This window comes from Boleophthalmus pectinirostris, unplaced genomic scaffold, assembly GCF_026225935.1.
Source record: "Boleophthalmus pectinirostris isolate CB_2022bp ecotype Guang Dong unplaced genomic scaffold, ASM2622593v1 HiC_scaffold_17, whole genome shotgun sequence".
NCBI lineage: Eukaryota > Metazoa > Chordata > Actinopteri > Gobiiformes > Gobiidae > Boleophthalmus > Boleophthalmus pectinirostris.
The window spans coordinates 36,379,410-36,450,317 of NW_026571115.1; the positions used below are offsets into that span (position 1 = coordinate 36,379,410).

The 70,908-nt window shown below is 42.8% G+C and overlaps 4 protein-coding genes and 1 long non-coding RNA gene across 5 annotated transcripts in view; 4 read left to right on the forward strand and 1 right to left on the reverse strand.

Moving 5' to 3' along the window:
* Positions 1-15,860, forward strand: part of mfsd11 (major facilitator superfamily domain containing 11) — a 23,952-nt gene extending 8,092 nt beyond the window's left edge. The window contains 9 exon segments of the mRNA XM_020929460.2: positions 2,644-2,702; positions 4,433-4,595; positions 7,626-7,666; positions 7,759-7,824; positions 8,487-8,531; positions 8,534-8,611; positions 8,722-8,896; positions 10,762-10,897; positions 11,038-15,860. Coding sequence (XP_020785119.2) covers positions 2,644-2,702; positions 4,433-4,595; positions 7,626-7,666; positions 7,759-7,824; positions 8,487-8,531; positions 8,534-8,611; positions 8,722-8,896; positions 10,762-10,897; positions 11,038-11,199 — 925 coding nt within the window. The 3' untranslated portion in view covers positions 11,200-15,860.
* Positions 15,861-29,317: 13,457 nt separating this feature from the next.
* On the forward strand, positions 29,318-32,346 carry LOC129408601 (uncharacterized). The gene is made up of 3 exons (XR_008632031.1): positions 29,318-29,396; positions 31,030-31,113; positions 32,265-32,346. It is a non-coding gene; the product is annotated as an uncharacterized LOC129408601 (long non-coding RNA).
* Positions 32,347-34,378: 2,032 nt separating this feature from the next.
* LOC129408755 (glutamine-rich protein 2-like) lies at positions 34,379-46,298 on the forward strand. The gene is made up of 9 exons (XM_055153110.1): positions 34,379-34,412; positions 35,196-35,450; positions 36,363-36,448; positions 39,750-39,872; positions 41,541-41,609; positions 41,735-41,899; positions 43,296-43,415; positions 44,426-44,491; positions 46,199-46,298. Exons 1-8 carry the CDS (start codon positions 34,379-34,381, stop codon positions 44,459-44,461), a joined length of 888 nt encoding a protein of 295 aa, XP_055009085.1. The 3' UTR covers positions 44,462-44,491; positions 46,199-46,298.
* On the forward strand, positions 45,244-56,049 carry LOC129408756 (glutamine-rich protein 2-like). The gene is made up of 8 exons (XM_055153111.1): positions 45,244-45,287; positions 46,199-46,300; positions 46,401-46,479; positions 46,600-46,619; positions 48,012-48,174; positions 48,559-48,670; positions 53,159-53,251; positions 55,803-56,049. Exons 1-8 carry the CDS (start codon positions 45,244-45,246, stop codon positions 55,904-55,906), a joined length of 717 nt encoding a protein of 238 aa, XP_055009086.1. The 3' UTR covers positions 55,907-56,049.
* A 5,235-nt stretch (positions 56,050-61,284) lies between these two features.
* LOC129408593 (UBA-like domain-containing protein 2) overlaps positions 61,285-70,908 on the reverse strand; it is a 12,652-nt gene continuing 3,028 nt past the window's right edge. Inside the window, exons 2-3 of the mRNA XM_055152515.1 lie at positions 65,993-66,046; positions 61,285-63,907 (exon numbers count right to left, since the gene is read on the reverse strand). Coding sequence (XP_055008490.1) covers positions 63,662-63,907; positions 65,993-66,046 — 300 coding nt within the window. The 3' untranslated portion in view covers positions 61,285-63,661. The remainder of the gene's footprint in view (positions 63,908-65,992; positions 66,047-70,908) is intronic.

Genomic DNA, 70,908 nt, shown 5'->3' on the forward strand with positions numbered 1-70,908 from the left:
AAAAATTCACTGTAAATGTTGAACTGTTTAAAAAACGTAGGTTTGGCTCTGGTGGATTTTAAATTGGGTTTATTTAGGCAACATTTATTGTTATTCTGCCTCTTTACGTCATATTTACAGACAGTAGGTTGACTTAATGGCATTTTTGCATCACATTCTAGACACTAGTGATGGGTATTCCAGTTCTTTTTAGAGAACCGGCTCTTTTGGCTCGGCTCACTAAAAGCTGCTGGTTCTTTTGGCTCCCAAGCGACTCTTCAGATTGTTTTGTTGCAAGCAGGTCTAAAGCAGGACTGAATCAGGACTGAACCAGGACTGAAAAAGGACTAAACCGGGACTTATTTATTTTATGCTAAACTACAGCCAAATATGCTCGTTTTTTTTTTTTTTTTTTTTTTTTATCCTATGTACACGCAAATTTGTCAAAGTTTCGTTTTCAGCCGCTGCCGCTGTCAAACTCCCACGAGTCTGCACACGGCGTGAAGAGAAAAAAAGTGAGAGAAAGAGAAAACACGGCTCCCAATAAGGATCAGGCTCCCGTCGTTCCCTTCAAAGAGCCGACTCTAAGAGTCATTTCGTTCGCGACCGACCCATAACTAGTAAAGAAAGTAGCGCTATTAGCCTTTAGCCGTAAATACGTGCGCGCCGCGGTAATTAATTATATGCGCAAATGTCATAATTCACACGTCTGTTCACTGCTCATTTACATATCAGTGCAGGTCCAGTAACAAATATACGGCCAATATAGTCACTTTACAATAGACCAATAGAAAACAGCCTGTTTATGTGCGGGAGCTACAGCAGCTAATCCATAACAAATGACCAAAACTAGCCTCAAAGTCGACATATTTCCAACACTCACCGCTCATACAGGCTCCTCCCACATCACAAATCTGCACTAATAAACCGATTGTCCGTAAAAAGAAAATAATCTCAGTGTTTGGATCTGTGTCTGCAGGTGTAAACAAACACACGTGAGTGACGTGACTCTGTGGTGTGTTCAGGGACAGTACGACACACACAGACAAATGACACCGCAGAATGGAAGAATGGAAAAAACAGATAACGGACGTTTCCTGTTTTTCCCGTTTTGACTTCTGTGACTGCGATGCTGAACTTTGCACTGCATACGGACTGAACCAGGACTGATCCAGGTCCTGGACCAAACCAGGACCAGAGCGGGACTGAGACCAGGACCAGACCGAGACCAGACCGGGACCAGACTGAGATCAGAACTGAAACCAGGACCAGACTGACCAGACTGAGAGACTGAGACCAGACTGAGACCAAACAGAGACCAGACTGAGACCAGAGAGACTGAGACCAGACTGAGACCAGACCAAGACTGAGATCAGAACTGAAACCAGGACCAGACTGAGACCAGACTGAGACCAGACTGAGACCAGACTGAGACCAGACTGAGACCAGACTGAGACCAGACTGAGACCAGACTGAGACTGAGATCAGAACTGAGACCAGACCAAGACTGAGATCAGAACTGAGACCAGACCAAGACTGAGATCAGAACTGAGACCGAGACCAAGACTGAGATCAGAACTGAGACCGAGACCGAGACCGGGACTGAGACAGAGACCAGGCCAGGACCAGACCTGGACCAGACCGGAGGCTCAGAGCCCATGGCAGGGCCGGAGCTCGAAGCTCGGAGTCAAAGCTCGGAGTCAAAGCTCGGAGTCAAAGCTCGGAGTCTGCTCTGGTCCCGCTCTGGTCCCGCTCTGGTCCCGCTCTGGTCCCGCTCTGATCCAGCTCTGGTCCCGGACCTGGATCAGTCCTGGTTCAGTCCGTACACGGTGCAAAAGTCCAACATCGCAGTCACTGAAGTCACGTAAACGGGAAACAGCCGTTATCCCTTTTTTCCATTTTTAATTTAAACACAAAATCGAAAACTGAAAAAAAACAAATCATTATCTGTTTTTTCATTTTGGTTTTGGAGACAAATAACGAAGAAAACAGTTGTTTTGTCGTTTTCTTCTTTTTGATTTTATATTGAAAAACGAATGAACGAATGATACATGGATTGAAAACGATCTGTCCATGCAGCGAGATCATTTTACTCGACAATAAAAAAAAAATAAACTTCCTCTAGACTAGAATGAATCACCTCAGAACGAGTAAATAAATCTGAAAACAAGATGAACAACCTGATATTAAGCTTTAAAATCTTGGCCAGATCAGAGAAATTTGCAGACCATATTTTACATTTTAAACACGTCCAAGTGAAATCTGAGCTCCTAAAAATTATTATCCTTTGTGGAGCTTGTTGGTTGAAGATTTGAATTTGGTTGCAGATTAAGCTGCTGGAGAACACGACACACATTTACACACACATTTACACACACATTTTGACACAGAAAACCATTAACCGGAAGTTCCGCACACCTACAGCGAGGCACTTCCGGCCTTTGTGAAAAAGTCTGTTAACAGTGTTATTTTGAACCAGGATGAATTGAAACAGAGCAAAGGATTATGGTCTATGTAGTTCCCTCTGCGTCATAAAGTGCATTTTACACCTGACCCAGAAACAATATAATGTCATTATAAAGTCATTTGAAAGCACCACTGTAATTTGACATTGCCGCTGTTGTTATGGTTTAATGTTCATTTCGGATCTGTTGTGTTTTCCAGTTTATTCTTTGGGAATTTGTACATTTACTGCGCTTGGCGAGGACACGACCACATCACGGGTAGGTTCACCTCGGATAAGTGTTCGATTTCCAAACTAAGAAATAGACTCGATACAGATGAAATACTGATTCTGATCCAACAATGATAATTTAAAAAAACATGTTTCTTTAGACGATATACTGTGATTTTCTACACTAAATGGTAGAACTTTCTTTTTAGAATTTGATTATGATGCCTGACTTTGTGTACACGATCTAAGTCTTGCCATGACTCTTGTGTACTTTATTTGCTCAAATTTGTAGCTCTGGAATTTTTGTTTTGTAAAAGTAGCTCACCAGATGAAAAAGGCTGGAGACCCCTTCCATAAAGAATTACCCAAATGATCAAAAATTTGTTTTTTTAAGTAAATATTAAATCAAACAAAACAGGGATAATTGTCTCAGTAATGAAAATATTACAAAAATTACAAAACTGGGTTTAGGCTCTGACGGTCCTGATACTGTATCTGTGTAATCCCTCAGTGGGTCTAAACCAGGTCTAAACCAGGTTCAAGGTTCAAACCAAGTCTAAAGCAGGTCTAAACCAAGTCTAAACTAAGTCTAAAGTAGGTCTACACTAGGTCTAAACCAGGTCTAAACCAGGTCTGAAGCAGGTCTGAAGCAGGTCTGAAGTAGGTCTAAACCAGGTCTAAAATAGGTCTAGAGTAGGACTAAACCAGGTCTAAAATAGGTCTAGAGTAGGACTAAACCAGGTCTAAAATAGGTCTAGAGTAGGACTAAACCAGGTCTAAAATAGGTCTAGAGTAGGACTAAACCAGGTCTAAAATAGGTCTAGAGTAGGTCTAAACCAGGTCTAAAATAGGTCTAGAGTAGGTCTAAACCAGGTCTAAAATAGGTCTAGAGTAGGTCTAAACCAGGTCTAAAATAGGTCTAGAGTAGGACTAAACCAGGTCTAAAATAGGTCTAGAGTAGGACTAAACCAGGTCTAAAATAGGTCTAGAGTAGGACTAAACCAGGTCTAAAATAGGTCTAGAGTAGGAACTAAACCAGGTCTAAAATAGGTCTAGAGTAGGACTAAACCAGGTCTAAAATAGGTCTAGAGTAGGACTAAACCAGGTCTAAAATAGGTCTAGAGTAGGACTAAACCAGGTCTAAAATAGGTCTAGAGTAGGACTAAACCAGGTCTAAAATAGGTCTAGAGTAGGACTAAACCAGGTCTAAAATAGGTCTAGAGTAGGACTAAACCAGGTCTAAAATAGGTCTAGAGTAGGACTAAACCAGGTCTAAAGTATGTTTAGAGTAGGACTAAACCAGGTCTAAAATAGGTCTAGAGTAGGACTAAACCAGGTCTAAAGTAGGTCTAAAGTAGGTCTAAAGTAGGTCTAAAGTAGGTCTAAACCAGGTCTAAACCAGGTCTATGTGTGTACACTAGTCTCTCTGCTCGTATACTTGTTCTGCTTCAGTTCCAGATCGTTCTAAACACTTTCATGAAAGGTTTATTTCTGTCCTGTCAGTGGGACTTTTCAGTATTGATACTTACGACAAATGAGGATCTAGTTTCGATTAGTTTTTGCATCTATTTGTGACTGATTTTTTAAAATTTTTTTTATTTTTGGCAATCCTACCACATATAACTCTCCTGTCTGAACAGTACTAGTTTCTCCTGGGCGAAAATGACGTTATTTTCTGATTTCTAATGGACTTTCCTGATCACAAACAGACCTGGAGTTGTGTTTTGTTTCAGTTTTGTGTGATATTGGACCTTTCATGTCCTTTTGTGTTTGTTTCAGATAAAGATCGTAAAACCGTCTTCATCTCTCTCACCGTCATCAGTCTGGTCGGATGTTTCCTGTTTTTCCTGATCCGAAAGCCGGACTCGGAGCCCTCGTCTTCCTCTGACGTCACCGAGTCTCTGCTGCAGCCCGAGTCCAGCGACGACAGCGCCTCCTACAGGTCGGTGTTACAGACTTTTACTCAGTCTTGTTCTGAGGCTTGTTTTGCTTTTTGGTTGACCTGATTTCTTATCTCATACGTCATTTCACTGTTTTCCTGCTTGACTAGTTTTGTCTGCTTCCTGTAACCTTTGTCATGTGATTTTTTTTTTTTTGTTTTGTCAGACAGAGAGAGAGACTTTTCAGAGCTTTAAATCATGTTGTAGTAGTTTTCTTCTAATTGAATGTTGCTACGTCACTGGATACTCGTCCCTGATTGGTTGACGTGCGTCTGACTCCAAAAGTTCAGCATTTTCAACTTCTGATGACGATGCCTTGGACTTTGGTCTAGAGCACAGGTGTCAAACATGCGGCCCGGGGGCCAGATCCGGCCCTCCAAGACCTTTAATCTGGCCCTCGGCTGATTTTCTACTAAAATATTTAAATTCTATTTTTTATTAAAATATTGTTAATTTTCTGTGGCGCTTATCATAGCAGTGTCTCCAGCGTCTCTGTACGTGGCCCCTCCCACCAGAGCAGCACAAATGAAGACTTGTCTCTTTCCAAACGCTCTTAAAGGACGATCGTTTTGACTGTTGACCGTGACACCCTCATCAGAAAAATGTCCAACATGAGAAAAGTGGAGCCGTGTGCAGGATTTTCTTAAAGTTTCAGGTTGTTCATAATATTATAATATTTTGTAAAAGAAAGAGTTCATCAATTAAAAAAAGATTTCTGTAATAGATTTGCGTTTCTCTGCACAAATATTTGAACTTATGGCATATAAACCCCAAAAACAGCAATGAGTTTTCTGATCTGGCCCCTTTGGGATCAAAGTAGGTTCGATACGGCCCCCGGACCAAAATGAGTTTGACACCCCTGGTCTAGAGAGTTGATGACAGAACTCTCAAGACGAGCCGCGTCGACACCAGATTCGTGCCGCGCTGAAGCCTGAAGATGCGCCACAAAATCGCTGTACGCCCTACACGCACGTCCACATAGACTTTACATATAAATTTAAGGCCTTGACGCTCTGGTCTGAACTAGGGATGGGCATGATTAGTCGATTAATCGATAATTGATCATTAAGAATTTCATCTATTACGTTTATTTTAATCGACAAACCAAATGTAGTTTGCTGTGCGTATCGTGACCAAACCATATCTGTACATGTGTCTCTGCACTAAGAAGGAGCGAGACACAAACAGTGGGTCAGTCTGTAACGAACCGAAGCACAAATGTGGATTTAACGATGATTTGTACAAGAAATTCCACACTTTCTGTTGCATTCGGGACAAGTGTGAGTCCATGTGCACAGTGTATAAAGCAGCACATGTTTCTGTGTCCAGTGGGAAAAAGTTTTTCCAGGTGAGAGTCGCTCAATGTGGATGACGAGGCCCCGCCCCCCTCCCCCCGTACGCTGTCCTGGTTTTGACAAACACAAATCTGGTCACACTGACCTGTATTCACCTGAGTCATGTTGCATTGGGTTTTTTTTTCTTCACTTAGTTTATGCAAATGAGTCATGCGGTTTTAAGTTTTGTTTCTGTGAGAGTTGCACAAATCTGAATTAAACACATTATAATGTCAAACAGCTGATGTGGCTCTAGAGTCGTTACGGTTTATGTCGTAAAGTTGAATTTATTTATGCAGATTAGTGCAGATAGCAATAATAATGATGATCATTTTAATATAAAAACATTCATGATTAATCGATAATCGATCGTTAACTCTCCCTACAATCTATTAAGAAAATTTAATCCAATGCCCGTCCCTAGTCCTTTAGAAGATCTTTAGAAGAATATTGTTATTTAAAAAGTGTAAATTATAACAGAATGATCCACAGGGGTCAGAGGTTATAATGATATAGAGACACAGGAACAATAGCTCTTCTTTAAAGGGACACTAAACACCATAATCATTTTTTTTCTACTGATTCTCTGTGCAAATGGGTCTAAAGCAGAAGTATATCTCTATAACTGACCTTATGTTGGCAATTTACTGCATATTTGTTAAAAGTCATGTCTGTAACGGCCAGGACATTTGAATTTTATGGGTGTCAGAATGTCTGTTTTTCTGGGTATTTTTGAGCTCTAAAACCACTTGTAACTGAATAAATGTAAGGTAGAGCTGTTTAATGTCACACTGTGGAACATTCCAGGCAGAGCAATGACATCTCCATGAAAAAATAAAGATAAAAAGATGACGGACGTCCAACGAGAAAGTTACACAATACACCTTTTAAATCTAAATCGTATGTACAGTTGCTTTGATATAATAAATCCAAGTCGTTTAACTCAGATTTTTACAGTGTAGTCCTGTAAAATCGTTTAAAGTCCCGTACTCCGCTCTGATTGGTCGGCCCCGTGTTTGCTCGTCTTCTCCGGGTCACACGTAGATCTCTCCGGAGCCGCTCGCGTCTCGTCGTTTTCTGTGACACAGATTTGAAATTACGTTGTTGAATTTGTCGCGGGGATCTGCGTTTGGAAAGACTGATCGGAGTCCTGCTCTTCCCACGACGCCACTGTAAATGTTACGCCTTTGTGAACTTTTCAACATTTTTCACCCCGACGCCGCCTCCCGGTCGCCACGGCAACGGGCAGGATGATGTCGTCCTCAGAGAAATTAACCTCAGAACTGCTGCAGGAGGAGAAGATTTTACCGTGTTGTCAGTGGACCGTCCCAGTGTGTCAGATGCCCTCCCACGCTCCTGTATCAGTGTGTCAGATGCCCTCCCACGCTCCTGTATCAGTGTGTCAGATGCCCTCCCACGCTCCTGTATCAGTGTGTCAGATGCCCTCCCACGCTCCTGTATCAGTGTGTCAGATGCCCTTCCACGCTCCTGTATCAGTGTGTCAGATGCCCTCCCACGCTCCTGTATCAGTGTGTCAGATGCCCTCCACGCTCCTGTATCAGTGTGTCAGATGCCCTCCCACGCTCCTGTATCAGTGTGTCAGATGCCCTTCCACGCTCCTGTATCAGTGTGTCAGATGCCCTTCCATTCTCTTGTATCTCAGTTCGTCTCTTTAACTGTGTTTGATTCTCTTTGCAGTTCATCGTCTGGGTTGTGCTCACAGGCGCTGGACGCTTTTGGTAAATTAAATTAAATTATTTTCTAACTTTTCTTGAAATTTCACCTTCAAAAACTCCAGCTGTGTTTACTCTTGTTTTGTTGTGTTTTGCAGTGATGTCTTGTAAACTGTTTGTGACCAAAGAGATGCTGCTGCTCAGCACCTGCATCGCCTACACAGGTCAGTGCACTCCTGTCTGATCTGAAGGGTTTTATTTTGTAGGCACCATCTGCACCACCACTAGGTGGCAGTATGACTCAGTAAATAGATCGCTCTACTGATTTTTAATACATTTTAGACTCACACAAAGAAATTAAAATTAATGGAATGAAATTATATTTTTTATCTCCAACACATCAGACCTGTTTTATATTTATAGAGAGCTTTAGAGGCATGAAAACTCTCAAAGTACTGTGGACTGTGGATACTGCCCTGGGGCAGACTGACAGGAGTGTGACTGCCAATCTGTGCCATCCACCCCTCCACACACGCACACACATATACGTACACATAGGACACCACATTCATACAGAAGTGGAGGTATCTGGTTGGTAAGAGGCAAAAAAAACCAAAAGGGCTCATATAAAGCCTCTACCTTATGAATACATACAAAATTTAATATAATAGCTGTGCATAAAAAAAAAAATTACATTTACATTACATGTCCCTGTGTCTCTGTGTCCCTATGTGTCTGTGTCCCTCTGTCTGTGTCCCTCTGTCTGTGTCCCTCTGTCTGTGTCCCTCTGTCTGTGTCCCTCTGTCTGTGTCCCTCTGTCTGTGTCTCTCCGTCTGTGTCTCTCTGTCTGTGTCTCTGTGTCTCTGACCTCGTGTTTGTGTTTCAGGTCTGGAGTTGACCTTTTACAGTGGAGTCTATGGGACCAGTGTCGGGCCATGAAACGGTTGGGGACGGACGCTAAAGGCCTCATCGGACTCTCCGGGATCTGCATCGGAGCCGGAGAGATACTCGGTCAGGAACAAACTGTGGCTCTGTCAAAATGTCTCCTTATTCCATGGTTTTGTGCTGTTAGGGGGCGGAGTGTTCAGCTGAATAAGTGTAATGTTCTGTGTGTCCTGTAGGGGGCGGCGTGTTCGGGATGCTGAATAAGTGTACCCGTTTTGGGAGGAACCCGGTGGTGCTCTTGGGGCTGATCACTCACTACGTGGCGTTTTACCTCATCTTTCTGAACATCGCAGACGACGCTCCGGTGGCTCCGGAGGGAGGGACCGACCTGCAGGCGTTCATCACACCCAGGTCAGACCGCAAAGTACCACACATTACCACAGGGGGCGCTATATACACAGGCTTAATCTGACGTTTTACAGATAAATACCAAAAGAGGCCAAATCTTCAGCTCACTCACCTTTCTTTTCTGCTCCTGTCTTCTCTCTATCTCTCCGTGGTGTTGGTGTTCGTCTCATTTGTCTCCTCTCTGTCCAGGGTTCCCGCGGTGTCTTAAAAAGTCTTAAAAGCATTGAATTTATGAATTTGGAAATAATACTTTAAAAAGACCTGAAAAAGTCTTGAATTTTTATATCTGGGTCTTAAAATTTGTGCAGTACGTAACTTCATTCCTCCTCAAGGGTTTAATTTGTCAACCACCTTTATTTGGTTAAATAACGTCGTCTAAATATAGAGCGGCAGAACCAATAATTGAGAACACAAGGCAGCCCCAGTCAAAATCCTCCAAACACGTCACTGAAGATCACGTGCTACAGCACCACAGGCATCAGGCCTGTAATCAGCAATGTTCCTACAAGACAAAATACACTTTGTATTAGTCTGACTAATAAAAACAACAAGATTAATCTTTATGAAAAAATTTGAGCAAATTGCTCTATAAAAAGTCATAAAAGTTAAAATTTAATTAACTGATTAATCAAAAAAATTGTAAATCAAAAAACATAAACACTAGAGGCCACGTCGCCCTTCACGCACCCTTCTCACCTTTTTTCACCAATGACCTGTTTTTATGTCTGTTTATATCCTGTGGTCCACAGACATGTCCCGCTGCAGTCTTTGTGACTGGAGATTTAAAGTCTGTTAAGATCCTCCTCATGTCTTACACTTTCCACATTTTCACTTTTGTTGCCAGTAGGTCTATGAAATAGGTCGTGAAATAGGTATTAAGTTTTTTATATAAATGGTTTTAAAAAGGTCTTAAAAAGACTTGAATTTAGTTTGAAGAAACCTGTAGGAATCGTCTGTGTCTTCGTAGCGTCGGCGTTTGTGTGATTTGTCCTCTCTGTGTCTCCGTAGCGTCGGAGTTTGTGTGATTTGTCCTCTCTGTGTCTCCGTAGCGTCGGAGTTTGTGTGATTTGTCCTCTCTGTGTCTCTGTAGCGTCGGAGTTTGTGTGATTTGTCCTCTCTGTGTCTCTGTAGCGTCGGAGTTTGTGTGATTTGTCCTCTCTGTGTCTCCGTAGCGTCGGCGTTTGTGTGATTTGTCCTCTCTGTGTCTCTGTAGCGTCGGCGTTTGTGTGATTTGTCCTCTCTGTGTCTCCGTAGCGTCGGAGTTTGTGTGATTTGTCCTCTCTGTGTCTCCGTAGCGTCGGAGTTTGTGTGATTTGTCCTCTCTGTGTCTCCGTAGCGTCGGCGTTTGTGTGATTTGTCCTCTCTGTGTCTCCGTAGCGTCGGAGTTTGTGTGATTTGTCCCTCTGTGTCTCCGTAGCGTCGGCGTTTGTGTGATTTGTCCTCTCTGTGTCTCCGTAGCGTCGGCGTTTGTGTGATTTGTCCTCTCTGTGTCTCCGTAGCGTCGGCGTTTGTGTGATTTGTCCTCTCTGTGTCTCCGTAACGTCGGCGTTTGTGTGATTTGTCCTCTCTGTGTCTCCGTAGCGTCGGCGTTTGTGTGATTTGTCCTCTCTGTGTCTCCGTAGCGTCGGCGTTTGTGTGATTTGTCCTCTCTGTGTCTCCGTAGCGTCGGCGTTTGTGTGATTTGTCCTCTCTGTGTCTCCGTAGCGTCGGCGTTTGTGTGATTTGTCCTCTCTGTGTCTCCGTAGCGTCGGCGTTTGTGTGATTTGTCCTCTCTGTGTCTCCGTAGCGTCGGCGTTTGTGTGATTTGTCCTCTCTGTGTCTCCGTAGCGTCGGCGTTTGTGTGATTTGTCCTCTCTGTGTCTCCGTAGCGTCGGCGTGGCGTTGCTGTGCAGTTTCCTCCTGGGTCTCGGGGACAGTTGTTTTAACACTCAGCTCCTCAGCATCATCGGCTTCATGTTTAAAGACCACAGCGCTCCCGCCTTCGCTGTCTTCAAGTTTATCCAGGTGAGAGCTCACAGACTTTTTAAAAATTTATTTATTTTTTACTTTCTCTCATGTTCTAACGTCGTTCCCTCATCAAAACCGTAACTAACCCTCATAAAAAAATGAAAAAAAGTAAATAAAATCCTCCTCCTGTGTTCCAGTCCATCATGGCCGCCGTCGCCTTCTTCTACAGTAACTACTTCCTGCTCCACTGGCAGCTCCTGATCCTGGTGGTGTCCGGGTTCCTGGGCACCGTCACGTTTTTCGGGGCCGAGTGGGTGGCCGAGTCCAGCCGCAGAAACTCCGACTACGACAGCATCTGAGCCCGGTCTGAACAGCGCCGTGCGTCTGAAAACTTTATAAACTTTCACTGATCTGACGGAGCAGGTGTCACGGACAGAAGAACCTGAGCACTGTTCTGTCGGACCTTTTCCATTTAAACACAAACGGGAATGTTTTTCACGTCTTAAACTTAAACGTCACATATTCTGAGCATTTTTCTTTCAATTTTTTTGTAAAATTCGTCTCACCCGAGTAGAGATCTATTGTAAAATCAGATCTTAACGTCAAAATGAGATCACTCTGTCCCGTCTACGTCTAATTACGAAGCGGCAACAAAGCAAGAAGTTATCCTGATGCGTTGTTAGCATGCTAGTTGTTATTATGACGGCAAAAACTCACCTCAGGCGTTTGAAATTTATGAAAAACGGTTAATAGTGATAAGTTTTGGATCACTGCGAGCTGTTTAAAATGATCTACTGTATTTTTCAGACTATAAGTCGCTCCGGAGTATAAACCACACCAGCCAAAAAATGCACAACGAAGAAGAAAAAAAACATTAGTCGCACCGGACTATAAGTTGCACTTTTTAGGAAAATGTATTTCTTAAAATCAGAGACCAGGAACCGACATTTCATCTTGAAAGGCAAGTTACAGTAATAAAAATATAACAGAGAACATGAGGCTGAATAGACGTTAATATGTTAATGTAAATATTTAACATTTATTATGTTATTATATTATTATATTATTATAGCACAAACAACATAAGTTTACCAAACTCACGATCTCACTACAAATCACTAAATCCATTCAGTTCTTCATCCTCAGTGTCACTTCTGTGCGACCTCTGGAGATAAACCCTAGATCCATGATGTAAACGTTGCGCCGCTTCCTCTTCTGTGTCGCTGTCGTCAGACTCGGCGTCAGTTCCAGTTAGAATTATTGGGGTCTTTCTGAATCCCGACAGGATGGTTTCGGTGTCACTGAAGTCCAGGCTTTGTCCGTCCATCCAGTGACTTCAGGAAAGTTTCACAAGTGTCAAAAGTTTCTCTCTCACTCCAAACTTTCTTTCTTTCCGCTGCTCGATTTCCGTTTTCAGCTGCAGATTTCACAACTTGCAGTTTGTAAATCTGCAGAATCTTGATTTTGTTTTCGGGGGCGTTTGTGTTCAGTCTTCTCAGTCTTTGTCTTTATAAGTTTGTTTAAATTTTAAGTAACGGTGCGATCGACTGACTTGATACAGACAGGACAGAGGCTCTTTCTGCAGGAGACATGCGCAGTAGAGCCATGTGACAGTGGTACAGGAGGAACAGGAGCAGCACATACTCACACACGAGACCAGAATCTCTCCACACTTCACTCAAACATTTAATATAAAAGTCGCACCGGAGCATAAGTCACAAAAAACACCCAAACCATGAAAAAAAGTGCCACTTATAGTCCAAAAAATACGGTATTTCTGTTTTTCACATTCTTAAAACTACCTAGAGAACTGTACTTTCACTCTGGTGCGCTCCAAACACTCTTTTCCACCTCCTGACATCATCAGGTGGTCATTAAACGCTCCCATTTTTAAGTAACTGACGCACAGGACATGTTTTTTGTCGAATACAGCCTTCCTTATTTGCCAAATCGTTCACCGCTCGTTCAAAGTTCATTTTATGCAACGGAAATATTCATGAAGTTCTTTTTTTTATTATTTTAAGATGAATTTCTGAATCTTTAAAAAATGTGAATGTTAAAATGCCAAAGGGAAAATCAAACAGCGTAAATAAAATGCAGAATATGAGACATTTAAACAAACTGAAGTTACATTTTTCACTGCATCATGTTTAGTTTTTTTTAGCGTGTCGGTGAGAACGCGGCCACTAGATGTCGCCAAATCCTCACGCTGCAGTTTGCACAGCTCCAGATTTGTCCACGGGCTTCGAAACGCCACGTTTTTAAACTCGAATCTGCTGTTACTTTAGTTTTCACACTGAGCCGCCGCCTGTAAAACACGAGCCTTAATGTAAATAACGTGAGGGTGAAGAAAAAGTGTGTTGTTCGTTCATTCGTTTTTCAAAATAAAATCAAAAATAAGAAAACGATGAAGAAAAATAACTATTTTCTTCATTATTTGTCTCCAAAATCAAAATGAAAAAACAGATAATGATTTGGTTTTTTTTTTTTTTTTTTTTTCAGTTTTCGATTTTGTGTTTAAATGAAAAATGGAAAAAACGGATAACGGACTGAACCAGGACTGAACCAGGACTAAAACAGGACTAAACCAGAAGCACCCGTGTAGACTGTCGGGTGATCAGGACTGAGACCGGTTTAGTCCTGGTTTTAGTCTTGTTTTAGTCCTGGTCTAGTCCTGGTCTAGACCTGGTCTAGTCCTGGTCTAGTCCTGGCTGGTCTAGTCCTGGTCTAGTCCTGGTCTAGTCCTGGTTTCAGTCCTTGTTCAGTCCATTTTTTCTATTTTTCATTTAAAACAAAATTGAAAACTTAAAAAAAATGAATCATCTTTTTTTTCAATTTGGTTTTGGAGACAAATAATGAAAAAAAAAAAAATCTAGTTTTTTAAATTTTCTTATTTTTGATTTTATTTTGAAAAAACACATGAACGAACAACACACAGATTGTATGTACAGTATGGAAGATAATTTGTTTCATCAAATTTAGAATTTCTCACTTTGAATTTTTGAACTCTTCAAAAACATGTTTGAATTGTTTTTATTCTGAACGGCAGCTGGTGAAATATTAAGCATACTTTTTTCAAAATGTTTTAAATTCAGTAATATATTTTTTTTTTTAAATCACAGTTTAAATATTCAGCACAAATATTTTCAAGCATCTCAAATTCAACAGTAAAAATCCAGAACATAAAATTTGCAGTGAAAAAAAAAAAAACATTTACAATTTCAGCAGCTCAAATTCAGAATAAAAATAATTAAATAAAACATCTTTTTTCAGAGTTAAAAAATTCGAAGCAGGATTTTAAATTCAAAATCTAATAATTGAATCAAATTATTTTCCGTAGTAAGCGTAGGGCTACACGACGCACCGCAAAATTATTATTATTATCGCAAATTCACAGGGAACTACGACAAATATAGTTATAGTTACACAGAAAAAATGGCAGATTATTTCAACTTTAGCTTGAAATAATAAAAAAAATTTGGCTCAATATTTAAAAATATTCCAGATTTTGCTGCAGTGTACGACAGTCGCTAAGAGAATGTTTGTGGATGAAGTTCCTGTTCAGTGCTGTAAACTGTTCTCTGGGTGATTTATGATTATTATTAAGTGAATGTTTAGTGTCTCTTTAATACGACGGAGTATAAGGGTCAGATAAAAAATTTTTAAAATGCTGGCGCTACGAGAATAAAGTCGTAACATTTCAACATTAAAGTCGTAATATTATGAGAATAAAGTCGTAGTCAAAATAAAGTCATAATATTAGGAGAATATCGGCTGCTCAGAAAGTCTGACCGAGTGGAGAATGGAGAATTTGGAGCATTTTGTAAAGGAGAAGAATCCGTGTATCATTCGTTCATTCGACTGAACAAGGACTGAATCAGGATTAAATCAGGTCCGGAACCAAACCAGAAAGACCAGGACTGAGGCCGGGGCCAGACCAGGACTGAAAACTGTTTAGTCCTGGTTTAGTCCTGGTTTAAGTCACGGAAATGGGAAATGGCGTTTACGTGACTTTTAAAATGCGATGCGGGACTAATGCGCCGCATACGGACTGAACCAGGACTGAACCAGGACTGATTCGGGACTGAACCGGGACTACACCAGGACTGAATCAGGACTAAACCAGGACTAAACCGTTTTCAGTCCTGGTCCTGTTCCCGGTCTCAATCCTGGTCTCAGTTCTTGTCTGATCCCGGTCTCAGTCTTGGTCCCTGTCTCAGTCCTTGTCTGGTCCCGGTCTAAGTCCTGGTCTCAGTCCCGGTCTGGTTCCGGACCTCGTTTAGTCCTGGTTTAGTCCTGGTTCAGTCCGGAGGCGCAAATAATGAAGAAAATTGTTGTTTGTTTCTTATTTTTAGTTTTATATTGAAAAACAAGGTTCTTCTTCTGCTGCATTTTTCACTTTGACTTTGATTTTATTACGACTTTATTTTAACTTCGACTTTATGCTTGTAAAATTACGACTTTATTCCTGTAAAATTATGACTTTTTCTGGCTTCGACTTTATTCATATCATAATATTACGACTTTAATGTTGAAATGTTACGACTTTATTCTTGTAGCGCCAGCATCTTTTTTTTTTATTTTTTTATCTGACCCTTATACTCCGTCGTACTTTAAAGCTGCACCGTGTAACTTTTCTGGTGGTGGTGTATCTGCGGCCTTTCTGTCTCCATGGAGATGTTACCGCTTTACTTTATTGCGTTAATTTAAATCACGACATACTGTAAATAAGTAATTTATTCATCCAGCAGCGTCGCCGCTCCGCAGATCGGACCCGTAAACCCTGCTTGTCTCCCGGAGGTGGACGCGTTTAATGCCGCACCGCGGGACATTCCAACCTCTCCGTGGAGACAAGCAGAAAAGTTCCACAGTGCATCTTTCTGAGCGGATATCGGGGGACAGTGAACTAATGTAAAGGTGTGGGGCGTAAAGGGACGTAAAATATAAATATGATAAATAAATATGATTTTATACTTGAATGATGCATGTTATATTGTTAATAAAGTTATTTTCAACATAATTCATTTCGTTGATTGTCTGATATTGTAATATTTTATTCTTGTAAATTATTTTGTGGACTAATGTGTTTGGTGAAGTGTTAAAATCGACTCTCACAGAATCAATTTTAACATTTTCTCAGAGTTTTATATGAGTTCAAACTAACACTGGACCCAAGTTCCTGTTTAACCAAGAGATATATTCATGTTTTGAGAGTAAACGGATAACACTTTGTAGAGTTATCCTCCATCCATCCAGTTTCTTCCTCTTATCTGGGGCCAGGTTGTGGGGGCATCAGTCTAATCAGGGACTCCCAGACTTCCTTCACCCCAGACACTTCCTCCAGCTCCTCCGGGGGACCCTGAAGTGTTCCCAGGTCAGTCCAGAGACAGAGTCCCTCCAGTGTGTCCTGCGTCTTCCCTGGGGCCTCCTCCTGGTGGAACATGAACACCTCCTGAGGGAGACGCCCAGGAGGCATCAGAACAGACGTCCGAGCCTCAACTGCTCCTCTCCTGTAGTTTTCCTGATGTACCTAAACAACACACAGAGGAGTTTTATTTTTACACTTTATTTGAGTTAATTTAAGATGAAACTATGAACAAAACTGGTTCAAACTGGTCTTCTCTCACGGGAGTTTGAAGTGGTGGTGGGAGGAGACAAATTAACACAAAGGGAAGTTGAATTAACACTAATGGAAGTTCTTAGGTTCTTTTTACAGATCAAGAGACCTGACAGTTTCAACTGGTCACTAACACTCTTCTTCAGCTGAACGACACGTCACAGCAGCATCACGTGACTCTGAGGAAGAGCACAGGGAGCAGTCGAAACTGTCAGGATGAAAACAAACTCTTGGTCTGTAAAAAGAACCTAATATCATAAAAAATCAGAAGACCAAATGAACCTCATTGAACTACTAGTGGAAGTTGAATTAAAGGTTGTAGGGAGGATTTTTTTGTTTGTTTCAAATTGTCAATGAAAGTTTAAAATACCATTACAGAGACGCAGCAGCTTTGTAATTATCATGACCAAAAAAAAAAAGAAAGAAAATCTATCAACTTTGGACGTGTTGAGGCCAGATAAACATCAGCCAATAGAAAACGAGGCTGCCTCATTTTCTATTGGCTGTCAGGTTGTCAGTCAATCTCCCTACGTTTCTAAGGTAACTATGCAGCGGTTCTTAGGGGCTTTTTCTAATTGTGGCTCTCGCAGTTTGCATAAAGTTTGTTGCGATGTCGGACGAGAATCCACGACCGGTTCGCCGCAAGAGAAAGTCGGTTTTTGAGGTCGCTGAAAGACGAAGAGAAGGAGAAAAGGAGCGAAGACAAACTGAGGTGATTCTTGCGCGACTGAAGCAGACAAAGGGTCTAAAAACTGAGGTGTCGGTCTCTAAATTATTTCTAGAGGCTGTGGAGGAGGAAGGTGGTGTCAAGGACTGTCGCTGGGTTTCTCTTTCCTTTAAAAAAAATCCTCTATATAACCTTTAACTTCAACCATATTAACTCTGACAAATAACCCCAGCTCCAACCCCCATTTAACTTTCAAATAGTTAAAATAAACCTTTTTGTGTTAAAAACATAAAATATAACATGAAATATTTCACCCTGAAATTTTAACCCTCCAGTTTTTGTTGTGCAGATTTCGCCCTCACTGATGCAGATTACATGATACCGAATTGATACTTTTACAGTGGCATCATCCCGGGGGTGTTCTACGTGTTTGTCTATGACGGAATGTTCAGCAGTTACCATGGTGACATTATCCACACAAGGTTTTAAGACTCTGGAAACTGGGAAAAAAATACAAAATGAATTCAAACAGGTAATTTTCTGGAGCCTGTGATCAGTCCGAGCCTTCGTGCTTCTGTTTAGGAGTTTGATTTTCAACACAAAACTGAGAAAGTGACTAACTTAATTTAATTTATACATTTATAATTTTATGTAATAGACTGGTTTTTAAAAAAATCATCTCACCTGTTGTCGTTCCATAAAGGTCAGTTCTTTATGGTCAGATTGTGTTTAAACAAAACTCAGATTCATTTAGTTTAATTTCATTTGAGTAAGCGAGCCTCAGACAGAACAGTGCCTGCAGTTAGATTTACCCCTGGTCCCTACACAGTTTTGGAGTTTTGGAGCGCAAATCTGGTTATTATTGAAGAACAAAACTGCTAAATAATCTTAGAATGTTGCTGTTCATTTTGTAGTAACATTTACTTCAAGATTAGGGTGATCAGATTTGCACAATACAAAACTGGGACTGGAGGTTGGTTATAATAAAATAGTGTAACGAGTTTGTAATTAAGGAAAACTTCTGCACTCCGTCCATTCGGGACTAACATGCGAGTCAGTACAGTCACATTTTCTTTGTGTTTTGGTCATTTTTAAGCAGCTTTTCTGTATTTTACTTAAACAGATGACAATGTTTGCCTCTCTTTACTGTTGGCAGGGATTAAACGGGTAAAAATCGGGACACCTGGGACATTTCTTGTATAAAACTGGGACAAATCAGTGTTTTTTATAAATCTGCTGGCACAGACAGGACAGACTCAAAACTCACGTCTGGTCACACGAAAGAAGATCACACCCCTTCATGTCATTCTCACTTTCTCACAACTTGCAGTGTTGGGAAGGTGACTTTTAAAATGTAATCCCCTACAGATTACAGATTACACACCCCAGAATGTAGTTTGTAACGTAATCCATTAAATTACTTAAAGTGAGTAATGTAATCTGAATACTTTGGATTACTTGATTTGCCGTAGAGAAACAAAGACGAGGAAATCTTCACATAAGAAGTTTTGTCTGATAAAAGAAAATAAAAAGCCCAAACTTTACTGAACCAAATTAAAAATATTATTGATAAAAGACAAGGAGACACGTCCACACAGCAGGATTTAGTCCTGTTAAATCCTGTTAAATCCTGTTTTAGTTCTGGTTTAGACCTGGTTTTAGACCTGTTTTAGACCTGGTTAAGATCTAGTTTAGAACTGGTTTAGTTCTGGTTTAATCCTGGTTTAGTCCTGGTTCAGTCCTGGTTTAGACCTGGTTTGGTCCTGGTTTAGTCCTGGTTTAGACCTGGTTTTAGACCTGTTCTAGACCTGGTTTAGACCTGGTTTAGATCTAGTTTAGATCTAGTTTAGACCTGGTTTTAGTCCTGGTTTAGTCCTGGTTTAGACCTGGTTTGGTCCTGGTTTAGTCCTGGTTTAGACCTGGTTTTAGACCTGTTTTAGACCTGGTTTTAGTTTAGACCTGGTTTAGTCCTGGTTTAGTCCTGGTTTAGACCTGGTTTTAGACCTGGTTTAGACCTGGTTTAGTCCTGGTTTGGTCCTGGTTTAGTCCTGGTTTAGACCTGGTTTTAGACCTGTTTTAGACCTGGTTTAGACCTGGTTAAGATCTAGTTTAGACCTGGTTTACTTTCCAGCAATGAGTGGAATTACTGAAAAACAAAACAAAACAAACAAACAGGAAAATCCCACCATGTAATTCATTTATTTCAACAAAGTAACTGTAATCCAATTACCACTCACTGAAACAGTAACTGTAACTGAATACAGTTACTCATAATTTGTACTCTGATTACATAACTCCAGTACATGTAATCTGTTACTCCACAACACTGACAACTTGTAAATGTCCTTGTTAATATCAAATTCAGTTATTTTCTTAAGTTTTGACTGAAAAACATTAAAATCACAGGCCCAGAGCTGATTTCGTGATTAGGAGAATCTTTAGCGTTGCTTGACTCGGTTTTATGACGTGATTAGATGTTGATCTGTGCTTTTCCTTCCCGGATGTGCAGTTTTATTTTGACTTTTGCCGTACATTGGGCTGTTGATTGACTTGGGACGGGTCCACGCCGCGGCACCAGTGTCATCCGTCGCCTGGAGACGCACAACGCGGAGACTCAACGTGGGATTCCCGCAGGCGAGATCCGCGTGAAGCCAGACCCGCCGCACCATGACTACTTCCTGTTCAGGCACCAAACAATAAAAGCACAAAAATTAATACGAAACAAACTAAACACTATTTTATATTTTCACTATTTATACTGCATACGCTTTTAGATTAAACCTAATTAAAGATGTCAGTTCAAAATTTCGCTTAAACATTGCTCATTTGGTCAGAGTGTTGAAGAATCATACACTCAAATCTTTTGGAATGACATATTTTTTGTTGTGAATTTAATGTAAAACTTGGATTTTTTTTTTGTGTGTTTGAGAAAGATATTCCTGTAAAAAACATATGCGTTGAACTTAATCCTAATCCTATCAAAATTTTCATAAATTCTCTAGTCAGAAACACAAATTAGTTGTATTTCAGTCCCTCTTGTCCTCTTACATGTATAAATTTGCTAAATTATTGCACAAATCCCAAAGCTGTGAAAACAAAAGCACTTTGTATGGAATTTTAAATATAAAATATGAATGTATTTATTATTTTTCTACATTTGTATAATGCAAAATGTAAATATTACACTTGCTGAGCCCTGTGAAGATGAATCCTTAACCATCTAGCAATGTTATTGTTTTATACCATTGTATTTTACATTGCATAGTTGAAAAAAAAAAAAAGATTTTATATTAAAGGCCCATATTATAATATTTTCTGATTTGTGTTATAATGTTGTTTCCTCTTCACAAACATATCTGGAGTTGTGTTTTTTGTTTAGTTTCATTCACATGTTTAACACACAAACTCTGCAGATTTAGGCTGAGTTCTTTTCTCAAACAGAAAACACTTTGTTCCACTTTGTGATGTCATGTGTTAATACAGCAATACAGGAAGTGCTCCACTGTGTTTTTAAACTAGGGTGCCCAGATTTTTCAAAAATTACAAACTGGGACACTCTCGGTTTGTGATGGCTGATAATAATAAAACTGTGAAACAATTGTGTAATTAAAGAAAATTGCTCTGCACGTGGCCCATTCATGACAAAAACACATGAGTCAGTATTTTCAGTACATTCTTCTTTGTGTTCTGGTCACTTTTAAGCAGCTTTTCTGTATTTTACCTTAACAAACGACATTGTATGCCTCTCTTTACTGTTGACAGGTTTCAGATTGGTCAGAAATAGGAATGTCTGGGACATTTCTTGTATAAAACTGGGACAAATCAATGGTTTTGTATAAATTTGCTGGGACAGGGGACACAGACTCAAAACTGGGACTATCTAGTTTTTGGATAATTTGGATAATGTCATCTCTGGAATTGCCAATCTTTGCTGAACTGTTAACTTGAAAACTACCTCTTAATGACATCACAAGGTAGAACAGAGCATTTTGAGGTTTGGCGTTGTAGATAGACTTATTAAACATCACTCAAACATGCGTGAATGAAACAAAACACAACTCCAAGTTTGTTTTTGATGAGATAACAATATTATACCATGGTTTAAAGCTCAGAGAGTCCACTTTGGGTAATATATAAAGTAGGGTGACCAAATATTCAAAATTCTAAATTGGACCACACCCGGATTGGGACGTTTAGTATAAATAAAACTGTGAAAAAGAACATGTAAGATTGTGCATTCTCATAATCATAATTTGAAAGACTTCTTTACTTTATGGCCATTTGCAAACATGAATTTCTGTATTTTGGCAAAACAAAGGGCAATTTATGCTCCTCTTTACTGTTGGCGGGGATCAGAATAGTCAAAAATTGTGATGGTCCTGTTTTAATCCTGGTTTAGACCTGATGTAGTCCTGGTTTAATCTCAGTTTAGATCAAATTGGTCAAAAATAGGGACATTTCTTGTATAAAACTGGGACAAATCAGTGGTTTTACATAAATATGCTGGAACAGGGGACACAGAGCTCAAAACTGGGACTGGAACCCATGGCTCGATGAAACCATTGTCTTTTTATTTATGAATGTGTATGTATGTGCGTATATGTTTATATATGTATGTATTTGTTTATATATGTGTACGTGTGTATGTATGTATATATATACATATATATTATTTTGTTTTATTTTTTGTTCTTGTATTGTTATTATTAGTTTTAATATTACCAAGCTTTTTTTTTTTGTTCAAGCTTGATCATTTCATACATATATGTACAGTGACTTTGTTTACTTTTAGAAAAGGAGAAAGGGGACTATAATTGACGTGCTGTGTCAGTGTATGATATATTTTGTTCCTTTGTTTCCAATAAACTTTAATGGGAAAAAAAACAAAAACAAACCTGGGACTGGAAACTGAATATAAAGTTATTGTATGTGTATTGTATTGTATTATTATTATTATTATTATTATTATTATTATTATTATTATTATTATTATTATTCTTTTTTTTTTTTCTTTTTTTTTTTTTTTATCGCGTTTTTTTCATTTCTTGCGCTTTTATTTTGAAGCCTCATTTCCGGTACAGTCCGTTAGCTTAACCACTGATGCGCGGTTTCTATTTTCTTTCTTTCTTTTTTAGCACAATTTAGCAAACACCTGCGAAAGAACAGCGAAAACTCAGCCCGCTAAACTCTTCCGCGACACTTTTTGTAACTTAATTCACGCTTTTACGGCCGCGTTACACTTTTATTCGGTAGTTTTTTAAAGCTTTTCGGGCGGATATTTCGGTGAAGCGGCCGGCGCGCGCGTCACCGTTTACCGTTTTTATTTCATTAAGAATCAATAGAGAATCAACAAAATGGCGGATGAGGATATAAGTCTGTATAATCTGTTAAACTTGTCCATCACTTCTCCGGGGCAGGGCACGGTGAACTTCAGGGCCCTGTACGCGCTTCTCCACGGCATCCTGAGGCAGCTGGACCTCCGCGACATCACCGTGAGCTTCAGCGACACCGGCCCGCAGAAGAGCCCCCCGGAGCCGCGGACGGAGGCGGAGGGAGAGCCCCGGAGCCGGACCGGAGGACCGCGGGAGACCGAAGAGACCGAAGACCCCCCGGGGACTGGACCGGGAAGCACCCAGGTAACCGCAGACCGAACCGGGCACAGGTGAGGGCGGGAAAGAAGTTTGTCCAAAACCAGTGATTTGAAACAGTTTTGTGCAAGAAATGTAGTAAAAAGGCATAAACGACGAAAAAATACAGAAAAGCTGCTTAAAAAATGACCAAAATACAAAGAAAATGTGACTAAACCAGGACTAAACCAGGGCTAGACCAGGTACTAGACTGGGACTAAATCAGGTACTAGACTGGGACTAAACCGGGACTAAACCAGATACTAGACCAGGACTAGACCAGAACTAAACCAGGTACTAGACCAGGACTAGACCCGGTACTAGACTGGGACTAAATCAGGACTAAACCAGGTACTAGACCGGGACTAAACCAGGTACTAGACTGGAACTCAACCAGGACTAAACCAGGTAGTAGACTGGAACTCAACCAGGACTAAACCAGGTACTAGACTGGGACTCAACAAGGACTAAACCAGGTACTAGATCAGGACTAAACCAGGATTAAAGCAGATACAAGCCTGGGACTAAACCAGGTAGTAGACTGGAACTCAACCAGGACTAAACCAGGTACTAGACTGGGACTCAACAAGGACTAAACCAGGTACTAGATCAGGACTAAACCAGGACTAAAGCAGATACAAGCCTGGGACTAAACCAGGTACTAGACTATGACTAAACCAGGGTTAAACCAGGTACTAGACCAGGACCAAACCAGGTACTACACCGGGACTAAACTAGGACTAAACCAGGTACTAGACTGGGTCTAAACCATGTACTAGACCAGGACAAAAACCAGGTACTACACACCAGGAGTAAACCAGGTACTAGACTGGGACTAAACCAGGTACTAAACCAGGTACTAGACTGGGTCTAAACCATGTACTAGACAGGACAAAAACTAGGTACTACACACCAGGAGTAAACCAGGTACTAGACCGGGACTAAACTTAGACTTAGACAAACTTTAATGATCCACAAGTGAAATTATTTGGAAACCAGGATACATTAATGTCCTTCTAGACCAAAGGGAAATTTTAGGTTCACCAGAAAAACAATATAAAAATGTTCTTAAATCCTGATTATTTTTCAGTTTCTGTCACAGTTTTATTGCTTCGTTGGAGTTTGTCTTCTGCTCTTGACACTTCACTCTTTATTGTGATTGGATAAATCCACCTGTCACTCACTCAGAGCGGGACAGAGGCCGACCAATGACAGGAGAGGGCGGGAAAAAGCGCCTGTTTAAGCTTTTATTTTATTATAACACGAGACAAAAGGACAGAGCGAGGAGCACAGAGTTCAGAGGAGACCGGAGCTGGACTTTTGGCGGCGCCGGCGTTGGGTCGTGATGCTCCGTCCTGTCATCGGCGTGGTAAGCCCCTGACGACAGCACAAAGGCCCCTGTCTCGTGACTCTGTTCAGGTTTCACGCTCAACAAAGGCAAAACGTAATCACTCCGAATGAAACACACCAATTTACTGCTTAAACGTCCCGTATTCTGCATTATTCAGGGTTTGTGAAATACGGTGACGCCTCAGTCCTGGTATTTCTCGTAACACGACTGTAGAGACCCCGTCACACGTGCTGCTTTTTCAGGAACTCTGTGTGAATGGGTCTTATGTGAAAATATGTCTTCCATCTGTAACTTTATTAGATTCTTTTTGTTTTTACAAATAACAACTTTTGAACGGTCCACAGCTCACATGTTATTGTTGTATGAAAAAGAACAAAAGATATGAGTTATACCGGACCTGCCTCTCTCCATCAGGTCTCTGGGCCCTGGTCTCTGGTTCCGGTCTGTTTCTGGTCTCTGGTCTGGTCTCTGGTTCTGGTTCCGGTTTGTCTCTGGTCTCTGATCTGGTTTCTGGTCTGGCTCATATCTGGTCTCTGGTCTTTGGTCTGTCTCTAGTCTGGTCTCTGGTCTTTGGTCTGTCTCTAGTCTGGTCTCTGGTCTTTGGTCTGTCTCTAGTCTGGTCTCTGGTCTTTGGTCTGTCTCTAGTCTGGTCTCTGGTCTTTGGTGGTGTGTCTCTGGTCTCTAGTCTGGTTCCGGTCTGTTTCTGGTCTCTGGTTCTGGTTCTGGTTTGTCTCTGGTCTCTGATCTGGTTTCTGGTCTTCTTCTCTGGTCTGGTCTGGTCTTTGGTCTGTCTCTGGTCTGGTCTCCGGTCTTTGGTCTGTCTCTAGTCTGGTCTCCGGTCTTTGGTCTGTCTCTGGTCTGGTCTCCGGTCTTTGGTCTGTCTCTAGTCTGGTCTCCGGTCTTTGGTCTGTCTCTAGTCTGGTCTCTGGTCTTTGGTCTGTCTCTGTCTGTCTCTAGTCTGGTCTCTTTGGTCTGTCTCTAGTCTGGTCTCTGGGTCTTTGGTCTGTCTCTGGTCTGGTCTCCGGTCTTTGGTCTGTCTCTGGTCTCTGGTCTCCGGTCTTTGGTCTGTCTCTAGTCTGGTCTCTGGTCTGTCTTGGTGTGTCTCTGGTCTGGTTCTCTGGTTTCTGGTCTGTCTCTGGTCTCTGTCTGGTTCCGGTCTGTTTCTGGTCTCTGATCTGGTTTCTGGTCTGGCTCTATCTGGTCTCTGGTCTTTGGTCTGTCTCTAGTCTGGTCTCTGGTCTTTGGTCTGTCTCTAGTCTGGTCTGGTCTCTGGTCTTTGGTCTGTCTCTGGTCTGTCTCTGGTCTGGTCTGTCTCTAGTCTGGTCTCTCTGGTCTTCTGTCTGTCTCTAGTCTGGTCTCTGGTCTTTGGTCTGTCTCTCTGGTCTGGTCTCCGGTCTTTGGTCTGTCTCTGGTCTGGTCTCCGGTCTTTGGTCTGTCTCTGGTCTGGTCTCTGGTCTGTCTGTCTCTGGTCTGGTTTCTGGTCTTTGGTCTGTCTCTGGTCTGGTCTCTGGTCTTTGGTCTGTCTCTAGTCTGGTCTCTGGTCTTTGGTCTGTCTCTAGTCTGGTCTCTGGTCTTGGTCCTGGTCTCTGGTCTGGTCTCTGTTTCTGGTCTGTCTCTGGTCTCTAGTCTGGTTCCGGTCTGTTTCTGGTCTCTGGTTCTGGTTTGTCTCTGGTCTCTGATCTGGTTTCTGGTCTGGCTCATATCTGGTCTCTGGTCTTTGGTCTGTCTCTAGTCTGGTCTCTGGTCTTTGGTGTGTCTCTGGTCTGGTCTCTGGTTTCTGGTCTGTCTCTGGTCTCTAGTCTGGTTCCGGTCTGTCTGTGGTCTCTGATCTGGTCTCTTGTTATGGTCTGTCTCTGGTCTGGTCTCTGGTCTCTGGTCTCTGGTCTCTGGTCTCTGGTCTCTGGTTCCGGTCTGTCTGGTCTATGGTTCTGGTCTCTGGTCTGGTTCCAGTCTGTTTCTGGTTCCGGTCTGTCTCTAGTCTCTGGTCTGGTCTCTGGTCTCTGGTCTGTGGTCTGTCTCTGGTCTTTAGTCTGGTTCCGGTCTGTCTGGTCTATGGTTCTGGTCTCTGGTCTGGTTCCAGTCTGTGTCTGGTTTCTGTCTGTTTCTGGTCTGGTCCCGGTCTGGCTCTGTTCTCTGGTCTGTCTCTGGTCTCTGGTCTGGTCCTGGTCTGGTCTCTGGTCCCAGTTTGTGTCAGGTCTGGTCTGGTCCCAGTCTGGTCCCAGTCTGGTCTGGTCTTTGGCTCTCGTCTCTGGTCTCTGGTCTGGTCCCGGTCTGTCTGTGTCAGGTCCCGGTCCGTGTCAGGTCCGTGTCAGGTCCCGGTCCGTGTCAGGTCCCGGTCTTTAGTCTGGTCCCGGTCTGTCTGTGGTCCGTGTTGGGCCGTGGCGCTGCAGAGTCGAGGTGTAATTAGCCTCCTGCAGAGAGCTCCATGAAAAGGTCCACAGAGTTCAGCCTGAATCATTCATGTTCCTGTCAGAGCCGACGCACGGATTAACCCTGACCTCCAACGACCCCCAGACCAGACCCGGACCAGACCCGGACCAGACCCGGACCAGACCCTGACCTCCAACGACCCCCAGACCAGACCCGGACCAGACCGGACCAGACCCTGACCTCCAACGACCCCCAGACCAGACCCGGACCAGACCTGGACCAGACCCTGACCTCCAACGACCCCCAGACCAGACCCGGACCAGACCTGGACCAGACCCTGACCTCCAACGACCCCCAGACCAGACCCGGACCTGGACCAGACCTGGACCAGACCTGGACCAGACCCTGACCTCCAACGACCCCCAGACCAGACCTGGACCTGGTACAGACCTGGAACAGACCTGAAACAGACCTGGAACAGACCTGGAAACCAGGTTCAGACCTGGTGCTTTGTCCTGCTTTAGTCCTGATTTAGTTCTAGTTTAGTCTTGGTTCAGTCCTGGTTTAGTCTTGTTTTAGTCCTGGTTTAGTCCTGGTTCAGTCCTGGTTCAGTCCTGGTTTAGTCCTGGTTTAGTCCTGGTTTAGTCCTGGTTCAGTCCTGGTTCAGTCCTGGTTTAGTCCTGGTTTAGTCCTGTTTCAGTCCTGGTTTCAGTCCTGGTTTAGTCCTGGTTCAGTCCTGGTTTCAGTCCTGGTTTAGTCCTGGTTTCAGTCCTGGTTTAGTCTTGGTTCAGTCCTGGTTCAGTCCTGGTTCAGTCCTGGTTTAGTCCTGGTTTAGTCCTGGTTTCAGTCCTGGTTTAGTCCTGGTTTAGTCCTGGTTCAGTCCTGGTTTAGTCCTGGTTCAGTCCTGGTTTAGTCCTGGTTCAGTCCTGGTTCAGTCCTGGTTCAGTCCTGGTTCAGTTTAGTCCTGGTTTAGTCCTGGTTCAGTCCTGGTTTAGTCCTGGTTCAGTCCTGGTTCAGTCCTGGTTCAGTCCTGGTTCAGTCCTGGTTCAGTCTTGGTTTAGTCCTGGTTCAGTGACTCGGTCTTGGTCTCCTGTGGTTTGTTAATCATCTGCAGATTGAGCCAAAGGGACATTCCTGCGCCCCCTGCTGTTTGAGTTTGAGTTTGCACGTTCTCCTCGTGTCTGTTTCCCTCGTCAACATAAAAACTCTCAAGAATCCGTCAAAATGAGGAGAATAAATGTTTTTTTTTTTTTTTTTTCCTGACCTCTGTGCACAGCTGAGTGAGACGGGGTTAAAGGTGCGACAGGCGCTGCACCTGCCTCACCGCTCCGTCCTCTAATGACTTTTTGACTCCGAGTGAAACGGCGGTGTTTGTTTTGGGCCGTGGTGCGTTCACTGACCCTCTGTTAGACATTCCCACACGCACAAGCCCCGACACGTCCCGGCCGCGTCCGTCACACCGACACCAACACGACCCTCGCCCGGAGCTGATGAGGTCAGAGGTCACAGCGTTTCCACGACGACAAACACAAAACAGTGACAGATTTTACTGACACGGCAGAGCGCGCGGAATTCAGACTTATTTTAGAACAAACGCCAAATACGAGAAATAAAAAACTGGGACGTCCTGGTTTGTGGTGTTTGGTAAAAATAAAACTGAGTGTGTAATTCTGTGGTCAGTATAGTCACGTTTTCTTTCTGTTTTGGTCATTTTGAAGCAGCTTTTCTGTATTTTATCAAAACAAATGACAGTTTATGTTTCTTTTTACTGTTGGCAGGGATCAGGTCAAAAATTGTATTAGATTCAACTTTATTGTCATTACACATGTGTAAATACAACAGAATGTGGCTTAGAAGTGCAAGGAGCAGCAAATGTGATACCAGGATTAAACCATGACTGAACAAGGACTAAATCAAGACAGAACCAGGACTGAACCAGGAATAAATCAAGACAGAACCAGGACTGAACCAGGAATAAATCAGGACTGAACCAGGACTAACCCAGGACTGAACCAGGACTGAACCAGGACTGAACCAGGTCTGAACCAGGACTGAACCAGAACTAAAACAGGACTGAACCAGGACTGAACCAAGACAGAACCAGGACTGAACCAGGAATAAATCAGGACTGAACCAAGACTAAAACAGGACTGAATTAGGTCTGAACCAGGACTGAACCAGGACTGAACCAGGACTAAACCAGGACTAAACCAGGACTAAAACAGGACTTAAAACTGTATTATTGTGTGTTTGGACCAGTTAAGCAGCGTGTGAGTGTTAGATTTGGGGCAGAAAACCTACATTAGATGATTGAAAAGTTTGGATTTAATATTATATGTTATCATGATAATTTTCTTTACATTGTACTTTATTTTGTTTTCATGTGTAGAAAATGTTTGACTTTCTTTAGAAAGGTGATGTATAAATAAAATATCATTATATTTTCATAGAAAGTGATATTCAAGTTAAATATTATAGATTTATAGATTTAGGCTGCCGGGAGCTCATTTCGACAGAACACCGACTCAGACGTCGACCAGAGTGTATTTATTGTGTGATGGCGTCAGACGTTTTAAAGCTTCCAACTGACTCATGAGTTCTGTGATTGTTCTGTGTTTCTCAGGAGAGCGTTGGTGACGACAAACATGTACTGGAGCTGATTCACAGAATACAGAAACAGACAGAGCACCTCCAGGACAACGTGAGGGAACTGCGCCACCAACAGGACAAGGTCAGAACCGCAGACCCTCTCCCTGACTATCAGAGTTAAAACTAAAATGACAAATGTATTTCTTAACTTGAGCGTGTGGATGAAGGTAAACGGAGCTCTGTGTGATGTGTTCCAGGCGTCTGCAGCTCAGGCTCAGTGGGTCACGTCGCTGGAGAGTCACGGCCGAAGAGTCGACGCTCTGGAGGAGGCCGTGGTCGGTGCAGAACACACTTTACACGCTTTACTGACTGCATTTTTACATTCACCTCCATTTATTTCCTGGAGATTTATCCTAACCTTGACCACAGACTCTAAACCAAAACTCTGACCTCAAACTATTTCACTCATATTTGAACTTTGGCCTGATAATAAAGAGTTTACGTCACGAGGACCTGATTTTTGTCTCAGAGAGAGAGAAGGACAGAGACAGAGACAGTAGAGAGAGAGGAAAAAGAGGAGTGAGAAGATGGACAGACAGAGAGAAGGGTGAGAGGGAGGAGAGAGACAGAGAGAGAAGGAGAGAGACAGAGAAGAGAGAAACAGAGTAGAGAGACAGAGAAGAGAGAAACAGAGTAGAGAGACAGAGAGGAGCGAGAAGAGCGAAACAGAGAGTAGAGAGACAGAGTAGAGAGACAGAGAAGAGAGAGAGTAGAGAGACAGAGAAGAGGAGCGAGAAGAGCGAAACAGAGAGTAGAGAGACAGAGTAGAGAGACAGAGAAGAGAGAGAGTAGAGAGACAGAGAAGAGAAGAGAGAAACAGAGAGTAGAGAGAAAGAGGAGTGAGAAGAGAGAGACTGAGAAGAGAGAAACAGAGAGTAGAGAGACAAAAAGAAGAGAAGAGAGAGTAAAGATACAGAAGAGGAGTGAGAAGACAGAAGCAGAGAGTAGAGAGACAAAGAGCACAGAGAGAGAGAAGAGGAGTGAGAAGAGAGAAAAAGAGAGAGTAAGGATACAGAAGAGGAGTGAGAAGAGAGAAACAGAAGAGAGGCGAGAGACAGAGAGAGAAGAGGGAGGGAGAGGAGTGAGAAGAGAGATCGAGCCGGTAGAGAGGCAGCGACAGCAGAGAGAGGAGAAAGAGAAGAGACACAGAGAGGAGAGGGAGAGAGAGGATAGAGACAGAGAGAAGAGGAGTGAGAAGAGAGAGACAAAGAAGAGAGGAGAGAGACAGAGATAAGAGGAGTGAGAAGAGGGAGAGGGAGGTGAGAGACAGAGAGAAGAGGAGTGAGAAGAGAGAGACAAAGAAGAGAGGAGAGAGAGAGAAGAGGGAGGGAGAGGAGAGGGAGGAAAAAGAGGAGTGTGAAGAGAGACATACAGAGAGAAGAGTGAGAGGGAGGAGAGAGTAGAGAGAAGAGGAGTGAGGAGAGATTAGAGAGAGCAGAGAGAAAGGAGTGAGAAGAGAGAAACAGAAGAGGGAGGGAGAGAAGTTAGGAGAGGTCGAGAGAGTAGAGATCGCGACAGCAGAGAGAGAGAGAGAGAGAGGAGTGAGAAGAGAGACGGAGAGAGGAGAAAGAGGAGTGAAGAGAGACAGAGAGAGGAGAAAGAGGAGTGAGAAGAGAGCAGAGAGACAGAGAAGAGGGAACGAGAGGAGTGAGAAAAGAGACAGAGAGAAGAGAGGGAGAGAAAGAGAAGTACTAGAGAGAAAGAGAGAGCAGTGAAAAAGAAGAGATAAGAGACACAACAGAGAGAGAGAAGAGACAGTAGAATTAGAGACAGAGGAGCAAGAGCATAGAACTGTATGACACAGATCAGCCCTGACCTCCTGACCTCCTGGCCTCTCCTGACCTCCTGACCTCCTGACCTCCTGACCTGTGACCTTCAGAGGGACTCAGTGTCTGTGGTTTGTTCCAGAGGCGTCCAGAGGAGGACGAGCGCTACGTGACCTGGGAGGCCATGAAGTCCGCCCTCATCACAGAGAGACAGAACCTACACAAGGTCTCACTTTTCACTTTTCATTTTTAACTCATTTTACAGCTTAAACGATTCATATTCAAACTGTCACCAACATAATATCAACTGTGTAATCACTTTTTCACTTTTTAACAGCTTCGTGATTCTGCTTCTTTAGATTTTCGCTCGTGGTGTTAGTCGGTAGTGCTCCTTTGTGTCCATAAACGTCTTTCACCAAACTTCGATGATTTCAGTGTTTATATTAAAATAACATTTCTTACTTATAGGGCTGGGCGATATGGATCAAAAAATAGATCTCGATATATTTTGCTATATCTCGATATACGATATATATCTCGATATATGTTCAAGAAAAAATAACCCCCTAAAACTGAAAACTACAAAAAGCAAATCTGCCAATTCCACAAGGTCCTTTTTTTTTTTTAATTGAAGTGTAAGAGGTCGGCAGTTCATACAGGAACATTTAAGATTACAAAAAAACCCTAATTACATAAATAATAATTTTATGTAAAATAAAATAAATAAAACATATTTCCTTCTTTTCATTCATAAATAAAACAACTCAACACAAGCTCATCTTTGCATTAACTCTGTTCTCCAGACCAGAACCAGAACCATGAGCTCCTTTAGCAGAAGAAGCTCAGGATGTTCCTTATTTTAACAGATCCATGTTCCTCACCAGCATCAGGAGCTCTGAGAAACGAAACTTAAGCACATGGCTCATTTGCATAAACAGCTCACTTCTCATGCAGCTCAGCTTGTTCAGCTTCTTTCGGGCTAAATTACGCGACTCGGTGGAATATGAGGATGTGCTGCTGATGGTTTTGTCTGTAAATGGTGGAAAAGGTTCGTGGTGCTTGAAGCTTTTCACTGGCACCAAATTTCTGCGTTCACGGCGATAGTGACGAGTGAAGGAGACACGAGCAAACAAAATCAGGGAGGCGGGGGCGAGCGGAGGCGACGAGAGAGAAGATAAACAAGCGAAGCGGCGAAATCTAAATTTAATATAAGCATTATATCGATATATACGATATGTCAGAATTCATATCGAGTTTAAAAACTATCTCGATATATTTAAAATATCGATATATCGCCCACCCCTACTTACTTATCACTAGCAGTGTTTCATTTGTTTAGTTCTCACTGTAAACTGTGATCGTGTGTTTGTTTTCCAGGGCCTCGTTCAGACCACGAAAGATGAAAACGTGACCAAAACTGAACCGAAGACGTCACATGTTCCTCCTCCTCCGTCTAAAACCCAAACCAAAGAGTCCGGGACGGGGACAGAGGCCAAAGACGGTAAACCTCGACTGTCTGTAACAACAGTTTTATGACAAATACCGCGGTCGCCTTTAGGGAGGTGAAGCTGACTGGAGGCACTGCTTTGTCTGACGCTCTGTTTCTCAAGTTAGTTCTGGTTAACGGTTTTCTGTGTGGAAATGTCTGTGTTTTGAAAAGTCTCCTCCAGCTGCATAAATCTGCCCCATCACCAAATCTTCAACCAACAAGCTCCACAAAGGATAAACATTCATCATGAACAATTTATCCACAACGATCAAGAGAAGAAAGAACAAAACTTAAAGGAAACAACGAGCCACATTAGTCACACACTGAACAAAACTAATGTTATGGTCCTAGTAGGGCTGGTATCATTAAGAAGTTGCCGATACGATACATACCTCAATACACAGGCCACGATACGATACATATCTCGATACAGTGCACTTTCGATTTGATACGATATATTTCAAATTGATTCGATACGGTTCAATAAAAAATAAAGTCTAAATCATGGCTGTGACACTTAAAGTGTTTGTTAAACCACTTCTTGTGCAAAGTTCATATGAAACACAAACATTTTAATCATCAAAACAGTAAAAATGTCAAATGTGTTGAATAAATGAGCTTCCTTTTACTCCACAAGCAACAAAACTGTAGCGCTGTAACAAAATAATTTAGTAAAATATACCAAAAAATACTCTTGGTGATATATCGATACAGTAGCCCACGATATCGATACTGTATCATCACATTAAACTATACGATATATCGATATTCCGATATTTTTGCACACCCCTAGATCCTAGAGACGCCTCACATTCGAACTGCACAAATCTATCTCTGCCAAATCTTCATCAAGAAATCGATTTTTAATTTTAATAGTAGAATGAGTCTGAGTGAACAAGTTCCTTCTGTTTTCTTCATGATCATAACAAAAGTTTTGTTCAGTGTGTCACTAATGTGGCTCGTTGTTTCCTTTAAGTTTTGTTCTTTCTTCTCTTGATAGTTGTGGATAAATTGTTCATGAAGAATGTTTATCCTTTGTGGAGCTTGTTGGTTGAAGATTTGGTGATGGGGAAGATTTATGAAGCTGCTGGAGAATATGGCTACGTTCAGACTGCAGGGCTTAATGCTCAATTCAGATTTTTTTGTGAAATCTGATGTTTTTTCAAGGTCGTTCACATTTCCAGTTAAATGCGACTTGTATGCGATCCCCTGTGTGAACATTAAACGGCCCAAAAGTGTCCCGCATGTGACACTGGAGACACGACGACGTCAACCGCAGCGAGCGTCTCTGTGTTTACGGAAGTTGTCCAAACATGGACGCAGCATCGAGCACCTGGAGATTTTAAAGTTCCTCTCGTACCGGAGCCAGAACATGAACAACTTACTTGTTTTAAGGAGGAGATTGAGAAGGAGAAGGACGAGGTTTTTGGCCGTGGTGTTTTGTGGTTCAGTCCGTTGAAAGGAACGTGTGGATGTGGAGACGGAGCCAAGAGTGGTGAGTGGTGATGTGCTTCACTTCAGTGACATGGAGTTCATTAACAATTTTCTCCTACTTCAGCGCAGAATAGTGACGTTGTTGATAACGTGTAGGTGGATGAATGCATTTGGCCGTTCACACTGAAGTCACATGTTAAAGATCAGATATGTATCAGTTTCAGGAGCACAGATCCAAGTGTCCTGGGTCACATTTGAAAAAATCGGATCTGTGTCGTTCAGACTGTCATTAAAAGATCAGATACAGGAACATAGAGACAAAAAATCGGATTTGGGTCACTTCAGGCTGCAGTCTGAACACAGCTCCCGACACACATTTACACACACATTTACACACACATTTAGGCTACGTTCAGACTGCAGGGCTTAATGCTCAATTCCGATTTTTTTGTGAAATCCGATGTTTTTGCGAGGTCGTTCACATTTCCAATTAAATGCGACTTGTCTGTGACTTCAGTGTGAACGGTAAACGGCCCGAAAGTGTCCCGCATGCGCACTGGAGGACACGATGACGTCAACCCCATGCATCAAGCGCAGCAAGCGTGATCTGTGTTTACGGAAGTTGTCCAAATATGGTCGCGAGCATTGAGCACCTGGCGATTTTACAGTTCCGGTTTCCGCCTGCTTCAGCGCAGAATAGTGACGTTTGTCGCTTGTTAATGACGTATAGGTCGGATGGATGCGCTTTGGCCGTTCAGACTGAAGTCGCATGTCAAAAGATCGGATATGTATCAGATTCAGGAGCACATATCCAAGTGGCCTGGGTCACATTTGAAAAATTCGGATCTGTGCTGTTCAGACTGTCATTAAAAGATCAGATACAGGTCACATAGAAGCCAAAAAATCTGATTTGGGTCACTTCAGGCTGCAGTCTGAACGCAGCCTTACACACACATTTACACACACATTTACACACACATTTACACACACATTTACACAGAAAACAATTAACCTGAAGTCCTACAAACCTACAGCAGAACAATTCAGACCACTGTGAAAAAGATTTATAGCGTTACAGTCACGAGTCAGCATTAGCCAACAGTCTTTCAGTCACTTTTATCTTTTTGTAGAAAATCAAACTCCTGAACAGGACGCTTCCGTTGCTCCTAAAAATGTTTAAATCCATTTTGTATTTTTTCTTGATTTTTCAGACAACCTTAAAATTTTTTAACTGTATTTGCTAATGTGTGTATTGTGTCTCCATGGTAACTGCTGAACATTGGCCCTTAGACGTAGCAGTACATGCAGTGACCCCCAGTGTGATGTATCAGTGCACTATATTCCTCTGTATGTTCTCATTTGCTCACTCTGGTTTCCCCTGTCAGCCCCGGGCCCTGGCTCCACCCCAGCTCCTCCCGTGGTCCCTCCCGTGGCCTCTTCCGTGGTCCCTGCCCTGAAGAGCCTGTCGCAGACGGCCTGTGCGAGCTCCTTGCACCAGGAGACGTTGGAGGCGCTCAGAGACATCGGGCGTCTGAAGCAGCGCTGTGACGGTCTGGAGGAGAGACTCTGTGCCCTGGACCTGGAGAGGAGCAGAGAGAGACAAGAGCTGCTGCGCCTGCGAGACCTGCTCCACAACACAGGTACAAGAGACAAGACAGCAGAGCAAAAACTCACTCCACACTGTCCCAGCAGAGCACTCAGAGCTTCAGATCAGTCTGCGCTGACTTTGAGTTAACACAGTTTAGAGTTCCTGCTGTGGAACTCCAGCTCTGAGAATGAGATCATGTGCACTGACGGGCGTGTTGGCGCTAAAAACTCACAAATGTGTCTGTGTGTTAGAGCACGGGTGAGCAATTTTTTTCCATGGGCCACATGAGAAAAAGAAAATATTGTGGAGGCCAAAATGCTGAACTCAATTCTGCATAATATTAATTGTGTTTCTTTAGAAAAAAACAGTAAATATCTTTGTTTTGATGAGCTGCTCAGACTGGGAAGAGTTTATGAGTTTATCTCATGACTAAGCAATGAAAAAGTGAGGTCGCCTTGTAATAAAATGTAATTAAAAAAAACACCTCTAAAATAAAAGCAATGCAGCTTTAGTTCATACATGAGGTAAAATGATAAAATATGGTTATTTTTGTAATTCCGAATGAGCTTAAAGCGGCCAGTCAGAGTCGACCAAAGGGCCCTATGTGCCCTGAGCTGCACAATGCCCAGGTCTGTGTTAAGGCCAAGAGAAAGCTGCTTTACAAAGCTGGTTTCAGATCTTCGCTCATATGAAGCCAACATTTTCTTGAACAGATGAAAGTTGTAATTTTATAAAATACAATTCTATGGAAAAACTGGGAAATACAAATTAGTCCATGATAAAAGTGTGTAACGTACATTTTTTGGGCCTTGATATTATAATATAAATATATTACAGTTTTAGTAACTAGTTTTATTTACTGTATTTGTAACTTGCCCAACACTGCTCGCCCTAAGACTTTAGGCTCTGGCTCCATCTGACACCTGTGAGTTCTTCACCATGAACCCAGTCTTTTGTGATGCAGGTCCTGATGAGGTGTTTGAGGCTATGAAGGAGGAGCTGGATGAACTGAGAGCACTGGTCCGAAACCTCCTGAGCGACAGGGACAAGGTGAGTGAGAGAAAAATAAAAAGGAACAACACTGGTCCTGTGTCACTTCAGGGTAAATCCAGAGGCTCAGTGTGTGGAGCCGTGGAACAGTTCAAGCTCGGACCAGTGCCTGGTGTGGTTCTGTCTGGTGACATCAGGTCAGAGGGGCCCATGGTGCAGACCGGCAGCCTCACCTCTGTCAGTCTGCCCCAGGTCAGCTGTGGCTACAAAACAAGCTCATCATCAGCATTATTTCCACTGGAGCTTTTATTCAAATTTAACCCTGATTTAAAAATGAAGTGCTGTTTTATTTGGACTGTTTGTGAATGTTTGAGGGCTCACAGAGGAAGGGCAGTGCAGAGGAGCAGACAGCAGGGGGCAGCGATAAAGACCAGGAACCAAAACCAGGACTAGACCCAGGACTAGACCCAGGTCTGGAGATGTTCCGGACTGAGGTGGCAGAGATGTGGAGAGAGTTCAACAAGCTCAGGTAACAGGTTCAGAGGAGGGTTCAGAGGAGGGTTCAGAGGAGGGTTCAGAGGAGGGTTCAGAGGAGGGTTCAGAGGAGGGCTGAGCTCGGGCGGGTCCTGTGGGAAGTACATGTGTGTTTCTGTGGAGATTTATTCTGTTGTTCTTCTGTTTGGGTCCGGCCCTGTGTCAGCCCCTCATCTAGTCATCGGTACAGATGTGTGTGTGTGTGGTTCATGTGTGTGTGTGGTCACGTGTGTGTGGTCACGTACGTGTGTGTGTGGTTCAGGGTGCAGGTGCGCTCAGTGCAGCTCAGTCTGAAGGAGCTCAGGGACAGAGTGGAGACTTCACCTGAGAACACAGAACAGAGTCTCCAGGACCAGGTCAGACACAGGGACATACACACACACAGGGACACACACACACAGGGACACACACACACAGGGACACACACACACAGGGACACACACACACACACACACACACAGGGACACACACACACACACACACACACACACACACACACATACACACACACACAGGGACACACACACACACACACACACACACACACAGGGACACACACACAGGGACACACACACACACACACACACAGGGACACACACACACACACACACACAGGGACACACACACAGGGACACACACACACAGGGACACACACACACACACACACACACACACACACAGGGACACACACACAGGGACACACACACACACACACACAGGGACACACACACAGGGACACACACACACACACACAGGGACACACACACACACACACACACACAGGGACACACACACACACACACACACACACACACAGGGACACACACACACACACACACAGGGACACACACACACAGGGACACACACACACACTAACACACACACACAGGGACACACACACAGGGACACACACAGGGACACACACACACACTGACACAGAGACACATACAGGGACACACAGAGGAACAGAGGGACACAGAGACACCCAGCACAGCAAAGCTCACTGGGCCAAGAGACAACCGTGCAACATAATTTATAAACCAAGAAAAAAAAAAAAAGCCTAATAACAACCTGACTGACTCCAGATCGATATGTGTATGACTCTGAGTTGAGTTCTACACATATTTATTCTAGAACAACTCTCGCTGAACGCTATTGCCAAAAGGCAGAGGGCACGGCGAATATTTGAATCTGATCGGTCGAAGCGCCACAGCAGCAGCAAGCAAAATCTTCTTGGCTGTAACATCAGATCTGTTACAGACCAGAGTAGAACAGTCACAGTCAGAATGTTTTTTCTCACTGACAAACAGAGCCAGAGCTGAGCTGAAGCGCGGCTCAGGGTTGGTGAGTTTAGCCCAAGATAGACGTTTGTGTTAAGACTCGTAGAGATGATCTGTGCTCTGCTGTGGTGTCACTGTACGGCTGTAATGTAGCTCCAGTGTAGTTTGTGTTATGAACGAATGTGTGTATGTGTGTTTTCGTGTGTTTGTGTGTGTGTCTGTGTGGTTTTGTGTGTGTGCTCCTCAGCTGGACGATCTGCGAGGGCTCCTGACTCAGACGATGGAGTCTCTGTCCTCTGAGCTCAGGCTACAGGTCGGGCCCGTGAACAGAGTCTCTGAGTCCAGCTTCAACCTCCTGTTCCAGGAACACGAGCAGCTCAAAGACACTGACAACGCTCTGCTCCAACAACAGCCCAGCACAGGAACTGAGACAGGGAGGGACACCCAGGCAAGACAGGGACTGAGACAGGGAGAGACGCTCTGGGGAAGACAGGGACTGAAACAGGGAGAGACGCTCCGGGGAAGACAGGGACTGAGACCTGGAGGGATTCACAGACCTCCATGAAGTTGGCCCCTCATCAAACGCAAACCTACACAAAAACTTTGTCAATCATTTGTGCTTTGTTTGTGCTGCAAAAAAGTTTCGTTTGTGTGATTCTGGTTCTTAAGATATCAGCAGTTTTATTTTCAGCTGATGACGTCATGCAGCTCCTCAAAATGTTAAATAGGTTCAAAACAGGCAGAAAATTATACAAAATGTTTGTGTTTTCGTTTGTGCTATTTTGTGCTGTGACAATTTTCATTTTTTGTGTAATTATATTTCTAAAATTATTCATTATTATTTTTGCGGAAATAATATGACGCCATTTCTGCTTAGCTGACGGCAGCAGCTTCAGCAAAACTCCACAAAACTAGTGAAGATAAACAATCTCAAGCTGTATCAGTCTTTAGTAACTTGCTTTTGATTCATATTTTATATAATTATATATATTCTATATTTTGAGGGGCTGGATCATGTCTTTGGCTGAGAATAAAACTGCTGATATCTTAAACGCACAAACAAACCTTTTTGTAACACAAACGAAGCACAAGCGATTGACTCCATTTTGGGTCTTTTAGAGCATTTTGAAGTTTCCTGGAGGCTGCTGACCCCAATTTGACTTATGAAAGAATTGTTAATATCTCCAAAACTAAAGCAGCACAAACGAAACTTTTTGCAACAGCCAAACGAAGCACTAACGATAGACACAGTTTTTGTGTAGATGTGCGTTTGATGGGGGGCCAACTTCACACAGGTGATCCACAGGCAAGAGACAGGGACTGAGAGAGATGTACTGCAAGTGTTTTAAAATGTTATATAAAGGACATATGCATTTTATACCCAAACAATCTCAACATCCAAGATTGAGGTTAATGGGTAGATGATGCTCACTGTCTCTAAAGTCGTCCCTAAATTGGCCGTATTTCTGTGTGTTGTTAAGTCGGCCATGTTGCTACTGTGGTCTGTGCTCTTGTGTTGTTCACGTGTTGTTTGTGTTGTGCGTCAGAGCGCTCAGCTGGTGAGCGAAGTGCAGAAGGCCATCCTCCTTCTTCAGACCGAGTGTGAGAAACTGCACGAGACCACACAATGTCTGCTCGAAGACAACCAGCAGAAACAGACGCACATCGAGGTAAAACTCTCTCACACACTCACAGACACAACCGGCAGAAACAGACGCACATCGAGGTAAAACTCTCACACACACAGACACACACAACCGGCAGAAACAGACGCACATCGAGGTAAAACTCTCACACACACAGACACACACAACCAGCAGAAACAGACGCACATCGAGGTAAAACTCTCACACACACTCACAGACACAACCGGCAGAAACAGACGCACATCGAGGTAAAACTCTCACACACACACACACAACCAGCAGAAACAGACGCACATCGAGGTAAAACTCTCACACAGACACACACAACCGGCAGAAACAGACGCACATCGAGGTAAAACTCTCACACAGACACACACAACCGGCAGAAACAGACGCACATCGAGGTAAAACTCTCACACACACACAGACACACACAACCGGCAGAAACAGACGCACATCGAGGTAAAACTCTCACACACACTCACAGACACACACAACCGGCAGAAACAGACGCACATCGAGGTAAAACTCTCTCACACACTCACAGACACACACAACCGGCAGAAACAGACGCACATCGAGGTAAAACTCACACACACACACACACAACCAGCAGAAACAGACGCACATCGAGGTAAAACTCTCTCACACACTCACAGACACAACCGGCAGAAACAGACGCACATCGAGGTAAAACTCTCTCACACACACACACACACACACAACCAGCAGAAACAGACGCACATCGAGGTAAAACTCTCACACACACTCACACACACAACCGGCAGAAACAGACGCACATCAAGGTAAAACTCACACACACACTCACAGACACACACAACCGGCAGAAACAGACGCACATCGAGGTAAAACTCACACACACACAGACACACACAACCGGCAGAAACAGACGCACATCGAGGTAAAACTCACACACACACAGACACACACAACCGGCAGAAACAGACGCACATCGAGGTAAAACTCTCTCACACACACACAGACACACACAACCGGCAGAAACAGACGCACATCGAGGTAAAACTCACACACACACACACAACCAGCAGAAACAGACGCACATCGAGGTAAATCTCTCACACACACAGACACACACAACCGGCAGAAACAGACGCACATCGAGGTAAAACTCTCACACACATTCACAGACACACACAACCGGCAGAAACAGACGCACATCGAGGTAAAACTCTCACACACACAGACACACACAACCGGCAGAAACAGACGCACATCGAGGTAAAACTCACACACACACAGACACACACAACCAGCAGAAACAGACGCACATCGAGGTAAAACTCTCACACACACAGACACACACAACCAGCAGAAACAGACGCACATCGAGGTAAAACTCTCACACACACTCACAGACACACACAACCGGCAGAAACAGACGCACATCGAGGTAAAACTCTCACACACACAGACACACACAACCGGCAGAAACAGACGCACATCGAGGTAAAACTCTCACACACACAGACACACACAACCGGCAGAAACAGACGCACATCGAGGTAAAACTCTCACACACTCTCAGTTGCGATTGAGAGAACAAGTGAAGATGTTTCAGCTCGTGTTCTAGAATTTTGTACGACCGCAAAATAAGATGAGTGTTTATTTCTTATTTATATTTTGTAAGTATCATAATTGTGTTGTTTTCAGGAACTGTACAAGATGACAGAGGAGATGGAGGAGAAGAAGGCCGACAAAAACATGGTCGAAACTGAAATCGTAAGTTTAATCATTTCAAATATTCACAGCTTATTATTACTGTGAGGACATTTGAGTTCTTTACAGTTTTCAGCGTGCGGATAAGAGCGCCCCCCTGGTGAATAAAGCGGTGTTGTGTGTTTCAGCGTGCGGATAAGACTGCGTTGGACAGTAAAGTGAGCCGTGTACAGTTCGACTCGGTGACGGAGCAGCTCAGTAACATGTTCAACGAGCTCCTGACCAAAGTGAGCGACCAGGAGCAGGACTGGAGCAAACTCATGGAGAAACTGTCCACAGAGATGGACTGTAAGGTACAGCAAAGTCTCTCTGAACTCTGTGAACCTGTACACATCCACACAGTTTCTCATGGGCTGCGTTCAGACTGCAGCCTGAAGTGACCCAAATCCGATTTTTTGGCTTCTATGTGACCTGTATCCGAACTTTTAATGACAGTCTGAACGACACAGATCCGATTTTTTCAAATGTGACCCAGGACACTTGGATATGTGCTCCTAAAACTGATACATATTTGATCTTTTGACATGTGACTTCAGTCTGAACGGCCAAAGCTCATTCATCCACCTACACGTTATCAACAAGACACAAACGTCACTATTCTGCGCTGAAGTAGGCAAAAACTGTTAATGAACTTCGTGTCACTGAAGTGAAGCACATCACCACTCACCACTCTTGGCTCCGTCTCCACATCCACACGTTCCTTTCAACAGACTGAACCACAAAACACAAAACACCAAAAACCTCGTCCTTCTCCTTCTCAATCTCCTCCTTAAAACAAGTAAGTTGTTCATGTTCTGGCTCCGGTACGAGAGGAACTTTAAAATCTCCAGGTGCTCGATGCTACGTCCATGTTTGGACAACTTCCGTAAACACAGAGACGCTCGCTGCGGTTGACGTCACCGTGTCTCCAGTGTCACATGTGGGACACTTTCGGGCCGTTTAATGTTCACACTGGAGTCACACACAGGTCGCATTTAATTGGAAATGTGAACGACCTCGCAAAAACATCGGATTTCACAAAAAAATCTGAATTGAGCGCTAAGCCCTGCAGTCTGAACGTAGCCATAGTTGAACTCATCATATTAATACTTAACACATATTAAACTTCTAAACAGAACCGTGAACTCTTGTATTGCTCCTGAAAATCTGTTGTTTAAATCAATTTTGTGTCCATTTTGAGTTTTCAGATGCTCATACAACTTTCTCGTCAGTGTTAATGCATGTGCTGAACATTCCACCATAGGCACACATGTAGAACACCCCGAGCATGATATCACTTCTCAGCCTGTCACAATAATTGCAATATCGATTAATCGTTCAGCTATAAAAGTTGGAACAATATATTTTGAGGCTTATTATTTTTCATGTCGACAATTTCTTTACAATTGTGGGAAAAGTTTTGTAATTTTATATGTAACACGAAAAGATTTGAGCTTTGAGCGTTGAAAAAATAAACTTCTATTGCTAATTATTGGTTAATTCTTCAACTTATTTGTTGCAGCTCAAATCCTTTATTTATACTGTATATTTAAAAATGGCTTATTGGAATTATCCTGTAGTAGTTTCAGTATTATTGTTTATTGCAGTACATTTCTGTAGTGATATATCGTGCTTCAAAATGTGTTATCGTGCCAGGTTTAGTCACTGCAGAGTATCAGTAGTGATTGACAGGTCACATGTGTGCTTCAGCTGAACCGCATCGAGCTGGACCCTGTGAAGAAGCAGCTGGAGGCGCGCTGGAAATCCATCCAGGAACGAATGAAGAAGCGAGGGAGCGCCGGAGCAGGACGACGCCGCCGGGATCAGGAAGTACGACTCTGCTAACACCGGAGTTTACACCTCTACAAACATGTTCTGAAGTGTCCCTGTGTGTCAGATGCCCTCCCTCTGTCTCCATGGGGGTTTATTCTGCGTAAAAGCTGCTAGATTAGATACAAACATGTTCTGAAATACATGGGCACAGCAAATTTCTCTGATGTGGCCAAGATTTTAAAACTTATATCAGGTTCTTCATCTTGTGTTCAGAATTGTTATCTATTTAGTAGTTCTGAATTGGTTGTATCATCTTAAAAATTGTCACAGATATTTCTTCCATGACTCAACTAGTCAGAAAATCTTAAATTTCTCTTAAAGAAGAGGTTCTCAAACTGTGGTTGAGGGTCCAAAAAAGAGGCACAGAGTGTTTCAGTGCAGTTTGTTTGGCTTTGTATTAGGTAGATCATTTTGATTTGGTCATTTTGTAAGTAGCTCACATGATGAAAAAGTGTGAACACCCCTGATTTACATTTACCAGAGTTTCTCCCGGCAGCACTTCACTTGTTTTAGATTCAGTGATACAGATTTGCTTGATACTCGAGTCTGTTTATCTCAAACTTAGGATCTATAAACTTATTTCCAGCCCATGAACACTGACCACAGACGGCTTAATCTTGTTTAGAGGTTGTTTATTTTAAGAGAACTTGTCAAGTAAAATGATCTCGCTGCATGGACAGATCATTTCACTACTTTTAACTCATTTTCTGATAGATTTTTTAGACGTTTTTATTATATCTTAAATTTTGGCGGGATTCTTCTTTAGGCTGCTTAAAATGCTTTTATTAATGCCAAATAAAATCTCCAGCACAAATGATGTAAGATAGGCCTTCATTAATCATTCGTATAGTTTATTTTACACTCATATTTAGGACTCTAGTTCAGATTTCAGTCTTGTCTCAGATGATAATACTCAGATGTGTTTAGGAAATGAACATGGATTATAAAATGTGCACAAATATGTTCCTGCTTTTGATTCAGTTTTGTTGTTGTTGTTGTTGTTGCAGGCAGCTAGTGGAGAGGTTCCACTGTTTGTCCTGTGACCGCCCTGTGCTCAAACACACTCCTGGACCGTGAGTCTCACACACACACACACACACACACACAGACTCTGGGAGGGTCCCTGAAATTTACACACTGCAAAAAGTGACTCATATTTCCTTACCTTAAAAAAATTTATTTATTCTACAAAAATTAAGTGACGTAATCCAGAGCTACCGAAAACGTTCATCATATATTTATCATTATAAGTGCTGTATAAGATCAGTTGATAGTTTGCAGTGACTCACTCTGGGGGTGTTCTACGTGTATCCCTATGGTGGAATGTTCAGCAGTTACCATGGTCAAGCAACCAGTAATGCCACTAACGCTCTACTTAATAACGCGTTGCTGTAGTCCGACTACTTTTTCAGCAACAAGTCGTCTAACGCAGTGCTATTTCCAAACCAGTGGTCAGATTTAAGTGACTTATCAAACACACTGTGCGTTACTATTTTTGCGTTTCAGGGCGACGTAGGTTAATTATTTATTTTTATTTTTTGGCAACGTGGGTTATGTGACCCCAAAGTTCGTATAAATCGTCTCTGGTGACACGTTTCCTATGATCTCGTGTCATCTCCGCTCCGACACGAGTCCGATGTAAACAAAGGAGGGAGAGAGGTACGACTTCTGCAGCTGTAAATACAAACATTTTGATTTTATTTCAGCTCAGGATGGCAACATAAAGGTTGGTTGTTCACTCTGTGCTGGCGACACAGTGTTGTCTGCATTCAAGAACACAACATCAAACCTAAAGAAACATCTGGAGACACAGCACGGCACGACCATGTTAACAGAGCAGGTCCCGCCCGGTGCCAAGAAACCAGTAGTGTAAAGTAACTTGTAATCTAACTGTTGGAGCCAGTTTATATTTATTTAAGAAGTTATTCATTTGATACATTTTTCTTTATTATAGAATTTTTTATAGGTCATCCTGATCTCCTCTCCCCTCCCCTCCTCCTGCAATCAGGTATATCTTGCCACCTGTAGGAACAGGGCGGGGAAGGCAGTGCCCCTGGAGAGTGGAGAGGAGAAGATACTATTTTGTGACCACACACATTATATCAAAAGGAAAGTCAACCACGGAGAATATTATCATTACTTTTTGTTCTTTAAACTAAATGGATAAACGGATCTGGATCTCCGCGAGTGCTTATTTTTTTACGTGAGTTACAAACCTCCTCAAACAAAAAGGGCACAACACTAACTTAGATACTTTTTAAAGAAGTACTCAGTAGTCAGATTACTATTTCAAAGTAACTCTGGCAACACTGGAAGCAACGCACTAAACACTGTCATAAAAGAAACTCAAGGAAAAATACAAAATTGATTTAAAGAGCACATTTTCAGGAGCCTGCGATCAGTGCGAGCGTTTATGGTCCTGTTTTTAGGAGTTTGATTTTCAACAAACAGGTGAAAGTGACTCAATGAAAAACGAAGTCAACTCTTTCTGGTCAGATGGTGTAAAAAAATCTGATTAATGTTATCATTAAATTACCGTTAAATACAAAACAAAACATGCATAGATACCTTTTCTTCAGCTGCTGCAGATCCTCCCCCTGTGTGTGTTGTGTGAGTTTTATTTGTGTAGTTTAATCTTTTGAGTGCTTTTGAGTCACGTTGTGTAATGTTGTCATGTTTGTGTAGTTTCATCGTTTGAATCATGTTGTGTAATGTTGTCATGTTTGTGTAGTTTTATCGTATGAATCATGTTGTGTAATGTTGTCATGTTTGCGTTACAGACAGCTGCTGACGCTGCCGACCTCTCCCAGTTTCCAGCCGCACAGATCCCTGAGGCCCTTCACGGTTTACACGCTGGAGCAGATCAGACAGCACTGCAGGAGGTCTGTACGCACCGGCATCTCCAGCAGGGGGCGCTACACGAGCAGAGTAGTGCAGACGTCCTTTTAAGTGTTTTATGATCTGTGTGTGTGTGTGTCTCAGTCTGAGCCCAACCAACCGCTTCATGTACCAACTGTCCAGCATCAGCCGCAAGAGAGAGCAGCTCCAAAAGAGTTACGAGGCCACGTGCAGGCAGACAGACAGGCTCAGAGCCGAGCACCGAGGACAGGGACTGAACCAGGGTCTGAACCAGGGACTGAACCAGGGTCTGAACCAGGGACTCAACCAGGGTCTGAACCAGGGACTCAACCAGAACCAGCCGTGAGTCAGGGAGAGCTCAGGGAGGGGCTTATACGGATGGAGGAAGTATTTTTAGACTTAGACTTAGACAAATTTTATTGATCCACAAGGGAAATTATTTGGACACAGCAGCTCACACATCACAATATAATATAATAACAAAGAGTAAAAAATATAAATGGTAATAATAATAAATTCTAAATAAGTAGCAAAAAAGAGCAAGAGACCGTCGTCAAATAAGACTTAACTATATAAATTATATGTACAAGTCAAAATAAAATAGAAAAATAAGAATCCATAAATAAAATAGGGATGTAACAATGTCCGATTCTCACGGTACGATCTTAATCCAAAGAATTAAGAGTTTATCATTTCTTCATGCTGTCTGGTCTGCAGAGGATCATGGTCTATGTCTGTTTTTTTAGCTGCTGCAACAAAACAAACCACTTAAGCAAAGGAGTTTGTAATTCAGTGTATTGTGATGGCCCCATATTATTGTGGGACTTTTGATATGATATCACGATATTTAAGATTAAGTTTTAAGTTACATCCCTAATTAGAACCACTCCTGCCCTCTCTCTCTCTCTTTCTCTCCCTCTTTCTGTCTCTCTACAGTTATTGTGTGGTGGAGGTTGGGTGATGAGATTGAGAGATGAGAGATGAGATTGGCTGAAATTGGGGACGGAGGAAGCTCAGAATTGTTGATACACAATTCACAATACACAAAAATCATGTTAACTAATAAAAACATTGAGTTTTAATAAATTATTTTGTTTACACACAAAACGTAAGAAAGAATAAAAATGTAAACGACAGTTCAGGGTCTTGAACCTGGAGCGTCCACAATAAGAGACGAGCAACTTAACATAGTGAGTTAAACAACATAATTTAGGGGAACATTAATTGTGACACTGCCTCACCTGCCTCCGCTGACCGCACGTCACTGGTACTTCACCTCACTGTCTCCCCTTTGCTCTCCACTTGGCTCCAAAGGCGATGTCTGCTGCGTTCTGTTTGGCCGCGCCTTCAGTCCGACACTCTTCCCTGTTATAACATAGGAAGCGACCAAGGCAAATGTTCAACTTTGCAAACAGAGCGTCTAGAAGCCATCACGGGCTGTGTGCAGTCGACTCAACCTTTCTACTAACAGTTTTTAATGTTTATCAGAAAATAACTACTCAGTATTGTGTTTGAGTGTCATTTTTGGGACATATAGGGCCGAATTCGGGATTTGGGACAACAGCTTAGATTTCGGGACTGTCACAAATTTTTCAGGACGTCTGGTCATCGTAGGTGGAAGTGGCAGACTACAGCCTGTACTCAGTCTCTCTCTCTGTCTCTCCATCTGTAGTGATCATGGTCTCTCTTTCGGTCCGTAGTGATCTGGTGGGGTCTCTCTGTCTCTCTGTGCAGTGATCGTGTGGTGGAGGTGGCAGACTACAGCCTGTACTCGGTCTCTCGTAGCTGCGGAGGGAGCCACACGGTGACTTCCTTTAACCAGAGGCAGCGCAGCTCCGTGCAGCACAGCTCTCAGCAGAGCCGCCTGCTGGCCCAGCTCGACGACACCCTCGGACAGGTGCGACACGCTGACCGTTACCATGACGATAAACTAAAACTGTTATTATCACCAAGGATCTGGATAGAACTTGTCCAGCTTTGGTCCCGGTTTAGTCGTGATGAAGACGTGGGTCGGTCCTGTTCTAGTCCTTGTTTTGTCCAGATTGTGTTCAGATTTAGGTCTGGGTTTAGTCCCGATATTCACAATATTATAGAATCCCTTTGGTTTAACACTAAAATGGAGGAAAGATTAGAATTTTATGGTGGAATTTCCAGTATTCCAATTCCACAGAAGTGTAATTCTCCCTCTGTAACGGTCAGATGCAGATTTATTCACCTGTTTTATGGTTCATAACATCAGAAATGATCTAAATGAGCCCTGTGCTGCTGTGTGTGTTTTCAGTCCGAGGAGGTGGACATTGTGGGACTGGACGGTCACATTTACAAAGGACGCCTGAACGCATCGCCGAGCAAAAACGCGGAAACCAAACTCCCGACCATCGCCTCCAGAGACGGTAAATAAGACCGTCCCTCAAACCTGCAATAAACCCAGAGTGAATAAATATAACTAAAGCTTTACTGTGGTTTGTTTACGACTTAAAAGGGCCGATATTACGCCTTTTATGATCTATGTTCTATTGTCGTTTCCTCATCACAAACAGACCTGGAGTTTTGTTTCATTCACACACGTTTAACACACAAACCCTGCGCGTTTAGGCTCAGTTCTCCACACATTTTCACTACAATCATTTGGATAATTCCAGCCCTGGAGTTGCCAATCTCTACTGAACTGAAGGTAAAAGGAGAGGTTCACTTAAAAACTACCTCTTTATGATTGATTGATTAATTTATTTCGGTCACAGTCATATTTAACTTACACAGACCGAAAAGGCGGAGGCTGAAGCATGAGCTTGTTGTGGAAAAAATGATGTATCTCTTTATAATAAATAATTTATCCATTTGCGAAGCCCGATGAGTTTTTGGAATATGGACCAGTATGTCCCTAAAGTTACAAAGCACCAAGTTTATAAAGCCAAACTGAGAAGGTGACGACTCCTACTGAGGTGTGGCCCGATGTTTTTTTTAATCTGATTTGTTCCATATTCACACATTTGTCACTTTCTAACAAGATCAGCGAGCAAAAGGGACCAGAACGTATTAACAGTAGTATTATTTCTAACACTGTCTTTAACGACCAAACCAAATGAGTTTTAGTTACGAGACCAAATGTGTTTCTACAGTGCAGCCGCGGGGTCTTAAAAGTCTTAAAAAGGTCTTAAATTTCATGTTCCTAAATCAAGGCATTAAAAAGTCTTAAATTATGTTGTCCAAGTCTTACTTTTTTCACAAAGGTCTTAAATTTCAGCCCTTTTTTTTTTTGTTTTTTTTGTTTACTCAACCCGGGCTGCAGTGTTAAATGGAGGGAGGAGAAAAAAAAACCAACGTGAAATCATGTATCGTGAATGAACGTCTAACAATCAGTAGAGCGGAGGAAGACGTTGGATGGATCATGGCTCTTAGATTATAAATATAGTAGTTGGTTGGTCATTATTAGAATTAGACCTGGTGTGTTTTTTGCTCGCATAATGGGTACGATGTTGGTCTTAAAGGTTTGTATGGAGGATTTTTTTTGGTTTCAAATTGTCAGTGATAGATTATAGAGATGCAGTAGCCTTGTAATTATGATGACCAAAAAAAAGAGAATAAAAATTCATCAACTCTGGACGTGGTGGGGCTAAACATTTGCCAATAGATAACGACACTGCCTCGTTATCTGTGAGCTGACAGGCTGTCAATCAAACTCCCTACGTTTCTAGTGTAACTGACTTGCCTGCGCCGCCGGTACGTGGTTTACGTACGACTGTCACACAGTCCACAGACGCAAGACGCACAGACGCTGTTTACTCCACCAACGCAATAGTTCTTAGCGGACTTTTTTTTGACCTATATCTTCCTCGCAGTTCGCACAAAGTTTGTTGCAATGGCGACAAGAATCCAGGAGCAGTTCGCCGCAAAAGAAAGTCCGTTTTTGAGGTCGCTGAAAGAAGAAGACAAGGGGAAAAGCAGCGAAGCCAAACTAAGGTGATTCTTGAAGATTCATTCCAGCGATGGCGCGACTGAAGCAGACGAAGGGTCTAAAGACTGAACCACTGGTCCACAAATTACTCCTGGACAGGAAACTTCTGCTTATTATGAAAACGTACTTTATTTCCAAGAGCGAGACAAACGTTTTTCAGGACACGAAAGCGATATCCTATGTCTGAAAACGTAATTTTCAAGGCAAAGAAAGAGTCCACTTGCTGCTGCGTGTTGTAGCTAGTTCATTCGCACGGAATCTCCGCGCAACCTTCTCTGCTCCCCTTTCCTGCTCCTGTCCCCGCTGCCCATTCCGCTCTTCCCCCTGCTCCTCACTTCTCCGGGTACGGAATCTCCGTGCACCGCTCCCCTCTCCTCTCCTCTCTCCTCTCTCCCTGCTCCCTGCTCCGCTCTTCCCCCGCTCCTCACTTCTCCGTCTTGCCTAACCAACACTGTAGTTAGTTGTTTACAAGTCATGTGCAGTTCACCGGCTGTAAACAAACCTGTTTCTGGCGTAAGGAGGAGGAGGGAGGAGGCGTTTCTACGTAGGAGCTGTAGGGGAGGGGGGGTGGTTTCACACATGCGCAACATTTGAAAAAGGACAAAGAGTCGCTGGATTTCTCGTTCCTTGGAAAATCCTCTATACAACCTTTAATTTTCACTTAAGTGATCTAAATCTCTTAAATTTGGGGTAGTCAAACCTGGGGATAGCCTGATTCTAAAAGATAAACTGATCACTATTTCTCAGGTAGAAATCACATTAATTTACACAAAGACAAATTGAGGGAAATCTTTCCACAGTATAAATTTCCATCACAAGCTCATTCTGTTCTGTGTTCATCCTTTATTCCTTAGATCAGATTCATAAACACAGCGAGAAGAAACAAACAAATCAGTAACAGTACAGCACAAACTAAGCCTCAAAATTCATGTATCTGCCCACAGTTAAACATTTAAACTTCTTTTTTCAAGTGGAACAGAGTTTTGCACAGTTTTAGATCTTCTGTACAGTTGTTCCAGAGCTCCACGCATTTAACAAATAAACTAAATTTCATAATATTTCTTCTGAATTTTTCTTTTATACCAGTAAACGTGGACATACCTCTGAGCTCATACCGGCTATTTCGGATTTTAAACATCGTCTGTAATGATTTTTTTGACAGCAGATTGTAGTTTACGTTGAAATTTTACGGTCTAGTCGACGTTTACACTTTGAAAATCATGTTCGGAGTTTGAAGGTTTATAAATAACACATTGGTTGGTTCATTATAAATTGATAATGTGATTGTTCTTATTGCCTTTTTTTGCAAAGTAAAGATTGGATTTGTATTAGTCCTAAAGGTATTGCCCCAAATCTAAATACAGTAGGTTCTGTAGGGCATTACCAGCGAGTTATATATAATAAAAAGACCATTTTTATTTAGGATATAATCACAGGGAAGAACAGAGCATTTTAAGCTTTGCAGATGTAGACTAAGTTACTCAAACATGTGTGAATGAAACTAAAACACAACTCCAGAAACCGTGTTCCATTTGTTCATTTGTTTTTCAATATAAAACCAAAAATAAGAAAATGAAAAAAACAACTATTTTCTTCATTATTTGTCTCCAAAACCAAAATGAAGAAACAAATAATGATTTGTTTTGGTTTTGTGTTTAAATGAAGAATGGAAAAAACGAATAATGGAGGTTTTCCGTTTCTGTGACTTAAACTGCAATGCCGGACTGAACCAGGACTAAACCAGGACTGAACCAGAACTAAACCAGGACTAAACAGGGACTGAACCAGGACTGAACCAGGACTAAACCAGGACTAAACCAGGACTGAACCAGGATTAAACCAAGACTAAACCAAGACTAAACCGGGACTGAACCAGGACTGAACCAGGACTAAACCAGGACTGAACCAGAACTAAACCAGGACTAAACAGGGACTGAACCAGGACTGAACCAGGACTAAACCAGGACTGAACCAGGATTAAACCAAGACTAAACCAGGACTAAACCAGGACTGAACCAGGACTGAACCAGACTAAACCAGGACTGAACCAGACTAAACCAGGACTAAACTAGGACTGAACCAGGACTGAACCAGGACTAAACCAGGACTGAACCAGGATTAAACCAAGACTAAACCAAGACTAAACCGGGACTGAACCAGGACTGAACCAGGACTAAACCAGGAGTGAACCAGGACTGAACCAGGACTAAACCAGGACTGAACCAGGACTAAACCAGGACTAAACCAGGACTAAACCAGGATTAAACAAAGACAAAACCAGGACTAAACTGGTCTCCTGTCCTGGTTTGATCCCGGTCTCAGTCCCCATCTCAGTCCTGGTCCTGGTCTGGTCCCAGTCTCAGTCCTGGTTTAGTCCTGGTTTAGTCCTGGTTCAGTCCGGCATCTCAGTTTAAGTCACGGAAACGGAAAACGGCCATTATCTGTTTTTTTTCCATTTTTCATTTAAACACAAAATTGAAAATTTAAAAAAAAAAAATCATTATCTGTTTTTTCATTTTGATTTTGGAGACACATAATGAAGAAAATCGTTGTTTTTTTCATTTTCTTATTTTTGGTTTAATTTTGAAAAACGCATGAACGAGCGACACGCTGATTCTCCAGGTCTGTTTTTGAGCAGGAAACACTTTTATAACGTGACTTAAAACTCACAAGAATCCATTTTGTGTAATTCAGGCGCTTTAAAACGAGAGTAAAGATTGTTATTGCCAAGTTTAAAGTTTAAAATGAAGCAAATGGATAAGTGCAGAGGAGGAGGCGGCAGAGGATTTAGAGGGTTAGAGCTGTAGAAGACTGAGGACACCAGTGAGGGGACAGCCCACAGGAGGAGCACCAGGTCAAACACACATTCTGGGTGGACTCTGTGTGTGTCTCTGTCCCTCTGGTGAACACACTTTTGTCTCCTCAGGATCCTCCAGGAGCAGGAGCCGACCCCGGAGCTCCCCTTCCCCCAGAGACAGTGCGCCGAGCTCGGGTCTGCGGCGCCCCAGCCCCCCCTCAGGTACAAACACAGACACACACACACACACACACACACGAGGTTAAAGGTCCAGTGTTACACAAAAATGACTCTTTTGAACTTTAAGCCATGTTACAATGCTGAATTATTTGTCTGTCAACATCTCCAAAGCTCAAAACGCTCTGATCCACTTTGTGATGTCATGAAGAAGTACTTTAAGAGCTGCTCAATTATGGAAAAAATCATTATCGCGATTATTTTGGACAATATTGAAATCACAATTATTCAAACGATAATTGTTTAATGCGTTTATTCAGCATTTCTCTGTCTCAAAAAACAAACAAACTCTTTGTTATTGAGAATTTACGCAAAATTGAAAATAAATATCGGCTCCAAATCTGAACCTTAGAGCAGTTTTGTTAAGTATAAAACATAAAATGAATAAAATAAACTTTGAACATGAAATAAGGCAGGCATGTCCAAAGTACGGCCCGTGGGCCAAATGCGGCCCTCGGACAAATTTTTCTTGGCCCTCAGACTTCCAGGAGACTTGGCCCAAATGACCTTACATCAATTAAAAATAAAAATTTTCCTGCAAGTTTTTAAAAATCTACTTTGATAAAGCTAATATTGAATATTTAGTGCGTGTTTGGTTTTAATAATCTTAGCATGAATAAAGACTGACGGCTCATTCTAATGTGTTAAACATGCAAGTATTTCAATTATTCGCTGTACTGAGCACCAGTCTGTGGCCCTCGATTGGCCCTCTGCTTGGTCTGTGTTTAGACATGTGGCCCTTGATGAAAAAAGTTTGGACACCCCTGAAATAAGGCATAAAAAACATAAATATCTCCAAAATAAACTCTATATCCAGCTGTTCTACAATCTCTATATTTTAAAAATAAATTAAATGTACTTATTTATATTAAAAATATCCCAAAATAAACTTTGTTAAGCTTTACGGCGCACTCACACTGGGACTTTAGAACCGTACCGTGCCTGTCGCTGTTCAGCTGCGCTCAAACTGGACAAACGTACCTAATTTTACGGGTTCTTGAGCACGATTCTAAAGTTCTGGTATGAGTGCCCCCTAAATCGTTTCAACTCGATTATATGAATTTGGAGAAATTCATTCATTCACTAAATTCATTGAAAGTTTTGGAAAAGTCATGGAATTTTAGTATCTCTTTCACGTAACTCCAGCGTTTTGTTAAGTTCTCATGAGTCTGTTCTGACCATTTCTGAATGTCTGCGTCTTTTGTTTAAAAGAGACAATAAATGCACTGACAGAATTTTGAATGTTAAAAACTATAATCCCAAACCATAAGGTGAGTGGAAAGATTTAACAGTCCTCAAAGTCTGATCAATTCTACACATTTAGGTCTTGGAAAATTCACGTTAGGTCATGAAAAAGTCATGGAAAAGTTATGAAATTTTGTCAGTGAAAAAAAGTGGGAACCCTGTCAGTAGATTAGAAATTCCTGGGCTGGAATTAACCAGATGATTGTAGTGAAGGTGTGTGGAGTAGGGCTGTACAAAAATATCGATATATCGTATCGTTTAATGTGATGATACAGTATCAATATCGTGGGCTGCTGTATCGATATATTGAGTATTTTTTGGTCCATTTTACTAAATTATTTTGTTACAGCTGCAGTTTTGATGTTTCAGTCCAATAATTTATGTTATTAGGTTCTTTTTTCAGACGAAGAGTTTGTTTTCAGACAGTTTCAGTTGAGTCTCGTGATGTTGCTGTGACGTGTCGCTCAGCTGATTTAAACAAGTTTTGACGTTGTCTTTTTACCGGTGGAGGCAGAATGACAGCGTCGGGTACGAAAACAAACTCTTAGTCTGAAAAAAGAACCTAATATCATAGTTTTGTTGTTTGTTTAGAGGAAAGAAACTCATTTATGCGACACATTTGATATTTTCACTGTTTTGAGGACTAAAATGTTTGTGTTTCATATGAACTTTGCACAGGAAAAAGACTTTTAGTACCACAGACATGATTTAAACTTTATTTTTTATTTGAAATATATCGTATCGAACTGAGAGCTCACTGTATCGAGGTTTGTATCTTATCGGCAACTTCTTAATGATCCCCAGCCCTGGTGTGGGGTTTAAAAACACAGTGGAGTATTTACCACATGACATCACAAGGTGGAAGCGTTTTCATTGTTTTCAGTTTGAGAAAAGAAGGCTTTGTGTCCTAACTAAATAAACTAAATAAAAACAAACGTAACACAGTGTGGGGCCTTTGTGCTGCTCTTACGTCCTCAAGACACATCTGCTCTTTTCAATAGAATATTTGTTTTGAATTTGTTTTGTTTATTACCATGGCAACGGCGCTACATTTTCATCTCTCCAAATCCATTCCTAGATGCTGAATCACACCGAGCATGTTTTGGGTGCACAGAACAGGGAAATCTGAGAAATGAACCTGTAAATTTCTTGCCGTGAGAAATGAAAAGTATAAAAAAAATCAGACATTTTTAAATTACAATTCTGCATCTTCTTGTCTCGTCTTGTCTCTCTCTCTCTCCCTTAAATCCCTGCTTCATGCTTCCTCTCTCCTCTTCCCCTTTCTGTCCAGGATGTTGTAGTTCTGGTCGGGACTGGCCGGTGTCTCCTCTGGGCTGCGCCTCTCAGAGCTCCCTCGTCCCGATGTCGGTGAACGCAGCCGAGAGCTCCACGTAAAACTCCACGAAAAACTCCACGAAAAACTCCACGAAAAACTCCACGAAAAACTCCACGAAAAACTCCACGAAAAACTCCACGAAAAACTCCACGAAAAACTCCACGAAAAACTCAGAAACCCAGAAACACACACAGTGAAATCAAGTGACGAATTTACCCAGTGAAAGGTAAAAGATGAGGAGTTTGAGACAGGTTTGAGCGCTTTAATTCCAGAGCGGATAATCTGTGTGTCATTCGTTTTTCAATATAAAACCAAAAATAAGAAAACGAAAAAACAACAATTTTCGTCATTATTTGTCTCCAAAACCAAAATGAAAAAACAGATAAAGATTCGTTTTTTCAGTTTTCGATTTTGTGTTTAAATGAAAAATGGAAAAAGCAGATAACGACCGTTTCCTGTTTACGTGACTCCCGTGACTACGATGCCGGACTGACCCAGGACTGATCCAGGTCTGGGACCAGAGTGGAACCAGACCGGGACTGAGATCAGAACTGAGACCGGGACCAGAGCGGGACCAGAGCAGACTCCGAGCTTTGACTCTGAGCCTCAGCTTCGAGCTCCGACCCTGCCGTGGGCTCTGAGCGCCGGTCTGATCCTGGTCTGGTCCCGGTCTCAGTCTCGCTCTGGTCCCGATCTCAGACCCGCTCTGGTCCGGTCTGGTCCCGGTCTGGTCTCCGGTCTGGTCTCGGTCTGGTCTCGGTCGTCTCGGTCTGGTCTCGTCTGGTCTCGGTCTGGTCTCGGTCTGGTCTCGGTCGGTCCCGGTCTCAGTCCCGTCTCAGTCCCGGTCTCAGTCCGGTCTCAGTCCCGGTCTGGTTCGACTTTGGTCCCGGACCTGGTTTAGTTCTGGGTGAGTCCGACATCGCAGTCACGGAAGTCTTTAGAAGATAATTGATAATAGGGCCAATATTACTCTGTTTTCTGATCTTATAACGCTGTTCCCTCATCACAAACTTGCATAAATGAACCAAAACACAACTCCAGGTGAGTTTTTGACGGGAAACCAACATTATAACATCAGAAATAGTGTAAAAATCTGAAAATGCGCCCTTTAAAGAAAGATCTGTTTAAAGTCGGAGCTGTTTTTGGCCTCATCGGTAAAGTCTGTGATGTCACTTCTAACCTTTTCGTTCTCAGCTCTTCATTTGTAGTTTAAACACAAAGCAGTGAGGAGCCAGAGCAGTTTGACAAAGATCCTACAAATGAAAAGGGAGTCTGACCCTCGATTCTGCCAAAAAGAATCATTTGAATTAAAATAAATTATCAACTTTAAATGAGGTCCACAGGTCGTGACTCTGTCCTAAAAACCAATGTGATAAACAAATGCTGTGCAAATGAAGAAAGAGACACTTTATATACAAATCTAAAAACACAGGAGACCGTGATATTTGCATCAGCGCTGCAGGCATGAAAGTGTCACTGTAGGATCACGTACAGACACAAACTGGAGCGAGGACGTCAACAGTTTGAGTCATAAAAACGGTCTTAGGTCAAATCTTCATTCCATTTTGTGTATAAATTGTAAATAGTGTAAATACTTTTAGTTGTGGTAAACAAAAACACCACTTTAAAACAGAGTGAACACCTGATTTGAACTAAAGATTCCATTCAACAATTATAATCACCTTTTTTCTTTGATTTCTTTGATTTTTTTCTCTGATTGTTTTATATATAAGCTCAGGTCTAATCACCAAACAAATATGTAGGGTTCCCACAGTCATGGAAATCCTGGAAAAGTCGTGGAAATTGAAAATGTCATTTTGCAGGCCTGAAAATGTCGTGGAATTTTGTAAATTCAATGGAAATTTTGGAAAAGTAGTATCTCTTTCACGCACCTCCAGCGTTCTGTTAAGTTCTCATGAGGCTGTTCTGATTATTTCTAAACGTCTGCGTCTTTTGTTTAAAAGAGACGACAATAAATGCACTGACGGGAATCTGAATGTTCAAAAACTATAATCCCAAACCATAATGTGAGTGGAAAGAGTTAACGTTTCAGATTTAATTCTCAGGACAGTTGTGGGGTCTTAAAAGTCTTAAAAAGGTCTTAAATTAAGGCTTTAAAAAGTCTTAAATTATGTTGTCCGAGTCTTATTTTTTTCACAAAGTCTTAAATTTCATTGGCCTATTTTTTTTGTTTACTCAACCGGGCTGCAGCGCGACGTTAAACGGAGGGAGGATAAAAGAAAAAACAAAGTGAAGTCATGTAACGTGATTGAACGTCTAATTAAAAGTATTTTTTGTTATTTAAAGCCGTGAGTAATGGTCATTATTAGAACTGGATCTGGTGTTTTTCGCCTGCATAATGTTTGCGATGTTGGTCTTAATTTTCATTTACGTGGTCTTAAAAAGGTTTTAAAGTCTTAAATTTAGGGTAGACAAACCTGGGGATACCCTGATTCTACACATGCAGGTGCCGTAAAGACATGGAAAATTCATGGAAAAGTTTTGAAATTTTGTCAGTGAAAAAGAGTGGGAATAAAACAAACAAACAAACTGAACCTTTCATGTCTGAAGAGCTTGACACGAAACGTCACATTGTGCTGTCGTTGAAATAAAACATTTGGGAGTTTTAAAAAGCTGCAGTGTGGATCTTTTTCTTCTTTTGCAGAGTTTTTGTTTTTGGTCTCAGCACGGAGTCGTAGTTTTTGTTGTTGCGCATGTCTCTGTCTAACAGTACGACATAAACAAATGTCATGTTGCACTTTTCTGATGTTTTGACCAAATCTCTGTTCTTAAAATAAACTCTGAACTGAACCGTCTCCTGTAAAATCTATTATATTTATTACATAAACCATAATGACACAATAATGAGCGTCTCTGTGTTTGAAAAGTTCATTACCTTCACTCGACTTTCCCTCGGGAGGTGTTCCTGTCCCACCGGGCGGAGGCAGGACACGCTGGAGGGACTGCGTCTCTGGGCTGGCCTGGGAACAACTCGGGGTCCCACTGGAGGAGCTGGAGGAAGTGTCCGGGGTGAAGGAAGTCTGTGAATCCCTGCTTAGACTGATGCTCCCAAGACCCGACCCCGGATAAACGGAAGAAAATGGATGGATGGACCTTCACTTCACCCACTCATTTCAGATTAAACAGGTTCATTTTAATAATACATTTAATTAAAACTTGACCCGTGTCTCAAGATCCAAGAGAAACATGTTCGAATCAAACACCACTGACGATCCTAATGCCGATTTATTCTCACAAAAACACTGAACACGACGTCCCATTTATTTATCTTATAACAGGCTCGAGTCTGACGCTCACGTCACAAACCAGAAAGACGTTTGAAAATGTGCGGATGACGACTTCCGGTGTAGTTCCCGACACTGGACATGTGATAAAACAATAAAACCGTGGATTCAGCAGCAGCAAGGGTCTTCACAACCTGCCAGAGCTTTTCACTGGAGACGGGACTCTCAATCACGTCTTCAGTGTCACTCACAGACAGCTGAACCAAACGGAACGGCTATAATGACCTGTTTTGTTTTTTTGTTTTTTTTAATTATTAGACAAATTATAAGACACAAATTAATAGGCCATTTATAAAAGTAACAAAGAAAGAATACAGCAACATCTAGATGAAGAAAACCGGGACATTTTCTCAGTTTTCCCAAATTTTGTCAGAGTTACTATCACCAACAGAGCCCAAAGGAAGTCGTCATCCGCATGTTTCCGAACGTTTTCCGGTTTTGTGACGTGAAGCGTGAGTAGAGTGAGTTTAAGAGTGAATAGATCCTATAATTGGTGTTTTTGATTCCAGACGATTCTCTTTCTGATCTGAACGGTCGCTCCCTAACAGTGTTGGGGAGTAACAGATTACATGTACCGGAGTTACGTAATCAGAGTACAAATTATGGAGTAACTGTATTCAGTTACAGTTACTGTTTCAGTGAGTGGTAATTGGATTACAGTTACTTTGTTGAAATAAATAGATTACAGGGCGGGATTTTCCTGTTTTCACATTTTGGGCTGAAACAGAACTAAAACCAGGTCTAAACCAAGTCTAAACCAGGTCTAAACCAGGACTAAACCAAGTCTAAACCAGGTCTAAACCAGGACTAAACCAAGTCTAAACCAGGTCTAAACCAGACTAAACCAAGTCTAAACCAAGTCTAAACCAGGTCTAAACAGAAAACCAAGTCTAAACCAGGTCTAAACCAGGTCTAAACCAGGTCTAAAACCAAGTCTAAACCAGGACTAAACAAGTCTAAACCAGGTCTAAACCAGGACTAAAACAGTCTAAACCAGTCTAAACCAAGTCTAAACCAGGTCTAAACCAGGACTAAACCAAGTCTAAACCAGGTCTAAACCAGGACTAAACCAAGTCTAAACCAGGTCTAAACCAAGTCTAAACTAAACCAAGTCTAAACAGGTCTAAAACCAGACTAAACCAAGTCTAAAAGTCTAAACCAGGTCTAAACCAGGACTAAACCAAGTCTAAACCAAGTCTAAACCAGGTCTAAACCAGGACTAAACCAAGTCTAAACCAGGTCTAAACCAGGACTAAACTAGGTCTAAACCAGGTCTCTAAACCAAGGCTAAACCAGGTCTAAACCAGGTCTAAACCAAGTCTAAACCAGGTCTAAACCAGTCTAAACCCCAGTCTAAACCTAAACCAGAGTAAACCAGACTAAACCAGATCTAAACCAGGACTAAAACCAGGACTAAAACCAGGTCTAAACCAGGTAAAACCAGGTCTAAAACCAGGACTAAAACCAGGACTAAACCAGATCTAAACCAAGACTAAACCAGATCTAAACCAGAACTAAAACCAGGACTAAACCAGATCTAAACCAAGACTAAACCAGATCTAAACCAGGACTAAAACCAGGACTAAACTAGGTCTAAACCAGCTCTAAACCAGGACTAAAACCAGGACTAAACTAGGTCTAAACCAGATCTAAACCATGTTGTGCTGATGTGTCGTGTCTGCTCCTCTTTTATCAGTAATATTTTTAATTTGGTTCAGTAAAGTCTGGGCTTTTCATTGTCTTTTAGCAGACAAAACAAAGTATTCAGATTACGTTACTCACTTTAAGTAATTTAATGGATTACGTTACAAACTACATTTTGAGGTATGTAATCTGTAATCTGTAGGGGATTACATTTTAAAAGTCACCTTCACAACACTGCTCCCTAAACGTCAGAACCTTCAGCTGATCCTGAATCAGCTCAGTGAGGGATTCTGGAGGTTCTGAGCTTCACACGAGACCTGAACATAAACTGAGAATGAAACAAACTACCTGTAGGTGAAGATTCTGGTGAAACATGTTCTGTGAGATTGCGGAACCTCTTTTTTAGCCCAGACCCTTCAAGTTTTAGTTTCCCCAAAGTCGCCAAGCGTTCGTAAAAGCGTGCTCAAGAAAAGACCCGAGACAGCACCTTTCCAAAAAAAAACGTCCAACAAATGGCTTTATTATTCTTAAAGAGAAATTTCCTGAAACAAACTAAAATGGCTCCAGTGACGAACGATAAGAAAAGTACGAACAACACAAAAACGTCCCCATTCGTCGCTCCCGAACAACACGCTCTCCCAGTGAGGTACAGTGACATCAGAAAGAACCCTAAACCCGCGTAGTGCTGCCCCCTCGTGGACACTTGCGGTACTGCTCCCGAGACGAAACAAAAAACAAAACCCAACTTCTTATTCTTGTTAAAAAAAAAAAACAACGCAATTGCACCGTACGCCTTGATTTTCGCAGTTTTCGCTTGATTTAAATTTCAGTTTTAACGTGAATTTTTCCAACGGCGAACCGCACCAACATCTCGATCTCTCTACAAACTGGTTATTGCTTTAAAAAATACGATAAAAAACAGACGAACTGCAGTGAAAGACGTCCAAACTTAAATGCCAAATAAAAACACGACGCTTTTAAGTCGCTGCAGCGCGTTCGCCGGACTACACGCGTCCGTCGAGCGTTAGTAAAACGTAAAAAAAGACGGCCGAGGTAACAGCTGTGGCGGTAGAAGTGGCTTCCCTGGTTTAGGTTTGTCCGAGGCGGAAGTCTGCGAGGCCGGATCCAAATAAACGAGAAGGCGATGAAGAAAAAAAACACAAAAATAAATCTCCAAAATGGTTGTTTTTCGCAGTTCGTCCATTTTCAGAAGCGAAAATATAAATCCAAAACGTCTCGTCGTAGCTGCGTCCGTCAACGTTTATAAATCTCCCGTGATTCTTTTCTTAAATCCAATAATTTCTCGTTAATATTCCTAAAAAATTCCAGCTTTTTTTTCAATTGGTTGATGCCAATTGGTTGTTGGTCTAAAAAAAAAAAAGGGTGTAGCTTAAAAGGTGAACTACGTAACTTTTTTCGCGCAAAGTTTGCCGCTTGTTTGTCGCTATAAAGATGTTATTACTTCGCTTATAATGTCCCACAGTACGGCATTAACCTGGATGTAAACGGCGTGACCGGGCGAAGTTACGGCTCAGATCTGTGGAGAGTTTATTGAGGGATTTTTTGGAGAAATAAACAAATCTGTAGAAAAATTTTATAAATTTTTGTCCAGCTGACAAGTTGAATTTCTCCGTTTGCTATGGATTTTACTTGGACGAACGAAGGATTTTACACACGAACAAATCTGTAGTTAAATAAACGTTAGACAGAAATTATGAATGCCATACTGCGGAACATTTCAGGCGAAGCAATAACTTCTTCATGGATACAAGCGGATAATTTTCCTGCACTAGAAAAGTTACCTTATGTGTTGTATCTTTAGTTGTATTGTGAATCTGATTATTTTACCGTAATTTCCGGACTACAAGACGCACCAACTAAATTTTGAAAAGAAAAAAACTGTTCATATATCGTCCGGAATTATCTATAAGCCGCCGGTGTCCACGTCTTCACGAACATTTTCAAAGCTTTTGCCGTCTTTTTGCGTCGAGTCAGTTCGTCACGCCGCCGTCGCCAACGTCTCACCGTCTCAAAGCGTGAGGAAAAAAAAAAAAGTTCGGTAGCGGCTTATAGTCTGGAAATTACGGCATCTTTAAACGGGTTTGCACAGCGGGACGAACCTCTAAGCACACATTTCGGTTCATGGATAATGGAGTAACTAATTATGTTGCGTTCGTTCGTTTATCCGTCCGACGCGGAGATCTGGCGACACGCCCCTTTTCCTCGAATCTATGTTTGGACACGTGAAACATACCGTATTTTCCGCACTACAGGACGCGCTTAAAATCCTTTAATTTAATCCAAAAACAAGTGCGCGCCTTATAATCCAGAGCTCCTATAGTGCGGGAAATACGGTAATAAAACGGCTGAAACGTGAACGTGAGGACGGACGGACAAGCGAATGCAGCGTCGGACTTGTACTGTGTTTACGTTAAAATACGACGACCAATCGGAGCTCCCCAGACTTCACTGTAAAAATGTCCGTTACAAAACTTTAAGATGCTTTTGATTACTGTTCAGAAAAAAAATGCCGCTTCAACCAATCGGGGCAGCTTTTACAAAATTAAACGCACTCTAGAAAACGTGGGTAGAACACCTGTGCGAAGTTTAAAAACGATAATTCTCCAGTTTGAGGCGTCAATAACTCAAGTCTTTTCGCTCTTCTGCGTTACAAGGAAACTTTTTATCGCAGTACTGCAAACGTCCACGAGGAGGCGCCGTCATATCTCTGCCGGTTCCATCGATGCATCCATAATATATTCAAAATCCAAGTCCAGAAAAACGCCGCCGCCGTCGCCTCCTCCCACGATCCTCTGCTTCAGTGTTAGTGTAGTCCCAGTTCGTACCAGCGGGGGGCGCCGCGCCTCATCTCTGCCCGGGCACAGGCTGCTGCGCGGCGGCGCCGGGCTGCGACACGGGCGGCCACTGGGGCTGGCAGCAGAGAGCGTGGAGGTGCGGCGGGGCGTGCAGGTGGGCGGCGGCGGAGGAGGAGGAGGGGGGCGGGGCCGGCGGCAGGGGCGGGGGCGAGCCGCACTCCGACGCCCGCAGGTTCGAGAACATCGCCATGGCGTCGGGGAAACTGGGCGGAGTCGCGGGAGTGTTCCTCGGCAACTGGAGAGACGGAGGAATTAGAGCGGAACGGATAAAAACAAACGACAACGGACTAAAACAATGACGAAAACGAAATAAAACAAAACAAAACAATACCTAACAATGTCAGTTTTTTTTTTATTTCAATACATGCATCCCAAATCCCGGACTTCTGGTCATGGCACAATTCATACTGGGAAGAATCTTCAGAAAAAGTGAGCATCAGACCTCCATGTTTGTTTTCCCAGTGGAATGTGTCTATTGTCAAAGTCGATCTTTTCAAGTCTTTTGAACCATATCACTTTTGTTTCTGGTTCTGATATTGTCATATTTTAGTTTTGGGATTCGGACGTCGTTAATCGTGTGGTTGTTGGATCCTAACAGCGGAAAACGACTCGAGAAATTTGTTTGCGAACTCCATAAATGTAAAAGTGAATCAGATGTGTGTGACTCAAACCTCTGTTCAAACTGTTTCTCTTCCCAACGGAATTGAAAAATAGTGAAAGGTGAAGGTGATGGGCAGGATTGATCCACAGGAAGAACCAAAAAGGAAACATTTGTCTGACTAAGAAATTATCCCGAGTTTACAGAGAACATTTTGTATGTGGAGCAACAACAAAACAAAACACCGATCCCTCGCTCAAACTCGGTTACGAATTTAAAAAGTCAGCGTCAAAGTGAAAGGCTCCAACTGTTCACCAAGAAACACCTTCCACTGCAAAGAGACCAAGACGTGATGTTGCTGTAAAACCTCAAGAACAAGAAAGTGCAGCTCAGTCTGTTTGTCTTCTGCTCCTCTACATTAACAAACTTTAACATTAACAAATTTTGTTTTGTTGTCGCTCCACATACAAAATGTTCTCTGTAAACTTGGGATAATTTCTTAGTCAGACAAATGCTTCCTTTTTGGTTCTTCCTGTGGATCAATCCTGCCCATCACCTTCACCTTTCACTATTTTTCAATTCCGTTGGGAAGAGAAACAGTTTGCGAACTCCATAAATACAAAAGTGAAGCTGAAACTCAAACTTCCAAAGCCCATTTCTCGGGCCGTTTTCTGCTGTTAGGATCCAACAACCACACAATTACGATGTCCAAATCCCAAAACTAAAATATGACAATATTAGAACCAGAAACAAAAGTGATATGGTTCAAAAGACTTGAAAAGATCGACTTTGACAATAATAGACACGTCCCACTGGGAAAACAAACATGGAGGTTTGACGTTCACTTTTTCTGAAGATTCTTCCCAGTGTGAATTAAGCGACGACCGGAAGTCAGAGATTCTTGATCCATGGATTAAGAATGAAAAACAACAAAGTGGAGAGAGAGAGAGTGAAGGAGGGAGAGAGAAGGAGAGAGAGAGAGGGAGAGTGAAGGAGAGAGAGAGAGAGGAGAGTGAAGGAGGAGAGAGAGAGGAGAGAGAGAGAGGGAGAGAGTGAAGTGGAAGGAGAGAGGAGAGAGAGGGAGAGTGAAGGAGGGAGAGAGAGGAGAGAGTGAAGGAGAGAGAGGAGAGGAGAGAGGAAGAGGAGAGAGGAGAGTGAGAGGGAGAGTGAAGGAGGGAGAGAGAGAGGAGAGGAGAGGAGAGAGAGGGAGAGTGAGGGAGAGGAGAGAGAGAGGAGAGTGAGAGAGAGGAGAAGAGGAGAGGAGAGAGGAGAGAGAGAGAGTGAAGAGAGGAGAGAGAGAGGGAGAGTGAAGAGAGAGAGGAGAGAGGAGAGGGAGAGAGAGGGAGAGAGAGGGAGAGTGAAGGAGAGGAGGGAGAGAAGGAGAGGGAAGGAGGAGAGTGAAGGAGAGGAAGAGAGAGAGAGAGAGGGAGAGAGAGAGGAAGGAGAGGAGGAGGGAGAGAGGGAGAGGAGGAGAGTGAAGAGGGAGAGAGGAGAGTGAAGGGGGAGGAGAGGAGGGAGGAAGGAGAGTGAAGGAGGAGAGAGAGAGAGTAGAGGGAGAGGGAGAGGAAGAGAAAGGGAGAGTGAAGGAGGGAGAGAGAGAGAGGGAATGATGGAGAGGAGATGAGAGAGAGGAGAGGAGGGAGGGAGGAGGAGGGAGAGGAGAGGGAGGGAGGGAGTGAACGAGTGAGTGAGAGGAGGAGGAGGAGGAGGAGGAGGACTGACCATCTGATGGGGACTCGGGATGTTTGTTTCTTGGAAAAATGAACTAAGCGCCGTCTGCGAAAAAAAAAAAAACAGAATTACAACCAGAACAACAAACAGACGAAGCAAACACACGGCGCTGGGTTTGTTAAAAGTCTCACTCGGGTTTTTTTTTTGAGCATTTGGTTTTTCACATTTTTACAACATCGTGTGGAAACTGGAGACGTCACTGCTCTGCCTGAAATGTTCCACAGTGTGACTTTAAACAGCTCGACTTTACATTTATTCAATTGCAGGAAACTTTACAGCTCAAAAATACAGAGAAAAACAGATATTCTGACTGTGAGCGGGGTCGCCTCTCCACAGATCTGACCTGGAACCGGGCCTTGTCATGAGGCCTGCTTGTCTCCATGGAGATGGTTAAATTAAACGTCATCCTGGAGAACATCCTCAAGCAGGTGGCGGACCCTCTACCGGAAACGTTTCACCAAAAGGAATGCGAGAAGGAAACGTCAGGGAGACTCACCAGAACAAAAAGACAAACAGAACAGGAAAACCTCAAATCCGCCAAATCAGACACTGGAAAAGGAACAACCACATTATGGATCAGGTCGGGGCTCGGGTCATTGGATCAGAAAACAACAAGTTCAAACGCTGGATCAAGGAGGACGGTGAAATCAGGAAACGAGGCACGGACAGCGTTAACCGTGATGACGGAGCGTTCCTCCTTTCACACACCTGGGACACCCTCCTCCAGAGACACCGGGCGACGGGAGGCGTGGTCAGTCTGAGCGACCTGCAGGTCCATCAGGTCTGACCACGACTACAGGAAGTAACAACAGCTGATATACGACACGTCAACACCAACACCGGTGACAGTTCTGAAGATGCAGCAGCAGCAACATGTCAACAAGGTAAATACACTTTACTGCATTGTCTTTAAAAAGAACCTAAGAAGATAAAGTTTATAAGAAGACAAAATGAACATCTTTGGCTCAGAAACGTTTAAGACAGAGATGTTCACACTTTTTCATCATGTGAGTTACTTACAAAATGACCAAGTCAAAATGATCTGACCTAATACAAAGCCAAACAAACTGCACTGAAACACTCTGTGCCCCTTTTTTGGACCCTCCCCCACAGTTTGAGAACCTCTTCTTTAAGAGAACTTCCTCTGGCACTTTACACAAAAACTGTGAAAAAAGTGAAGGAAGATTTTTTTAAACCTGTTTTTTAAAGTTCCAAACTGGAGTTTCATTCTTTTCTGGTTTTGCAGTGATATTTTACCAGCCTCTGCACGTTTACCAAACCAAACGCACATCGTGACAAACACAGATGCATTTGTCACTTTTGTTAGACAAACTTCAGCCAAATGTGGCAGTAGGTCTGTTCTGTAGATCCGCTCTATGCTGTAGACCTGCTTTGTGCCAACACTGGAACACAAATTTAGACTGGTTTTTGCTTCACGTTTGGTCTTGTTCTTCTAATCAGCCGCACTGTGGGAGGGGCTTGTGTTGGCTGTACGCAGGAAGGAGCGAGAGCGTGAAAAGGCGAGGGGCGGCGTGCTGACGTGAGGCAGGTGGACAGGTAGGATGTTTAGGAAGTTGAACCTGCCCTGTGATGCCCGCTGGTACACGAGGACACACGCTGTCGCAGACGAGCCGTGCATAGGGAGCGTGTGTGTTTGTGATGCGCCGTAGAGTCTCCGCGGGTTTCAAATGAGCGCACAGGCTGCACTGAGACGCCCCACACGCTCCTGCACCCGCTACAAGTTTATTACCAACAGCAGCGGCCGGAATGAAATATGATCACACTTGTTGAGTGTCAAACCTCGAGTGAGAGACAAGACCGAGTCCAAACGCGAGTCCGAGACGAGACACGGCGATCTACCCACACGACCTTGGTGATCGACTGGTAGATCGGGATCAACGTATTGAGCACCACTGGTTTAAGTGAACAACCTTCCAGCTCACTCAGTTTTTAGAGCAGTCGTCTTCAAAATCCGGCGTCATACGGGCCATGTTTACGTGACATTTTTAAATTCTGAATAAAAAATTATAATTAAATAATAATTAATAAATAATAATTCCGAATTGAGGTTTACATGGAAAACTCGTTAAATCGTGTCTACGCCGACCGGAAGAAAACACAAACTTCAGCTGCTCCCGGGTTTTCTGTCGTCTCGGTTTGTCGTTCGTCCACGGACACAAACACCATCCAGACTTTTCCCGCAGTGGTTCCGATGATCCCAGACTCAGTTCCGGTCCTGGTCCCGGACACAGTCCTAGTCTGGTCCCCGTCTAAGTCCCGGTCTGGTCCCCGTCTAAGTCCCGGTCTGGTCCCCGTCTAAGTCCCGGTCTGGTCCCCGTCTAAGTCCCGGTCTGGGCCCCGTCTAAGTCCCGGTCTGGGCCCCGTCTAAGTCCCGTCTGGGCCCCGTCTAAGTCCCGGTCTGGGCCCCGTCTAAGTCCCGGTCTGGGCCCCGTCTAAGTCCGTCCCCGTCTAAGTCCCGGTCTGGGCCCCGTCTAAGTCCCGGTCTCAGTCCAGGTCTGGTTCCGGTCTGGTCCCGAACCTGGTTCAGTCCTGGTTCGTTTTTTCCATTTTTCATTTAAACACAAAATCAGAAACTGAAAAAAATGAATCATTATCTGTTTTTTTTTTTTTCATTTTGGTTTCGGAGACAAATAATGAAGAAAATTGTTGTTTTTTTTCCTTTTCTTATTTTTGGTTTTATTTTGAAAAACGAATGAACGAACGACACACGGATTCGATTCATATGTGACGTTAACAGTCTGTCGTTCTATGTTCTATTGTTTTTACTAGAACTTGACTTTCAACAGGAAAAGTCGGCTCCTCGTCTCTGATTTTAAAAAAATTAATTTCCCCCAAAAAATGCGACTTGCGTTTTTTTTTCTTCTTCATTACTCATTTTTTAGCTGCTGTGACTTATACTCCGGAAAATACAGTAAATTTAATTCTGAATAATCATTTTCATTTGGATTTAAGTGTTTACATGGATTTTTTAAAAGTGGAATTAAATAATTTTTATTCAGAATTAAATCTCTCATGTAAACGTTGTGTCGTCGGGCAAGACACTTCTTCTTCTTCTTCGTCTCACTTCATCGCTTTTGAACTCTTTCAGGGTCGACGTAAACCTGCTGCCGTTTCATCTCTGACAGATTTAGACCCGGTTCAGGACTTGACCCGGACCCTGGGCAGCGGGTCCTTCTGCTCCGGGCCCCTCCCCCCTCCACTCCGGTCGCTCTGGAATGTCGTGAACGTGACACACATCCGACCGGAGCGGTGTTTACTCCGCTCCCACTCGCTCCCCGGCTCCTCGTGTTCGGGGTTTTCATTTTCACGCCCGAATCGTGCCGAGGTTTACTTTTGAAAAAGGGCCAACGCTGGACTCAATTCTGATCTGTTCTGAAGTTGTTTCCTAAACCAGGTCTAAACCAGGTCTAAACCAGGTCTAAACCAGGTCTAAATCATGTCTAAACTCAGGTCTAAACCAGGCCTAAACCAGGTCTAAACCAGGTCTAAACTCAAAAACCTGGTCCTGTGCAGTTCTGAACATGTTTGTGTAAGTTTTAAATCCTCCTGCACATTTCTGTTCACGAACAAACAACTTTGTTAAAGCTCAACACTGAACACGGCTCCAGTTTACACATTTATACACAGACCTGACCTCTGACCTCTGACCCCGGGCTGCACCACGCAGGTGTGTGTGTGTGTGTGTCTGTGTGTCTGTGTCTGTGTGTGTGTGTGTGTGTGTCTGTCTGTGTGTGTGTGTCTGTGTGTCTGTCTGTGTGTGTGTCTGTGTCTGTGTGTGTGTCTGTGTGTGTGTCTGTGTGTGTGTGTGTCTGTGTCTGTCTGTGTGTGTCTGTGTGTGTGTCTGTGTGTGTCTGTGTGTGTGTGTGTGTCTGTGTGTGTGTGTGTCTGTGTCTGTCTGTGTGTGTGTCTGTGTGTGTGTGTGTCTGTGTGTGTGTGTGTGTGTCTGTGTGTGTGTGTCTGTGTGTGTGTGTGTGTGTGTCTGTGTGTGTGTCTGTGTGTGTGTGTCTGTGTCTGTGTGTGTGTCTGTGTGTGTGTGTGTGTCTGTGTGTGTGTCTGTGTGTGTCTGTCTGTGTGTGTGTGTCTGTGTGTGTCTGTGTGTGTGTGTGTCTGTGTGTGTGTGTCTGTGTGTCTGTGTGTCTGTGTCTGTGTGTCTGTGTGTGTGTGTGTGTCTGTGTGTGTGTGTCTGTGTGTGTGTGTGTGTGTCTGTGTGTGTCTGTGTGTGTGTGTGTCTGTGTGTGTGTGTGTGTGTCTGTGTGTGTGTGTGTGTGTCTGTGTGTGTGTGTCTGTGTGTGTGTGTGTGTGTGTGTGTGTGTGTGTGTGTGTGTCTGTGTGTGTGTGTGTGTGTGTGTGTGTGTGTGTGTGTGTGTGTGTCTGTGTGTGTGTGTGTGTGTGTGTGTGTGTGTGTGTGTGTGTGTGTGTGTGTGTGTGTGTCTGTGTGTGTCTGTGTGTGTGTGTGTGTGTCTGTGTGTGTGTGTGTGTCTGTGTGTGTGTGTCTGTGTGTGTCTGTGTGTGTGTGTCTGTGTGTGTGTGTCTGTGTGTGTGTGTGTGTGTGTCTGTGTGTGTGTGTGTCTGTGTGTGTGTGTGTGTGTGTGTCTGTGTGTGTGTGTCTGTGTGTCTGTGTGTGTGTGTGTCTGTGTGTGTGTGTGTGTGTGTGTGTCTGTGTGTGTCTGTGTGTGTGTCTGTGTGTGTCTGTGTGTGTCTGTGTGTGTGTCTGTGTGTGTGTGTGTGTGTGTGTGTGTGTGTGTCTGTGTGTGTGTGTGTGTGTGTGTGTGTGTGTGTGTGTGTGTGTGTGTTGTGTCTGTGTCTGTGCATAAACATAAATCAGCTGCTCCTCCATAAACACTCATTATACGAACCTGACACACACTCAGCACACGCCGGGTTTA

Excerpts from the sequence above, each read along its gene's own strand:
- LOC129408755 (XM_055153110.1), top strand. The coding sequence starts at position 34,379 with ATGACGTCAACCCCATGCATCAAGCGCAGCAAGC. Across the intron at positions 39,873-41,540 it reads AGAAACAGACGCACATCGAG|GAACTGTACAAGATGACAGA; the intron begins GTAAAACTCTCT and ends TGTTGTTTTCAG. Across the intron at positions 41,610-41,734 it reads ACATGGTCGAAACTGAAATC|CGTGCGGATAAGACTGCGTT; the intron begins GTAAGTTTAATC and ends TGTGTGTTTCAG.
- LOC129408756 (XM_055153111.1), top strand. The coding sequence starts at position 45,244 with ATGTTAACAGAGCAGGTCCCGCCCGGTGCCAAGAAACCAGTAGT. Across the intron at positions 45,288-46,198 it reads GGTGCCAAGAAACCAGTAGT|ACAGCTGCTGACGCTGCCGA; the intron begins GTAAAGTAACTT and ends TTTGCGTTACAG. Across the intron at positions 46,301-46,400 it reads ATCAGACAGCACTGCAGGAG|TCTGAGCCCAACCAACCGCT; the intron begins GTCTGTACGCAC and ends TGTGTGTCTCAG.